This window comes from Anomaloglossus baeobatrachus, chromosome 1, assembly GCF_048569485.1.
Source record: "Anomaloglossus baeobatrachus isolate aAnoBae1 chromosome 1, aAnoBae1.hap1, whole genome shotgun sequence".
Lineage (NCBI taxonomy): Eukaryota > Metazoa > Chordata > Amphibia > Anura > Aromobatidae > Anomaloglossus > Anomaloglossus baeobatrachus.
The window spans coordinates 68,639,736-68,711,824 of NC_134353.1; the positions used below are offsets into that span (position 1 = coordinate 68,639,736).

Consider the following 72,089-nt stretch of genomic DNA (forward strand, 5'->3'; position numbering starts at 1 on the left):
TCTCTCTCTCTTTCCCTCCCTCCCCGTCTCTCTCTCTTTCCCTCCCTCCCCGTCTCTCTCTCTTTCCCTCCCTCCCCGTCTCTCTCTCTTTCCCTCCCTCCCCGTCTCTCTCTCTTTCCCTCCCTCCCCGTCTCTCTCTCTCTTTCCCTCCCTCCTTGTGTCTCTCTCTTTCCCTCCCTCCTTATCTCCTCTCTCTTTCCCTGGCTGCATTGTGACACGCCAACATTCCATTCGAGGGCGTGGCTGCGCATTCTTCTGAAGTTCTGGCTGCATTGTGGCTCCGAGCTCCATTGACTTTAATGGAGGCAGGATTTTTGGCGAATAACTGTAAAGTGTGGGGTTAAAATTTCTCTCAAAACAGTCTATGATGCTCCCTGAGTAAAATGGGGTGTCTGTGAAAAATGTTGGGCTTGTACATGCAACGGGTGCGGATTCCTTTAGCGGACATACACACATGCACTCAGCTTTATATATTAGAGATAATAAATATAACAAAAAAATTAAAGTTCTGATATTTCAATAATTTTATAGAAAATATTTAATTAATCACAATCAATGGATCTCTAAAAGGCAACTTAAACTCATCCGGTTTCATGAAATACAAAACAAAGCGTGAAGAATATATACACAATTCAGTGTTCTACAATTTTGGCAAACTCTACGAATGTCAGAAGATTTGGAATATTGATTGAGGTTGTTTGGACACTGAACGCTTCCCCCTGTGTGGAGGTGAGGAGCACATCTGCCGCGGAGAGTTTCCAGCTTCCCCGGTAAGAGCGGCTCTGAACATTTGATTTGGCCTTTTGTATGAAATGTCTCTGTTTTCACCCTCCCAGTCTTCGATCACAGCTCGTTGTGGGGGAGGCCATTCTTAAACACGCGGCTCGTTAAATCCTGGAGATGCTTCTTTACCTACATAGGAGGAGAACACAAAAATATCCAAAAGTGTTAGTGTCATTAATTGTATGGATCTTTGTGATTTCTATGCCGGAAGGATAAACCAAGCAGGGAAAGAATGTTAAAACAGAGGGAAAAAAAAATACAAAAGCCTCAAAGAGAGGAATGGAGCAAAGAGAAGGCTTTGCTGCCCAAGACATAAGTGCACTATTGACAAATCTTGTTATTTCAGCAGCAACGGGAAGCAATTTCTGCAGAATTTCCAGGGTGATATTTTGTAAAAATGACTCCTTTTCTCTTCTCATCGGGATTGAATTAACCCATTCAAGACCAAAGCTTAAAAGAAACAAATGCCTATAAAATTAAGTTTGCTTTCTTATTTTTTTATTTCTATTAATTAATTTCTTGCTTTGGGGCAGGAGAGCGCTGGAATGGCACAATCTACCCCCTCCTAATATCTTTGTATAAAGATCTAAAGATCACAAAAACACAGATTCTCACCTAATTCTGCAGGGGAACTCCAGACTACCCATCCAGACTGCCATTATTGGGGGGCTCCAGACTACCCATCCAGACTGCTGTTATAGGGGGCTCCAGACTGCATATCCACACTACTGGTATAGGGGGGCTCCATACTACTGGTATAGGGGGGCTCCACACTACCCATCCAGACTACTGGTATAGGGGGGCTCCACACTACCCATCCACACTACTGGTATAGGGGGGCTCCACACTACTGGTATAGGGGGGCTCCAGACTGCACATCCACACTACTGGTATGGGGGGGCTCCAGACTGCACATCCACACTACTGGTATAGGGGGGGGGGGGCTCCAGACTGAAGGTAAAGGGAATGGTCCAGATTTTATACGATTTACAATAGGTTACATACTTAGCAATTACAAGGTTAAAAAGTGAAATCTGATAGGCCACATAGTGATTATTTCCATATAAACACTAGGACCGAAAACATCTGATAATGGCAGCTGCTCTTTATACATTCAAGCTTATGTGCAGGTAAATACAGCATAATAGTAACATGAGTTAAGACATCGGCCCCATCAGGCAAATGTCAGGAGCTGAAGACTCTCAGTGGCGATGAAGACAGATGGAGTCTTCTGTCTGACATTCATGGTAATAAATAGGGATGATCGAATACCAAAATATATGACTTTGCGAATATCCGACGAATAGGTCGCCGCTATTCGCAAATATTCGACGCGCAATGCAAGTCTATGGGAAACCCGAATAATTTCACGTTGGACCCAACGGCGAGCTGTGGTGACTGAGGAAAAGGCTAAAATGGATGGGCAAAGGCAGAAACAGCATGGGCTCTCTCTCTCGGAAGTCAGAAATGAAAATGAAAGTATCGGAGCGGATGGTGTTTTATTCGTCGGATACCGAATGGCACGAATTGACTGCTATCTGTCGGATACCGAATAGTGGCGAATACATTCGCTCATCCCTAGTAATAAACCTTATTCTGGAGCTCATAAAAGGATGTGCGGAGTTACGTACAAAAGAAGACAGATCAATAAATCCTGGAAGATTTTCTGATCACATAAAAGTCCCTGTGCGCAAACAGATGAGGCATTTTTCCCATCTCACAACGTAATGGCCCATAGCTAACATATAACATCACTTTGGGGAGGACGGTTCACTGGGACCCTCACCCACCCTGGGAATGTACATGCCTCAATTTTTGCCTCCTGGCTATGCAGTCACCTCTATTCACTTAGAGAGGACCTTTTATTTAGACTGAGTCAATCCTCCTATTGCCACTGATTCTGGAACAGTTTTTATTTTTCTTCTGTGCCCCTTCATTACAATGTTATGCCCCCGTGTAATAAAGGTGCAACCTACTGGGCGTGTACCACAGATCTTCTGTGGGTGTGGCCAAGTTTTGATTGGCCAGTGCCGGAGGGCAAACGCCCACAAGGGGTCAGGAGACAACTGTAGCCGCTTTGTTTTACAATTAAAACCCAGGGATCACACATTTATGTCCTGGTCTATCGACAAAAAAACTACATAGTTCATGAAGTCAATTCACAAATATACTATCCCTGCCCCCCTCAAAAAAAACAAAAAAAACAAAAAAAAAAAAACCCAAACCCTGTGGATACCGACCTTATATCCCAGCTCCTTTATCTTGTCAGAGAGGGCGCTATACTTCTCTTTACTCTTCTTGATATGCTCCTTGTCCCCGGACTCTGCGATGTGCTTCATCTTTTCTTGTGAGATTTCAAGCTGCTTCTGATAATGTTGGTGTTTCTCGATTTTCGTTTCAAAGTGTTTCAGTTCCTCCTAAAGTTATAAAAAAAAACAAAAAAAAACAAAACAATTTATATAGATATATATTACACATAAGAAAAAAAAAAAAGTCCATTTAGGTTCCAGGCAGCAGGGGCGTAATGATTTGCAGTATAGCGGCGGGTTCTAGTTGTGTTATTTTACCTTGAACGAATCCAATTCACTGGAAGAAAAGTTTGCGCTCCTTGCCATGTCCCACAGATCATTGACTCTTGGCTCATTAAAATCTGAAATACGGAAAAATAATTAAAAAAAAAAAAAACAAAAAAAAACAAAACACCAAACCCCAAAAAACAACTAATTTTGTAAATGTTCTTTTTCCAATCTTTTTGTTTTGGCTTTTACTGTATGAGATCAATATTGCAATATTTCACTAGTTTGGGCAATGACAGCAATACCAAATGTTTAAATTGTATTTGTTATATAAGTTTAGTAAAGGGGGGGAGGGGGCAGGCAATTTTTTTTTTTGTTTAAAAATCTTTATTATTTTTACATTTTTAATTATTCCTACCATCTCTTGATTGCCTACACAAGACTTTGCAATACAGTAGTATTGTGGTCTAAAAGTATAACAGACGATCCCCCTAAGAAGCTCAGACATAGTCGAGGCTTCATAGGTATATAGTGTACAAACATGCCAGACACCGGGGCTTTCGGCCATTTAAAGGGAATCTGTCAGCAGGCTTTTTGCTATCTCATCTGAGAGCAGCATGATGAAGGCAAAGAGATCCTGAATCCAACAGTGTATCACTTAGATTACTGGGTGCAGCCATTCTGATACAATCTGAATTTTTAGATTTAGTCATGTAGCAGAGCTGAGAGCTGCACTAGCACACACCAGGCTCTCCACAGAGTTTGTACATAAACCGTGAGATGTGAATTAGAGGAGGGGGTGTGCTGGACTGCCCTGAGTGTGACATTGTAGTCCGAGCAATGATAAGTTCTGCTGCATAAACAAAGCAAAAACAACAGATGGGACCATGACAAGACAGGCATCCCTGAATTCTCTGTGTTCACCTTTGCAGCATGCAATTTTCAGCTTACATAGCAAAAAACCTGCTGACAGATTCCCTTTAACACCTTCACGACCGGCCGATTTTTCGCTTTGTTTTTTTTTTTCGCCATTCTTTTTCTAAGAGACGTAACTTTTTTATATTTCAGTCAATATGGTCATGTGAGGGCTCATTTTTTGCGGAAAGAGCTGTACTTTTCAATGAAACCATCAGTTTTCCCATATAGTGTACTGGAAAATGGCAAAAAAATTCCAAAAGCAGAAAAATTGCAAAAAAAGTGCATTAGCACTATTGTTTTTGAGATATTTTATTCACTGTGTTCACTGTATGGTAAAACTGATGTGTGGGTGTGATGCCTCAGGTCAGTGCGAGTTCGTAGACACCAAATATGTATAGGTTTACTTTTATATAAGGGGTTAAAAAAAATTCGGAAGTTTGTCTGAAAAAAGTGGCGCACGTTTTACGCCATATTCCGTGACCCGTAGCGTTCTCATTTTTCGGGATCTATGGCTCAGTGACTGCTTATTTTTTGCGACTCGAGCTGACGTTTTTAACGGTACCATTTTTGCGCAGATGCTACGTTTTGATCGCCTGTTATTGCATTTTGCGCAAAAGTTGTGGCGACAAAAAAAACCCGTCATTTTGGCTTTTGGAATTTTTTTGCCGCTACGCCGTTTACTGATCAGATTAATTGATTTTATATTTTGATAGATCGGGCATTTCTGAACGCGGCGATACCAAATGTGTGTATATTTTTTATTTTTTTAACCCTTTAATTTTCAATGGGGCGAATGGGGGGTGATTTGAACTTATGTTTTTTTTTTTTAATTTTTTCAAACTTTTTTTTTTTATTTTTCTAGTCCCCCTAGGGGGCTATTGCGATCAGCAGTCCGATCGCTCTGCACTATCTGCTGATCACAGCTACAAGGCTGTAAACGGCAGATACGTGCACTTTCTGCTTCCCTGGCCTCCGTGGAAAGCGAAAGTGAAAGTAGTTCATGTCTAGCACAGGAGTCATCACATGACCCTGTGCTACCATGACAACCATCGAAAGTCACGTGACTTCCGGTATCGGGCGGTAATACTTTACCGCGATCGCGTTTATAATGGCGCTGTCACATATTGACAGCGCCATTACAGGAGTTAAACGGCACGAGCAGATAACGATTCTGCTCGTGCCTAGCAGGCACACATCTCAGCTGTGAAAATCAGCTGAGATGTGCGCCGATCGCAGCATGCTGCTGCCAGGAGACCGCGGGCAGTAACGTTATGACCGCTAGGACGTAATTTTACGGCCCGCGGTCGTTAAGGGGTTAATACCTTTCAAATATCAGTGTCAGGATCGTCATCTAAGGAAATGGATCAAGCGCTGATCGCATGGGTTACTCTTGAAAGCCTGCAGCATAATACAGCCGGCACCAACCAACTCAGCTCCTGACTAAGCTTGCTAATTTCATGCCTGGTGGGTGTCTCTTTTCAAACATATGGCGATACTTATCTTGCAGGGATTTTGTATAATCTGACAGCACAGCTGCACTTCAATTTTGCAAGATTCAACACTCAACTGGGCAGGCACCCTCACTTAACTGAGCACCTGCTTACAGCTTTCATTTTGGGAAGCATAGTCCTAACATTAGGCCCCCTTAACACACCCGTTTAAAAACTGCATGTGTGGCACATTACATTTTGGCCATCCGTGTGTATTATCTGCATGTTACTGGAATGATTAAAAGGAAGAATGAAATTATGAAGCTTTTCCTATATTTTGCAATGTTAAACATGGAAGTCATCCATGTGCAGTACATGTTTTTTTTTTTCTACAGACCCATGGGCTTGTATAGGTCCATGCTGCCATTTAAAAATGGACATGTATCCATGTGGATCACACGGACACGTGCATAGTCTGTGTGAAAACAGAGGTGTGAAGTCTCCATAGTTTTTCATTAGTATGCGTGTGCCCATGTGTTATGATCCAGAACCATGGAAGACAACCATAAATCATTGGTAAAAGGTGACAAAAGCATTGGCAACTAATCTGGCCGCTATCCCCTTACTAACCATCACAACTAGAAGTAGCCGAGGGGTGAACTAACATCCTGTGCACCGCGAACCCAGCCGGAGAACTAGCTATCCTAAAGGAAGGAAAGATGAATAACTCTCTGCTTCAGAAAATAGACAAGAATAGCAAGCCCCCCACATGCAAAGACTGCGGTGATATAGGAAAAACACAATACACAGATAGATGATAGGATTAGCAAAAGGTAAGGCCCTACTGACTAAATAGGACAGGATAGGAAAGGGACTGATGGTGGCCAGAGAAAAACCCTGCAAAACTCCAAGAACCTGATAGTACAAAAAAGATTGCTAGATCTGAACTCCGTCCTATACCAGGCGCTCTTGTAATACCAATGAACAGAAAGCAGGAACCATTACAAATTCGACAAGCAACAAATACATGGACTTATAGGAGCAATACTCCAAACATAGCTGCAGAGAGCTTTCCAGTTAAGCAACTGAGAGGGAAGATCCCTGCATGCAAATAAACTGAAAACAACCACAGCAAATGACAAACTCAGATAAGAACAAAAAGAACCAAACAAAAATAAAAGAGCCAAGCACTTATCTGGGGTAGATGTGGTCTTGAGCAGGATGAAGCAAGCTGGCGAACAAAGAACAACTGACATCCGGCATAGCCTGCTATCAGACCAGGGTTTAAATAGGCAGAGTTCGCAATGGAAACGCCCATTGCTCAACACACCTGGTCTCTGTCCAAACCATTCCTGGCCACAAGAGGGAGCATCACAGCAGCCAAAGCATAACTGACATTCACAACACCCATGTGTCTGAACATGTGAAAACGGACACCACATGTATTGGAAACAGGGACGTGTGTAGGGGGCCTTAGGCTATGTGCGCACGTTGCGTACAGTCACTGCAGAAATTTCTGCAGCGATCTGAAGAGCACATGTGCGCTTTAAATCGCTGCAGAAATGTCCGTAGTGAAGCCGATTCCATGCGCTCTGCCTGCAGCTCCTCCCATAGACAGAGCAGGAGCTGCAGGCAAAGCGCATGAAAGAAGTGACATGTCACTTCTTTTTACGCAGCGCTTCGGCAGTAGCCGAAGCGCTGCGCTCTAAAACGCCACGTGCGCACGGCCCCTGCACAATCTCCATAGACTGTGCAGGGGACGCAGGACGCATGCAGTTACGCTGCGCTACAAAGCGCATCATAACTGCATGTATTTGCGCAACGTGCGCACATAGCCTTAGGTATAGTACAGTAATCTAATGTGCCAAAACTCTACCATCAGCTTGGGCTTTAAAAAGGGAACCCGTCACCAGTTTTATGCCCTATAAGCTGCGGCCACCACCAACCAGTAGGCTCTTATACAGTGTGTCCACCCATTTCCTATCCACCGCCATTAACTTGAGAACGGCGGCAGCTATAGACATAGAAGTGGTGTCTAGGTATAGTAAAGTAGCCATGCGCTACGCAATGACACCACCTATAGCACCACCTGGTGGAAAACAACAGAGTTAGCATTTTTATCTTGAAAATGTGGAACAAGATAGAGGAAAAAAGTGAATTACAAAGTTGTAGGGCATCATCACTTCTATACGAATCGACACCTTGCATACAGAAATGCTATGATTAGAACATGTAAAACTCACAAGGCTGCAGACGTGAAGCGATACCTCATGGAGACCTTCCTACAAGTCATTGGGTATGGTGGCTGTGTGGAGTGGCCTCCACGCTCACCTGACCTAACTGAGGTGGACTTCTTTCTGTGAGGTCACATCAAACAGCAGGTGTATGCGACCCCTCCACCAACATTGCAGGACCTACGACGACGTATCACAGATGCTTGTGCAAACGTGTCACCTACCATATTGCACAACGTGCAGCAAGATACAGTATGCTGTCCAGAGTCCAGCTGTGCATTGCAGCTGACGGTGGCCACTTAGAGCGCCATATGCGTGACAAGTATTCAATGGTTTTTTTTGGGTGGTGGGGGGGGGGGTTGTCATGGGTTTCACATCATAGCATTTCTCTATGCAAGGCGTCAATTCGTATTGAATTGATGATGCCCGACAACTTTGTAACTTACTTTTTCTCTATCTCGTTCCGTTTGAGTTAAAAATGCTAACTCTGTTTTCCACCAGATGGCGCTATAGGTGGTTTCATTGCGTAGCGCATGGATACTTTACTATACCTAGACACCACTTCTATGCCTATAGCTGCCGCCATTCTCAAGTTAATGGTGGTGGACAGGATATGGGTGAACACACTGTACACAGCACTCTAACATGATAGATATAGATCTTCTAGGTGAATATTATAAAGTGTTTACATTCTACACAGCGGCCTGGGCTCTTATATACAGGATGTTAGAATGCTGTATATAAGAGACCACTGGTGATGGCTGCTGCTTATAAGCCAAAAAAGTGGTGACAGGTTCCCTTTAAGAGCTCAGCTAATTGGCTAGACGAGTGTCTGTTGACAAGGTATAGGCTGAATTATGAATGCAGCTCTGCAGGAGAGAGAGCACTCTTCACAGCCACAATCTTGGATTGTGAGGCCCTAGCAATCAGCATGTCAGGATAACTTGCAAAGCTGGAACAACCACTTAAAAGTATTATAAAAGGATTTAACTTGTCAATAAAAATTAAGAACATAAATAATGGGATGGATTTACAAAGTGACTTAACGTATTCCCCAACCCCTCCCCCCCCCCAAAGTACAAAGTGCAGTGAAAAATGCTCTATTGTCCTTGATGCAAAATAAGCTCTAAAATGGGATTCCACCACGGATCGTGCGTCCCGGAGACTCACCTCTTTCACCGGTGTAACCTTCATGACTTATTTTCCGAAGACGCTCAAACCCTTGGTTTATGCTCCGGAGTTTGTCCTTTAAGTCTGTGTGTTTGCTGTGCAGGTCTTCTGCCTTAATCTCATTTTCATCAGGGCTGATAATATTTTTGTGGATTTCTGTTACCAAGAAGAGAAATAAACAGAACCATGAGCCTTGTGTGCTGCACCTCGCTGTGTCAGTGTCCAAGAAAATACTGTGTGATCTGCACAGCCGCAGTGGATCAGGAACCTTTTTGGGCACATTAAGGGTTTGTTTTTTTTGTTTGTTTTTGAAGACTTCAAGGGGGTACATACAGCAACCATTCTCTGCATCATGACGACATGTGGAGGAACACAGGAGATGCCGACAAGACAAAAAAAAACAAAAAAACCCAATCCCCCCCCCCTCCACAACTAATGGCGTCAGACCGTACAGTATTAAACTGTACAAATTAACAACACAATCTACTGAAGATGGTCCCTCTACTCTGCAACATAAGCCTGCAGCTGCTGTATACTCCCAAATTTTTATTTTTTCTAAATATTTAAATATATATATATATATATATATATATATATATATATATATATATATATATATATATATATATATATATATATATATATATATATATACACACATACATACATACATACACATATACACATCTATATATACATATATACATACATATACATACATATACACAGTTAGGTCCAGAAATATTTGGACAGTGACACAATTTTCGCGAGTTGGGCTCTGCATGCCACCACATTGGATTTGAAATGAAACCTCTACAACAGAATTCAAGTGCAGATTGTAACGTTTAATTTGAAGGTTTGAACAAAAATATCTGATAGAAATTGTAGGAATTGTACACATTTCTTTACAAACACTCCACATTTTAGGAGGTCAAAAGTAATTGGACAAATAAACCAAACCCAAACAAAATATTTTTATTTTCAATATTTTGTTGCGAATCCTTTGGAGGCAATCACTGCCTTAAGTCTGGAACCCATGGACATCACCAAACGCTGGGTTTCCTCCTTCTTAATGCTTTGCCAGGCCTTTACAGCCGCAGCCTTCAGGTCTTGCTTGTTTGTGGGTCTTTCCGTCTTAAGTCTGGATTTGAGCAAGTGAAATGCATGCTCAGTTGGGTTAAGATCTGGTGATTGACTTGGTCATTGCAGAATGTTCCACTTTTTTGCACTCATGAACTCCTGGGTAGCTTTGGCTGTATGCTTGGGGTCATTGTCCATCTGTACTATGAAGCGCCGTCCGATCAACTTTGCGGCATTTGGCTGAATCTGGGCTGAAAGTATATCCCGGTACACTTCAGAATTCATCCGGCTACTCTTGTCTGCTGTTATGTCATCAATAAACACAAGTGACCCAGTGCCATTGAAAGCCATGCATGCCCATGCCATCACGTTGCCTCCACCATGTTTTACAGAGGATGTGGTGTGCCTTGGATCATGTGCCGTTCCCTTTCTTCTCCAAACTTTTTTCTTCCTATCATTCTGGTACAGGTTGATCTTTGTCTCATCTGTCCATAGAATACTTTTCCAGAACTGAGCTGGCTTCATGAGGTGTTTTTCAGCAAATTTAACTCTGGCCTGTCTATTTTTGGAATTGATGAATGGTTTGCATCTAGATGTGAACCCTTTGTATTTACTTTCATGGAGTCTTCTCTTTACTGTTGACTTAGAGACAGATACACCTACTTCACTGAGAGTGTTCTGGACTTCAGTTGATGTTGTGAACGGGTTCTTCTTCACCAAAGAAAGTATGCGGCGATCGTCCACCACTGTTGTCATCCGTGGACGCCCAGGCCTTTTTGAGTTCCCAAGCTCACCAGTCAATTCCTTTTTTCTCAGAATGTACCCGACTGTTGATTTTGCTACTCCAAGCATGTCTGCTATCTCTCTGATGGATTTTTTCTTTTTTTTCAGCCTCAGGATGTTCTGCTTCACCTCAATTGAGAGTTCCTTAGACCGCATGTTGTCTGGTCACAGCAACAGCTTCCAAATGCAAAACCACACACCTGTAATCAACCCCAGACCTTTTAACTACTTCATTGATTACAGGTTAACGAGGGAGACGCCTTCAGAGTTAATTGCAGCCCTTAGAGTCCCTTGTCCAATTACTTTTGGTCCCTTGAAAAAGAGGAGGCTATGCATTACAGAGCTATGATTCCTAAACCCTTTCTCCGATTTGGATGTGAAAACTCTCATATTGCAGCTGGGAGTGTGCACTTTCAGCACATATTATATATATAATTGTATTTCTGAACATGTTTTTGTAAACAGCTAAAATAACAAAACTTGTGTCACTGTCCAAATATTTCTGGCCCTTACTGTATATATATATACACACACACACACTCACACACACACACACACACACACACACACCAGATAAAATGTGAATGTGGTCTTAAAATCTACTACATACCCTTTTAGGGATACTAAGGGAGACTAGATAATACATTTCCAATTTTCCCTTTTAAACAGTCGAAAAATGGCAGCACTTTGATGCCATCCCTATTTTTATGGACCGATTGATTTGACGGGTCTCTGGTATTTATTTGCAGACACTGTGACCGCCCCAGACATATGTACACTAGTGATGAGTGCTCATCACTAGTAACGAGTACCGAGCACAGCAATGCCCACTCATCACTAGTTACGATTACTGAGCACCCGCTCATCACTAATGAACAACCCCATAGGATATAATGGTTGCACGTTCTGAGAACATGGATATAGCACATATATGATTAATATATGCCAGAATTAGGCCATAGTGAGTGCATCCTTGTGAGTCCATCCTCGCTTGTGGATGGTGGGAGAAGTGGACACCAAGGCTTAAAAAAAAAAAAAATTCTGTTCCTTACAAAAAGAATATACAGTCAATACAAGGCTTTTTGCTCGGAATAAATTTACATGGGATCTCAGATTTTTTTTTTTTTGCTAAACCACCTCTTATTTGTCATTGGGAAAAGCATTAAGAATATCAATTATAATGTAGCGCCCCTGAACCCATCACAGCACTACAAGGTACTGCATCCTGCCCTAGATGCAGGGCCTACCCCCAGGGACCTGGAAGACCAGTGCCGGTAACAGCAGAACACATTAAAGAAGGGAATTTTGTTTACTTACCGTAAATTCCTTTTCTTCTAGCTCCTATTGGGAGACCCAGACAATTGGGTGTATAGCTTCTGCCTCTGGAGGCCACACAAAGTATTACACTTTAAAAAGTGTAACCCCTCCCCTCTGCCTATACACCCTCCCGTGCATCACGGGCTCCTCAGTTTTGGTGCAAAAGCAGGAAGGAGGAAACTTATAAATTGGTCTAAGGTAAATTCAATCCGAAGGATATTCGGAGAACTGAAACCATGAACCAAAAGAACAATTCAACATGAACAACATGTGTACACAAAAGAACAACAGCCCGAAGGGAACAGGGGCGGGTGCTGGGTCTCCCAATAGGAGCTCGAAGAAAAGGAATTTACGGTAAGTAAACAAAATTCCCTTCTTCTTTGTCGCTCCATTGGGAGACCCAGACAATTGGGACGTCCAAAAGCAGTCCCTGGGTGGGTAAAAGAATACCTCGATAAAAAGAGCAGAAAAACGGCCCCCTCTTACAGGTGGGCGACCGTCGCCTGAAGGACTCGCCTACCTAGGCTGGCATCTGCCGAAGCATAGGCATGCACCTGATAGTGTTTCGTGAAAGTGTGCAGACTCGACCAGGTAGCCGCCTGACACACCTGCTGAGCCGTAGCCTGGTGCCGCAATGCCCAGGATGCACCCACGGCTCTGGTAGAATGGGCCTTCAGCCCTGAAGGAATCGGAAGCCCAGAAGAACGGTAGGCTTCAAGAATCGGTTCCTTGATCCACCGAGCCAAGGTTGACTTGGAAGCCTGCGACCCCTTACGCTGGCCAGCGACAAGGACAAAGAGCGCATCCGAACGGCGCAGAGAAATGTAGAGCCGGAGTGCTCTCACGAGATCTAACAAGTGCAAATCCTTTTCACATTGGTGAACTGGATGAGGGCAAAAGGAAGGTAAGGAGATATCCTGATTGAGATGAAAAAGAGATACCACCTTAGGGAGAAATTCCGGGACCGGACGCAGAACCACCTTATCCTGGTGAAACACCAGGAAGGGGGCTTTGCATGACAGCGCTGCTAGCTCAGACACTCTCCGAAGTGATGTGACTGCCACTAGGAAGGCCACCTTCTGCGAAAGGCGTGATAGAGAGACATCCCGCATCGGCTCGAAAGGTGGTTTCTGAAGAGCCGTTAGCACCCTGTTAAGATCCCAGGGTTCCAGCAGACGCTTGTAAGGTGGGACTATGTGGCAAACTCCCTGCAGGAACGTGCGGACCTGCGGAAGCCTGGCTAGACGCTTTTGAAAAAAACGGAAAGCGCCGATACTTGTCCCTTGAGAGAGCCGAGAGACAAACCCTTATCCATTCCGGATTGAAGGAAAGAAAGAAAAGTGGGTAAGGCAAACGGCCAGGGGGTAAAACTCCGATCAGAGCACCAGGATAAGAAGATCCTCCAAGCCCTGTGATAGATCTTGGCGGACGTTGGTTTCCTGGCTTGTCTCATAGTGGCAATGACATCTTGAGATAACCCTGAGGACGCTAGGAGCCAGGACTCAATGGCCACACAGTCAGGTTGAGGGCCGCAGAATTCAGATGGAAAAATGGCCCTTGAGACAGCAAGTCTGGTCGGTCTGGGAGTGCCCACGGTTGACCCACCGTGAGGTGCCACAGATCCGGGTACCACGACCTCCTCGGCCAGTCTGGAGCGACGAGGATGGCGTGGCGGCAGTCGGACCTGATCTTGCGCAACACTCTGGGCAGCAGTGCCAGAGGAGGAAATACATAAGGCAGTCGAAACTGCGACCAATCCTGAACTAATGCGTCCGCCGCCAGAGCTCTGTGATCTTGAGACCGTGCCATGAATGCCGGGACTTTGTTGTTGTGCCGAGACGCCATGAGGTCGACGTCCGGCGTTCCCCAGCGGCAACAGATCTCTTGAAACACGTCCGGGTGAAGAGACCATTCCCCTGCGTCCATGCCCTGGCGACTGAGAAAGTCTGCTTCCCAGTTTTCTACGCCCGGGATGTGAACTGCGGAGATGGTGGAGGCTGTGGCTTCCGCCCACAGCAGAATCCGCCGAACTTCTTGGAAGGCCTGACGACTGCGTGTGCGTGTCCCTGGTGGTTGATGTACGCGACCGCCGTGGCGTTGTCCGACTGTATGCGGATCTGTCTGCCCTCCAACCACCGATGGAACGCCTTTAGGGCTAGATACACTGCCCTTATCACCAGAACATTGATCTGAAGGGAGAACTCTGTCGGAGTCCAGTTTCCCTGAGCCCTGTGGTGGAGGAAGACCGCTCCCCACCCTGACAGACTCGCGTCCGTCGTGACCACAGCCCAGGATGGGGGCAGGAATGATTTTCCCTTCGACAAGGAAGTGGGAAGAAGCCACCACTGAAGAGAGGTTTTGGCTGCCAGTGAAAGAGAGACGTTCCTGTCTAGGGACGTCGACCTCCTGTCCCATTTGCGGAGAATGTCCCATTGAAGTGGACGCAGATGAAACTGCGCAAAGGGAACTGCCTCCATTGCTGCCACCATCTTCCCTAGGAAGTGCATGAGGCGCCTCAAGGGGTGTGACTGGGTCCGAAGGAGAGAGTGCACCCCTGTCTGCAGCGAACGCTGTTTGTCCAGCGGAAGCTTCACTATCGCTGAGAGTGTATGAAAACTCCATCCCGAGGTAAGTCAGTGATTGGGTCGGTGTCAATTTTGACTTTGGGAAATTGATGATCCACCCGAACCTCTGGAGAGTCTCCAGAGCAATGGTCAGGCTGTGTTGACATGCCACCCGGGAGGGTGCCTTGACTAGGAGATCGTCTAAGTAAGGGATCACCGAGTGGCCCTGAGAGTGTAGGACCGCCACCACGGATGCCATGATCTTGGTGAAGACCCGTGGGGCTGTCGCCAGGCCGAAAGGCAGTGCCACAAACTGAAGGTGTTCGTCCCCGATGGCGAAACGCAGGATGCGTTGATGCTCTGGTGCAATCGGCACATGGAGATAAGCATCCCTGATGTCGATTGAGGCTAGGAAGTCTCCTTGGGACATCGAGGCGATGACAGAACGGAGAGATTCCATCCGGAACCGTCTGGTTCTCACGTGTCTGTTGAGCAGTTTGAGGTCCAGAACGGGGCGGAATGATCCGTCCTTTTTTGGCACCACGAACAAGTTGGAGTAAAGACCGCGACCACGTTCTTGAATGGGAACGGGAATCACAACTCCTTCTGCCTTCAGAGTGTTCACCGCCTGAAAAAGTGCATCGGCTCGCTCGGGGGGCGGAGATGTTCTGAAGAAACGAGTCGGAGGACGAGAGCTGAGCTCTATCCTGTAACCGTGCGACAGAATGTCTCTCACCCATCGGTCTTGGACATGTGGCCACCAGGCGTCGCAAAAGCGGGAGAGCCTGCCACCGACCGAGGATGCGGTTTGGGGAGGCCGAAAGTCATGAGGAGGCCGCCTTGGAGGCGGTTCCTCCGGCGGTCTTTGGAGGACGTGACTTAGACCGCCATGCAGAAGAGTTCCTCTGGCCCTTCTCTGACCTGTTGGACGTGGAGGATTGGGACCTGGCTGAGGGCCGAAAGGACCGAAACCTCGATTGAATTTTTCGTTGCTGAGGTTTGTTTGGTTTGGACTGGGGTAAGGACGAGTCCTTACCCTTGGATTGTTTAATAATTTCATCCAATTGCTCGCCAAACAAACGGTCGCCAGAAAATGGGAAACCGGTTAAGAACTTCTTGGAAGCAGAGTCTGCCTTCCATTCGCGTAGCCACATGGCCCTGCGGACTGCCACCGAATTGGCGGACGCTACCGCTGTACGGCTCGCTGAGTCCAGGACGGCGTTCATGGCGTAGGACGAAAAGGCCGATGCCTGAGAAGTCAAAGACACAACTTGCGGAGCAGAGGTACGTGTGACTGCATTAATCTGAGACAGACAAGCTGAGATAGCTTGGAGTGCCCACACGGCTGCAAAGGCCGGAGCAAAAGACGCGCCTATGGCTTCATAGATGGATTTCATCAGGAGCTCTATTTGCCTGTCAGTGGCATCCTTGAGCGATGAACCATCTGCCACTGATACTACGGATCTAGCCGCCAGTCTAGAGACTGGAGGATCCACCTTGGGACACTGAGCCCAACCCTTAACTACGTCAGGGGGGAAGGGGTAACGTGTGTCATTAAGGCGCTTAGTAAAGCGCTTGTCCGGAAATGCTCTGTGCTTCTGGACAGCATCTCTGAAGTTAGAGTGATCGAAAAACGCACTCCGTGTAAGTTTGGGAAACCTAAACTGGTGTTTCTCCTGCTGTGAAGCCGACTCCTCTATAGGTGGAGTTGGGGGAGAAAGATCTAGCACCTGGTTGATGGACGCTATAAGGTCATTTACTATGGCGTCCCCTTCAGGCGTATCAAGATTGAGAGCAACGTCAGGATCAGAGCCCTGAGCTGCGACCTCCGCCTCATCCTCCAGAGAGTCCTCATGCTGCGACCCCGAACAGCGTGGTGAAGCCGGGGAAGGTTCCCAGCGAGCCCGCTTAGCCGGTCTGGGACTGCGGTCCGTGTCGGAGTCCTCCCCGTGGGACCTAGGTGTCACCCCAGGAGCACTCTGCTGCACCGACCGAGAGGGGCCTGGGGGCGATGAACTCACAGTGCCCGGGGCCTGTGTGACCGATCTGGACTGCAAGGCTTCTAGTATCTTAGCAGACCATCTGTCCATAGACTGAGCCATGGATTGTGAAAGCGACTCAGAGAGTTTCTCAGCCAAAACTGCAAACTCTGTCCCTGCCACCTGGACAGTGGAAGCCGGCGGTTCTACCTGAGCCGAGGGTCCCACCAGTGCCCGAGGCCAGTGAGGGTAGGTGGAACCTGCAGGTAACATAGCCGCACAAGAGGTACAGGTTGCAAAATAAGCCTGTGCCTTGGCACCCTTGCTCTTTGCGGACGACATGCTGTAGTCTCCTCTGAGAGTGATCACTGAGGGTATATAGCCAAAAGCAAAACAATGCGGCCGAACAGAGAAAATGTGTGTATATATATATATAATATATATATATATTATATCATATATATATATTATATAATATATATATATATATATATATATATATATATTATATAATATATATATATATATATATATATATATATATATATATATATATATATATAAAAAATATTAATATATAATATAATATAATATAATAAATATATATATATATATATAATATATATATATATATATATATATATATATAATATATATATATATATATATTTATATATTATACTTCGGCACCCAAGGGGGGCCAGCACCGGGTAACCGGTGTGGCTTACCGACCGCCCAAAGCGGTTGTGTGTCCACCAGATTCCCTGCTCCCAGAGCTGTAGAGCTCGTTCTGAAATCCTCCACCGGCAGAAGTGATTGTAAATATGGCTGCCAGAGTTCTCAGGGGAGGAGGGAGCCGTGGGCGTGACTAATAAAGTGCGGGAATCTGGTGCCCCACAGTGCTCAGTGAGGGGGGAGGAGAACACCTAAGTATGCTCCAGCCCTCACTGCCGACGTCCAGTCGACCGTCCCGCCCTTACCCCTGACTGGCAGGCCCGGGGGCGGGAGTTATGGTACTAGGCCGCAGAAGCCGGGGACTAAATTTAATAACGCGGCCGGCAAACAGGCGCGGTAGTCCCGGTTGTCACAAAAAAACAGCAGCCGCTGCAGCGTCTAACACAGGCGCTCCATGCACCGTCCCCAAGGGGACACAGAGTACCTTATAGATGCAGGGCCTGTCCCTGATGATACTCAGTCTCCTGTCCGTCAGATTCCCCCAGGGACTGCGGAGGGAGCCCAGTCCCAGTGAATGGTGACCGGTTAGGATCCCACTTCTCCCAGAGCCTCTAAGGGATGGGGAAGGACAAACGGCATGTGGCTCCAGCCTTTGTACCCGCAATGGGTACCTCAACCTTAACAGCACCGCCGACTTAGTGGGGTGAGAAGGGAGCATGCCGGGGGCCCTGTGAGGGCCCTCTTTTCTTCCATCCGATACAATCAGCAGCTGCTGCTGACTAAAATGGGAGCTTGAGTGAATGTGGGTGTATAGCTTCTGCCTCCTTCAACACAAAGCATAAAACTGAGGAGCCCGTGATGCACGGGAGGGTGTATAGGCAGAGGTGAGGGGTTACACTTTTTAAAGTGTAATACTTTGTGTGGCCTCCGGAGGCAGAAGCTATACACCCAATTGTCTGGGTCTCCCAATGGAGCGACAAAGAAATCCCAGTTTTCCCCATTCACAGACTGGTGACGGACTCAAGTGGACCCAATGGATGGCCACCCAGGGGTGGAGCCGATCCAGTCCACTAGACCAGGGTTCCCCAACTCCAGTCCTCAAGGCCCACCAACAGTGCATGTTTTCAGGATTTCCTTAGCATTGCACTGCTGTTGGAACCAGCACCTGGGCAGGTAATTACATTAACACCTGTGCAATACTAAGGAAATCCCAAAAACCTGCACTGTTGGTGGGCCTTGAGGACTGGAGTTGGGGACCTCTGCACTAGACGACAACCAGGTGGGAGGGGACGGACAGTTAGTTAGTAAGTGGAAGTGAGAGAGAACGGACGTAACTGCATTGACACGGGAGTGTGACGGTGACCTGAGGGCCCAGGTGTGTGGTTGCTGGTGGAGTACGGCAAAGTACTCCCGGAACCATAGGACCGACGGGGTACAGAGCCCTAGGTCAGGAAAACGCTCCAGGCAGACCTGATAAAATCTGCACAGTGAGGGAACCATCCAGGACCTCACTGACCTTAGAAGTCTGGGGGCACCAGCAGTAACGGGAGAACCAGGGACCGGAACGGAATACCGACCCTACAGGATTCACACTGCCGCCGTACGGACCAGAGACTGACAAACAGGAGGGGACCCCCCAGACGCTCCACACCATGGGGACCCACCAACTTGAGAAAGGTGCAGGGGAAATAATCCACCAGGTCATCAACTCAGCACTGGGACTAAGGCAACCAGAGGTGAACACCAGCCTTCCTTCGGGTACCAGTTACAATCCACTGAGTAAAGAGAACCAGTTACACAGCAACCCTTTGTGTGGCCTACCTTATTCCCGCGCCTAACTCCATCACCTACCCCCTGGGACCCCGGCCTTACTTGCCGAGGGCCCAACATCCAGGCTCCCATCACATCAGCCCCAGTGGAGAGACAATTTCACAATTGCCTTTTTGCAACATGGAAGCGGCTATATACAGGTTACAGGTATGTGTGCTCCATTATGGTTCTGCTTTTAACTTTATCTAGGAGGCCGCATGGCACATGAAATACAGAATATAGAGTAGGACCCCCCTATTGAGATGTGCCGTGACGTTGGCAGGGGTGGCTCAAAAAATTGATCAATTATTTGCTAAAAATCTCTTTTTTTTTTTTTTTTTTTATTACAGTTGGAATAAATCTGTGAATTTTCACTTTTTATATGATGCATGCCAATTTCAGATCGTGCTGGCTCCCTTTTTTTCCCAGTGGAGAGACTGTGCAGCGGTGGTTCTATCTCCATAACCGCAACCCACAAGTGGCGTCACAACAAGCTTTCTTGAACAATCCCCTGCAAATAATTCCCCTTTTAAAGCGACCCCCAGGGTCACGGAAACGGGCAATGGCCACCCAGTGAACTGTTCCCCGTATATATATATGGCCCGGGATAGAGTACCCCATAGCCATGGGGTGACACAATTATACCAAAAAAGATGCTGTGGAGCCTGAAACTAACATCTGGTGATAAAAAGAAAAAAAATAATAAATAATCACTAATACAAGATCGGGACCGCGGAGATTGACTTGACGTCTCGTGTTGCTACTAAATGTCCGCTTGGCTACAAAACAAATGTCAGTTAAGGTTGTGGATTAGTTTTCGGAGAGTCATTTGCCAGCGGCTTAGACAAAACCCTTTAAGACCTTTACTTAGTCATCGTCACCTGCACCTCACCCGGAAAAGGGCAAGTATTATTTACCGGAATCCTCCCGCAAAGATCAAGGAAAACACTACACTTATTCTTAGTCTGCACCGACCGCCTCTGGCACAATATTTCTGATCTTTCTACGAAAAGCTTCGTATCCGGCCTTTAATGGTGTCCGCTGACAAATCTCCAATGCTGTCCAATGCTTTACCTCTACAAACAAAAGCCACTCTGACACGTACACGCTCAACCTGATGATTGTAATTGTATTTTAATGCAATCTTTCAATCTGAGAACATGGACAGAGAAAGAAGATTAATTAGATGGTATATTCTGCAGGAATCACAGAGGTTGTCTGCATCAATAGAGGTTATGGATGAAACTGCAAATAGATTAGAGCGGGCTCAAGGGGCTTCAGCGTTTGCTGCTCACAACTTTTCAGCGATCATTCAGGCGGGCTTTGCACACTACGACATCGCAGGCCAATGCTGCGATGCCGAGTGCGATAGTCGCCGCCCCCGTCGCAGCAGCGATATGTGGTGATAGCTGGCGTAGCGAAAGTTATCGCTACGCCAGCTTCACACACACACTCACCTGCCGTGCGACGTCCCTGTGGCCGGCGACCCGCCTCCTTGTTAAGGGGGCGGGTCGTGCGGCGTCACTGCGACGTCACACGGCAGGCGGCCAATCGGAGCGGAGGGGCGGAGATGAGCAGGATGTAAACATCCTGCCCACCTCCTTCCTTCCGCATATCCTACGGAAGCTGCGGTGACGCCGGTAGGAGATGTTCCTCGCTCCTGCGGCTTCACACACAGCGATGTGTGCTGCCGCAGGAGCGAGGAACAACATCGGACCATCGCGTCAGCGTAATTATGGATTACGCCGACGCTGTACCGATGATACGATTACGACGCTTTTGCGCTCGTTAATCGTATCATCCAGGCTTTACACACTGCGATGTCGCATGCGATGCCGGATGTGCGTCACTTTCAATTTGACCCCACCGACATCGCACCTGCGATGTCGCAGTGTGCAAAGTGCCCCTTAGAGATGGTAAAAAGAGCCCTAGGTTTTTCCTGGCAGTGTAATACCTCAATGAGTTGACATAATGCAGTAGGGTTTCCTGAAACACTGTAACAAACCAATAGAGGACTTATCCAGTGATCACAGTCATCACAAGGTATAAATGATAAAGCTCAGGAGTAGTATCTTCATAATTATGTGTCACAATATGACTGCAGGATAGTAAGGGACAGGGGCTCATATACTGTCCCACACGCCAGGGGACCTTAGGCTATCCCTAACTTCTAGATTACCACTGATGGTGGAGACGCCAAAGTCCCATGCCTTACTATGCTCATGAAAAGAACTAAACTGTTACCCCCTCCTCAGGGAAGGAAGGGACAGGAGTGCGATGGCAATACAAATAGAGACAAACAGGGAAAACCAAAATGCAAACTCACAGGAACAAAACAGTAAGAAACTAAAAAGAGAAAAGTAAGATGAGAAAGGCAGTAACAAAAAGACACCCCAAACGCTCACAGCACAGTGCTAAAACTACCAGTAAGTCTGGATCACAACACTATACCAGACCAGTATAGGGAAGCTATAGCTGGCATTAACAGAAGGGTACAACCAACATATATAGGAGGAATGTGACTGGCTCCCCCACAGCATATGATCAAAAGGAGACTAATAAGCAGCCCAGCAGAGATTAACTCTTGCTAGCCTTCCTATACACTACAAGTCTGTGGGTCGTCACACTGCGCTGATCACAGGCCTCGAAAGTTAGCAGGCAGTGTGCCAGAATCTGTAGTCTCCACAGATCCTGACACCGCCATGTGTTGCGAACGTCGTCTGTGTGGGTGCTGTTCTGAAGCTCCCTCTGGTGGCCAGGAATGGTAGTGGAGCTAAATCTGAGCCATTGACTCAGACAGGTGTCTGTTGATTGGGAATTGGGGAAGTCCTATTGCAGACAAGTCTGGTCTATATAGGAGAACACTGTCTGGCTGATGCCGGTTATAATTATATATTCCCGGTCTCTGTTCCTGGCCTGGAGCTTTGTCCTTCCCTCCATCTCTGAGCAAGACTTCTTGCAGATAAATTTCAGTTTTTGCCTTGCTTTCTGGTTTACACCTTAGGGTGTTTTTCCATGTTTTACTGTGTATCTGTTTTCTTGCAGGTTAAATTTTGTTTCTATTGTGTTGTGAGCACAGGGGTTTCCCCTGTGCTAGCTCTCCTGCAGGAAAAGGGATTTTAATCCCTGTCTGATTTGATTACTTGCTTTTCTGTATTTTGTGTTCTTTTGGTATTTTGTTCTCCCATTATTAACAGGAGTACCTGATATAGTGGGTGTGAGGTTGTGTGATCTCAAGGGCCTTTTTTACTATAAGGAATTTGGTATTTTTCTATAGGGATTTTATACTGACCACAATAAGTTACTTTCCTGTGCTTTGTATGAAGTTAGTTGGGCCTCGCCTTTGCTCATTTATTTTTCCTATCTGAGTATTGTGTTTTTCTATATCACCGTAATCTTTATATGTGGGGGGGCTACCTACTCTTTTGAGGACTGCTCTGAGGCAAGGTAGATTTCCTCATTTCTTTTTGTGAGGCGTAGCTAGTTTCTCAGGCAGGCTGTGACATGGTATCTAGGTTTTTAGGAACGCTCCACAGCTACTTCTAGTGTTGTCTGATAGTCAGGGGATTGAGTTCAGCTCAGATTCCAACTACTCCTGTTTCTTGGTGTTTTTTCACTTATGGGAGTTTTTTGTAATCTTCCGCAGTTACCGGATCATAACAGCAATGACTGTCAGCGATATTTGTAAAAAACAAAAAAAAAAAAAAAAACCAACATCCCTGTGGCATTATAGGGTTGAATGTGGAATCCTAAGACGGAATCTAGTTTCTTCCAATTTGGTGGAGGATGCGGGCACAACTGTTACATCTAAGAAGGAAAAATGATCCAGTTTTGGAAAGATAAGTTATAGAATAAAGTATTTATTGGATATCGTTAAAAGATTCCATGAAGTATGATCATATCCACACTAAAGAAACTGTAGTCTTGTGTAGTTTTGGCACATAGCCTTAATCATGGTACCTTGATGAAGTCTTGATATTATAACCAGTAAAACGTAGAAGTTTTATTACATGTCTAAGGCTTTCATCGCTGGATTGTTTTTTCTTTTTTGGATGCCTAGATTCATGCATAGACTGTATAGTCTGTGCGACAATTCCTGAAGATTAAATTCAGAGATGTATGTATGTATGTATGTATGTATGTATGTATGTATGTATGTATGTATGTATGTATGTATGTATGTATGTATAGTTCTAGTATACATCTCCACTGTTTTTGAAGACAAAGGGAGGGTATCTTGGAGCCTAAAAAGTTGGGTAAAACAGTAGATAGATAGATAGATAGATAGATATATCTATCTCTCTCTCTATCTACTGTTCTTCCGAAGGCATCTGGAGAAAAAGTAGTTCATGCAGTTTTCCACATACATATGCACCTTGTGTCGTGTTTAGTGGGTTTGACTAATAGCTCATCCCACCTGTTTCCTTATCTATGGCCCAGCTGTAGGGTCAGGTATCCTGCTTGGCTCATAGATGTAGAAACTATCTAAAGTGGTGAGGGACCTCAGGGGCCAGTGGAAGGTTTGGTCAGGGGGTCACCATCCCCCCCTTCCCTAGATGCAAGGTTTCCCTTCCATTTCGCCTGGTACTCCCCCATACCTAGAGCGACATTTCTATCTTCAGGAGCACACTGCTCCCCTGACTCTTGACTACCTGCTTGCTGGGGGGCAATGCGCTCCTGATGATTGGCAGCTCAGTTCAGAGGGTATGGAGGCGCCGCTGGCCCAAAATTTGCGGTCTACCATGCCGCAAACAGTCAGCTTTTCTATGTTTCCGTGAGTGAAGATACAATATATGTGATGTAGCAAGTAGGTGACAACGTGGCATATTAACCACGTAGAAAAAAAAAAATCAGAAGAATATGATGATCTAAGACGTCTTATTATTAAGAGTGATTCATCTTACGAGCTGCACAGAACTTTTATCATCTATAATATGTGGTGAAATACGCATACACCAGTCAGGGACTGATGAATACAAGCTAGTGAAGACAATGGAGGGTGAGTCAACAGGACCATTACTGGCCTCTTACGACCACCTACTATTTTCAAAGCTGCCTTTTTATTTTAGAATTACTGAAACAATACAAATTGGAAAACCATATACCAAGAAGTTTTATTTGTCAAATGGGTGTAGTCTCATATGCCTTCCATTAGAAAAGTGGAAAATTTGCCATATATGCAATGGCTGGACAGTAAAAGAAATAGGTAAAAACGATGGCATGCCATTTTTGACCAATCAAAAATCTCCTTTCTAAGTCTGAAGAAGCGCTATTATAATTGAAGTGTACAAACCCTCATAAAAATATCACGGGACAGGCAATGGCTGTTATACATTCAAGTGCAAGACACGCCATATTGGGGCTCTCAAGACTTTTTTTCTTAAAATCCTAAACAAGTTGAGAGCCCAAGGACCCTACCTTCAGTCCTGCTTACAGTGTCAAGCAATATATTGTACTCATTGGTCTTCTCCTTATGATGGAGGAACTCCCGCCACAGGTTATCCAGTTCCTCATCTGAAAATTTCCCGGAAGTCTTAGCCTAGGAATAAAAACCAAAATAGACAAAACATTGAGACACTATGCACACATTCAGAGGAAGCTGTCAGCCATTGAGTCCCTCCACCCGCTAGACGCCCAAGGTCATCGCATCCGTCCAACCGCTGGAAGCCCAAGGTCATCGAGTCCGTCTGCCCGCTAGACGACAAAGGTCAAAAAAAAAAAAAAAATGTGCATAGCGCCATCTTATTCCACAGCGCTTTACATACATCAGCAACACCAACCGCCACTTAGTCACTCCACCGACTGGACTACCTAAAGTTCCGTTATCAAGTAATTAGAAATAAAAATTGCAAATTATACTGAACCTATTCCATAACACCAGATAATATGTTCATTTTGTGCTGTAAAAGATACTGCCTCAAGGCAAGAAACCATGTGCCAGGTTTATCATGTCGTTATTTTTAAACTAAAAAGGTATACATTGACAGGGTTTTGGGTTTTTTTGCACCAAATCCCTCAAGATTGTGCATGTGGTTCATGAATTTTAATATTTTAAAAAAAAAAAAAAGTTCCTTAAGCTTTGTATTCAACCTTAAACTAATATATAAATAATATTTTGCAAAACATTTGCATGTTCTGCCAAAATGTTGCAGAATTTGCATAAAAACAAAAAAAATTATGCAAAAATCACCACAAACCCTGTAAAAAAAAAAACCAAACAAACAAAAAAAAAACACACCAGGTGATTATATAAAATAGATTTTTTTAAAAAAAGGAATAAGGCAGAAATTACAAAAAAGCTGAACTATAAAAAAAAAAAAAAAAAATTAAAATAAAAGGGCGCCTATAACATAATGTAGAAGGCCCCATGTCCGCATGACCGGTCACTTATGGAGGTTCCCTTCTACCTTCCGGCCTCACCTTGTTCCACAGCTTTTCTAAGCGAGGATCATTTAACACATCGTTCTCTGTGCCGTCCTTAATATAATTATTCTCTTCTGTCTGCGTTTGCTTTTTCCCATCCAGTCCGAACTTGGCCAATATTACTGAAAGACAAATATAAATCGGTGACGCAATGTTGGGGCTTTTTTTTTTTGGATCCCAGAACAGAATAGCAGGGGAAACAAAAAAACAAAAAAATATGCAAGACAAAAATAGGTCAGATTCTGCATTATTTATACATATAAAAGGTCCTTCTCTAAAAAAGGGATAGCAAGAGATTTCCTATCCATATAGGGTTCAGCCGCTTAAAACCCAAGTGATCCCCAAAACAGTTTCCTGGAACGAGAAAACAAATTGCAGTAGACTTACAGGTGCATCTCAATAAATTAGAATAATCAAAAAGTTAATTTATTTCAGTAATTCAATACAAAGAAGGGAATTTTGTTTACTTACCGTAAATTCCTTTTCTTCTAGCTCCAATTGGGAGACCCAGACAATTGGGTGTATGGCTCATGCCTCCGGAGGCCACACAAAGTATTACACTAAAAGTGTAAAGCCCCTCCCCTTCTGCCTATACACCCCCCGTGCATCACGGGTTCCTCAGTTTTAGTGCAAAAGCAAGAAGGAGGAAAGCAAATAAATTGGTTTAAAGTAACTTCAATCCGAAGAATCTCGGAGAACTGAAACCATTCAACATGAACAACATGTGTACACGAAAAAACAACAGGGCGGGTGCTGGGTCTCCCAATTGGAGCTAGAAGAAAAGGAATTTACGGTAAGTAAACAAAATTCCCTTCTTCTTTGTCGCTCCATTGGGAGACCCAGACAATTGGGACGTCCCTGGGTGGGTAAAATAATACCTCATAATAGAGCCGTAAAACGGCCCGTTCCTACAGGTGGGCAACCGCCGCCTGAAGGACTCGTCTACCTAGGCTGGCATCCGCCGAAGCATAGGCATGCACCTGATAGTGTTTGGTGAAAGTGTGCAGGCTCGACCAGGTAGCCGCCTGGCACACCTGCTGAGCCGTCGCCTGGTGTCGTAAAGCCCAGGACGCACCGACGGCTCTGGTAGAATGGGCCTTTAGCCCTGAGGGAACCGGAAGCCCAGAAGAACGGTAGGCTTCAAGAATTGGTTCCTTGATCCACCGAGCCAGGGTGGATTTGGAAGCCTGTAACCCCTTACGCTGACCAGCGACAAGGACAAAGAGTGCATCCGAGCGGCGCAGAGGCGCCGTACGGGAAATGTAGATTCTGAGTGCTCTCACCAGATCTAACAAATGCAAATCCCTTTCACATTGATGAACTGGATGAGGACAAAAAGAAGGCAAGGAGATATCCTGATTGAGATGAAAGGTGGATACCACCTTAGGAAGGAATTCCGGAACCGGGCGCAGCACCACCTTGTCCTGGTGAAACACCAGGAAAGGGGCTTTGCATGACAGCGCTGCTAGCTCAGACACTCTCCGCAGTGAGGTGACTGCTACTAGGAAGACCACTTTCTGCGAAAGGCGAGAAAGAGAAATATCTTTCAAAGGTTCAAAGGGTGCCTTCTGAAGGGCCAGCAGAACCCTGTTCAGATCCCAGGGTTCTAACGGCCGCCTGTAAGGAGGAACAATGTGACAAACCCCTTGCAGGAACGTGCGTACCTGAGAAAGCCTGGCAAGACGCTTCTGAAAGAACACAGAGAGCGCTGAGACTTGTCCCTTAAGGGAGCCGAGCGACAAACCTTTTTCCAATCCTGATTGAAGAAAGGAAAGAAACGTGGGCAATGCAAATGGCCAGGGAGAAAATCCCTGATCAGAGCACCAAGAAAGGAATATCTTCCACGTCCTGTGGTAGATCTTGGCAGACGTTGGTTTCCTGGCCTGTCTCATAGTGGCAATGACCTCTTGAGACAACCCTGAAGACGCTAGGATCCAGGACTCAATGGCCACACAGTCAGGTTGAGGGCCGCAGAATTCAGATGGAAAAACGGCCCTTGAGACAGCAAGTCTGGACGGTCTGGCAGTGCCCACGGTTGGCCCACCGTGAGATGCCACAGATCCGGGTACCACGACCTCCTTGGCCAGTCTGGAGCGACGAGAATGGCGTGGCGGCAGTCTGACCTGATCTTGCGTATCACTCTGGGCAAGAGTGCCAGAGGTGGGAACACATAAGGGAGTTGAAACTGCGACCAATCTTGAACTAAGGCGTCTGCCGCCAGAGCTCTGTGATCGTGAGATCGTGCCATGAATGCCGTGACCTTGTTGTTGTGCCGGGACGCCATTAGGTCGACGTCCGGCATCCCCCAGCGGCAACAGATCTCCTGAAACACGTCCGGGTGAAGAGACCATTCCCCTGCGTCCATGCCCTGGCGACTGAGAAAATCTGCTTCCCAGTTTTCTACGCCCGGGATGTGAACTGCAGATATGGTGGAGGCCGTGGCTTCCACCCACATCAGAATCCGCTGAACTTCCTGGAAAGCCTGACGACTGCGTGTGCCGCCTTGGTGGTTGATGTAAGCCACCGCTGTGGAGTTGTCCGACTGAATTCAGATCTGCTTGCCTTCCAGCCACTGCTGGAACGCTTTTAGGGCAAGATACACTGCCCTGATCTCCAGAACATTGATCTGAAGGGAGGACTCCTGCTGAGTCCACGTACCCTGAGCCCTGTGGTGGAGAAAGACTGCTCCCCACCCTGACAGACTCGCGTCCGTCGTGACCACCGCCCAGGATGGGGGTAGGAAGGATTTCCCCTTCGACAATGAAGTGGGAAGAAGCCACCACCGAAGGGAAGCTTTGGCTGCTTGGGAGAGGGAGACGTTCCTGTCGAGGGACGTCGACTTCCTGTCCCATTTGCGGAGAATGTCCCATTGAAGTGGGCGCAGATGAAACTGCGCAAAAGGAACTGCCTCCATTGCTGCTACCATCTTCCCTAGGAAGTGCATGAGGCGTCTCAGGGGGTGTGACTGACCTAGAAGGAGAGATTGCACCCCTGTCTGCAGTGAACGCTGTTTGTTCAGCGGAAGCTTCACTAATCGCTGAGAGAGTATAAAACTCCATGCCAAGATATGTCAGTGATTGGGCCGGAGTCAGATTTGACTTTGGAAAATTGATGATCCAACCGAAACTCTGGAGAGTCTCTAGAGTAGCATTGAGGCTGTGTTGGCATGCCTCTTGAGAGGGTGCCTTGACTAGGAGATCGTCTAAGTAAGGAATCACCGAGTGTCCCTGAGAGTGAAGGACCGCCACTACTGTAGCCATGACCTTGGTGAAAACCCGTGGGGCTGTCGCCAGGCCGAACGGCAGTGCCACGAACTGAAGGTGTTCGTCTGCTATGGCGAAACGCAGGAAGCGCTGATGCTCTGGAGCAATCGGTACGTGAAGATACGCATCTTTGATATCGACCGATGCAAGGAAGTCTCCCTGGGACATTGAGGCGATGACCGAGCGAAGGGATTCCATCCGGAACCGCCTGGTCTTTACGTGTTTGTTGAGCAGTTTTAGGTCCAGGACAGGACGGAAGGACCCGTCTTTCTTTGGAACCACAAACAGGTTTGAGTAAAAACCGTGACCCTGTTGCTGAAGAGGAACCGGGATCACCACTCCTTCCGCCTTTAGAGTGTCCACCGCCTGCAGAAGAGCATCGGCTCGCTCGGGAGGCGGAGATGTTCTGAAGAATCGAGTCGGAGGACGAGAGCTGAACTCTATCCTGTAACCGTGAGACAGAATGTCTCTCACCCAACGGTCTTTTACCTGTGGCAGCCAGGTGTCGCAAAAGCGGGAGAGCCTGCCACCGACCGAGGATGCGGTGTGAGGAGACTGAAAGTCATGAGGAGGCCGCTTTGGTAGCGGCACCTCCAGCGGTCTTTTTAGGACGTGACTTAGACCGCCATGAATCGGATTTTGTCTGATCCTTCTGAGGCCTTTTGGACGAGGAGAATTGGGACCTGCCCGCGCCCCGAAAGGACCGAAACCTCGACTGTCCCCTCCTCTGTTGGGGTATGTTTGGTTTGGCCTGGGGTAAGGATGTATCCTTTCCCTTGGATTGCTTGATTATTTCATCCAATTGCTCACCAAACAAACGGTCACCAGAAAATGGCAAACTGGTTAAGCACTTTTTGGAAGCCGAATCTGCCTTCCATTCCCGTAGCCACAATGCCCTGCGTATTGCCACCGAATTGTCGGCTGCAACCGCCGTACGGCTCGCAGAGTCCAGGATGGCATTAATAGCGTAGGACGCAAATGCCGTCGTCTGAGTGGTTATGGACGCCACTTGCGGCGCAGACGTACGTGTGATTGCGTCAATCTGCGCTTGACCCGCTGAGATAGCTTGGAGTGCCCATACTGCTGCAAATGCTGGGGCAAAAGATGCGCCGATGGCTTCAAAGATGGATTTCAACCAGAGCTCCATCTGCCTGTCAGTAGCATCCTTGAGGGAAGCCCCATCTTCCACTGCGACTATGGATCTAGCCGCCAGTCTGGAGATTGGGGGATCCACCTTGGGACACTGAGTCCAGCCCTTGACCACGTCAGGGGGAAATGGATAACGTGTATCCTTAAGGCGCTTGGAAAAACGCTTATCAGGACAAGCTCGGTGTTTCTGGACTGCGTCTCTGAAGTCAGAGTGGTCCAGAAACATACTCGTGGTACGCTTGGGAAACCTAAAACGGAATTTCTCCTGCTGAGAAACTGACTCCTCCACTGGAGGACCTGAGGGAGAAATATCCAACATTTGATTGATGGACGCGATAAGATCATTCACTATGACGTCCCCATCAGGTGTATCTAGGTTGAGGGCGGCCTCAGGATCAGAATCCTGATCAGCTACCTCCGCTTCATCATACAGAGAGTCCTGCTGAGACCGTGAACAATGTGATGATGTCGAGGGAGTTTCGCAGCGAGCTCGCTTAGGTGGTCTGGGACTGCGGTCCGTGTCAGAGACCTCACCCTGGGACCTATGAGACACCCCGGGAGGACATTGTTGCTCCAACTGAGGTGGACCATGGAGCAGTGATTCCACAGTGCCCATGGTCTGAGATACCGGTCTGGACTGCAAAGCTTCTAATATCTTAGCCATAGTCTCAGAAAGTCTATCAGTAAAAACTGCAAACTCTGTCCCCGTCACATGGACAGTGTTAGCTGGTGGTTCCCCCTGGGCCCCCCTTCGCAGAGGCTCCGGCTGAGCAAGTGCCACAGGGGCCGAGCATTGCACACAATGAGGGTCAGTGGAACCTGCCGGTAGTATAGCCGTACATGCAGCGCAGGCAGCATAGTAAATCTGTGCTTTGGCACCATTGCTTCTTGTGGACGACATGCTGTTGTGTCCTCTGAGCAATCCCGGAGGGTATATAGCCAAAAATCAATCGTGCACCATACAGTGTAAAGTATAGCATATAAGGATATAATCTATATGTACACTACTGCACTAGTGGGGCCAGCACCATAAGTGCTGCTTACCGACCGCTCAAGCGGTTGTGTGGTCACCAGAAACGCTGCCTGGGTCTCCCAGAGCTTGTCTCCCCTCTCCAGCGTCGGAAGAGCTGACAGGAATGGCTGCCGGCGTCCTGAGGAGAGGAGGAGGCCGTGGGCGTGCCCGAAAAAGTGCGGGAGTCTGGTGCCCCACTGTGCACAGTGAGGGGGGTGGAGTATGCAAAGCACGCTCCAGCCCTCAGTGCTGACGTTCTGCACAACATCTCTCCCTTCCCCTGACTGACAGGCCTGGGGGCGGGAAAAGACCGAGACTAGGCCTGAAAAGCCGGGGACTCAAGTTATAAGCGCGGCCGGCGTATAAGCTCGGTCTGCGCGGAAGTCCTCGGCGTACAAACAATCCCAGGCGCGCTGCCGTGTTGCAATGGCAGCGCGCGGTCAGGCGATAGTCTCTAGTAAACCAAGCACACCAGCACGCTGTAGTGTGTGATGACACAAACGCGGTCAGCGCCGCGGTCCCCGGTGCACTAACACACCCAGCAATGCTGGAGTGATTCTGTGCGCGGTCCCCACGGGGACACAGAGTACCTCAAAGCAGCAGTGTCCCTGACGATACTCGGCTCCTTGTCCAGCAGATACCCCAGGTGCTGTGGATGGAGCACGGTCTCAGTGTCTGGAGACCGAATTAGGATCCCACTTCCCCAGAGCCCATCAAGGGATGGGGAAGGAAAACAGCATGTGGGCTCCAGCCTCCGTACCCGCAATGGGTACCTCAACCTTAACAACACCGCCGACAAGAGTGGGGTGAGAAGGGAGCATGCTGGGGGCCCTGTTATGGGCCCTCTTTTCTTCCATCCGACATAGTCAGCAGCTGCTGCTGACCAAGCTGTGGAGCTAATGCGTGGATGTCTGACCTCCTTCGCACAAAGCATGTAAACTGAGGAACCCGTGATGCACGGGGGGTGTATAGGTAGAAGGGGAGGGGCTTTACACTTTTAGTGTAATACTTTGTGTGGCCTCCGGAGGCATGAGCTATACACCCAATTGTCTGGGTCTCCCAATGGAGCGACAAAGAAAAAGGAAACATTATATAGAGTCATTACACACAGAGGGATCTATTCCTATATATTATATAGTCATTACACACAGAGGGATCTATTCCTATATATTATATAGTCATTACACACAGAGGGATCTATTCCTATATATTATATAGAGTCATTACACACAGAGGGATCTATTTCTAGTGTTTATTTATGTTAATGTTGATGATTAGGTCTTACAGCCAATTAACCCCTTCACGACCGCGGGCAGTAAAATTACGTTCTATTTTAACGTGCCTTAACGGCCAGGGACGTAATTTTACTGCCTAAAGTTAATTTGATTGCCGTGGCCATAGCAACGGCTTTCAAATGATGTCCCCTGCTGTTTCTTACAGCAGGGGACCTTTGCTTCACCCCAGGGGGGGTGGCACCGCCACCCCCCATCGACGATCGATGTGATTGGCTGTTCAAATCTGAACCGCCAACCACATCTTTCGCACTGATTTCGGTAAAAATAATGCCGGAAATAGTGCGATACTGTGAGATCCGGCTATGAGATGCCGTAGCAGGTACAGCAGATCATAGGTGGATCTCAAACATGCCGCCCCCAGCCCCTGCAGCACTGATTGGAGCGATCGTGCTATGACGCGCAATCGCTCAAATCAGTGTGCAGTGGGGCGGTTTGATTTGCTGGTGGCCGCCCTCCCCAGGCATGTGCTGGTCTGGGGACCCTCCCCCAACATGTCTGCAGCGTGCAGCACTGGCTGGTACTAGTGGTACCACGCCACCGCTGCTGTCACGGAGCAGGAGCGGTGAGTATTGTGCTCACCTTGCAGCCCCTGCGCGCAGATTGGGATGTCGGGGGGGGGGGGGGGGGGGGGGAAGCCCTGTGCGCTCCCGTAATGACCCCTGCCCGTGCCCCCCTGCGATCTGCCCCCCCCCCCCCCGACATCCCAATCTGCCCCCCCCCCCCCGACATCCCAATCTGCCCCCCCCCCCGACATCCCAATCTGCCCCCCCCCCCGACATCCCAATCTGCCCCCCCCCCGACATCCCAATCTGCCCCCCCCCCCCGACATCCCAATCTGCCCCCCCCCCGACATCCCAATCTGCCCCCCCCCCGACATCCCAATCTGCCCCCCCCCCCGACATCCCAATCTGCCCCCCCCCCCCCGACATCCCAATCTGCCCCCCCCCCCCCCGACATCCCAATCTGCCCCCCCCACATCCCAATCTGCCCCCCCCCCGACATCCCAATCTGCCCCCCCCACATCCCAATCTGCCCCCCCCCCCGACATCCCAATCTGCCCCCCCCCCGACATCCCAATCTGCCCCCCCCGACATCCCAATTTGCCGGCCTCCCCCGTGATCTCTATTCTGCAGCTCCTCCGGTATCTCCCTCCTCCTCTGCTCTCCCCCTCCCCCTCTGCTCTCCACCTCCCCCTCCCCCTCTGCTCACCCCCCCGACGTCCTCTTACCTGTCTTCACCGGCCGATCACATCTGCCTCCATCGCTGGTTCCTTCTTCCTGGGTCTTCTGCTGAGCTGTCCAACTTCCTGCCTGCTGCTCCTGTAAGGCTATGTGCGCACGTTGCGCAAATACATGCAGTTACGCTGCGCTTTGTAGCGCAGCGTAACTGCATGCGTCCTGCGTCCCCTGCACAGTCTATGGAGATTGTGCAGGGGCCGTGCACACGTGGCGTTTTAGAGCGCAGCGCTTCGGCTATTGCCGAAGCGCTGCGTTCTAAGAAGTGACATGTCACTTCTTCCGTGCGCTTTGCCGGCAGCTCCTGCTCTGTCTATGGCAGGAGCTGCAGGCAGAGCGCATGGAATCGGCTTCACTACGGACATTTCTGCAGCGATTTAAAGCGCACATGTGCTCTTCAGATCGCTGCAGAAATTTCTGCAGTGAACTGTACGCAACGTGCGCACATAGCCTAAAGCTGTTCCTCCTGCTAATCCTCTGGGTACTGTGAGTATAACTTTTTTTTTTCTTCTTTTTTTTTTCCTCTATCCCCTGTCCATTTTTACACCTCATGCGTCCGTGCGTCCCGCCGAGCGCTGATTAGGGATGCACATAACGGATCGGCATCCCTGCTCAATTTTTGGCATGACAAAAAGCATCGGGGATACGGAAAAAAAAGTCACGCCAAAAATTGAGCAGGGATGCCGATCCGTTATGTGCATCCCTGATCAGCGCTCGGCAGGACGCACGGACTGATGCGATACAAAAAGCGTTGGGGATACGGAAAAAAAAAAGTATCGCATCTGTGCGTCCAGATGAGCGCGGATCAGCATCCCTGCTCAATTTTTGGCGTGTCTTTTTTTTTTTTTCCGTATCCCCAGCGCTTTTTGTATCTCATCCGACCGTGCCTCCTGCAGCGGCCGATCAGTGCACTGCGCCTGTGCGTTTGAAAAGTCAAATGGCCTTCCTTGTCTTCTGAGCCCCGCCATGCGCCCAAACAATTGATTTCCACCACATATGATGCATCTGCGTACTCGGGAAAAATTGCACAATACGTTTTATGGTGCATTTTTTCCTGATACCGTTGTAAAAAGAAAAAAAAAAAAAAAAAAAAAAAAGCTACCTTGTTGCTGCAAAAAATTTAAAAAAAAAATAATTTTCACGGTTCAACGTTATCAACTTTCAGTGGAGCCCCTGGGGGTACAAGGGGCTCACTAAACATCTAGATAAATTCCTTGAGGGGTCTAGTTCCAAAATGGGGTAATTTGTGGGGGAGCTCCACTGTTTAGGCACCATAGGGAGGGGGGGGGGGGGGGTCTAAAAACGTGACATGGCGTCCGCTAATGATTCCAACCAATTTTGCTGTCAAATGGTGCCCTTCTCTTCTGAGCCTCGCCATGCGCCCAAACAATTACTTTCCACCACATGTGAGGCATCTGCGTACTCAGGAGAAATTGCACAATACGTTTTATGGTGCATTTTTTCCTGATACCCTTGTGAAAAAAAAAGCTACCTGGTTCAAGTAACAGTTCTGTGGTAAAACAAAAGAAAATTGTATTCATGGCTCAACATTATCAACTTCTGTGGAGCCCCTTGGGGCTCACTAAACATATAGATAAACTCCTTGAGGGGTCTAGTTTCCAAAATGGGGTCACTTGTGGGGGAGCTCCACTGTTTAGGCACCTCAGGGGGTCTCCAAACGTGACATGGTATCCACTAATGATTCAAACAAATTTTGCTGTCAAATGGTGCTCCTTCTCTTCTGAGCCCCGCCATGCGCCCAAACAATTACTTTCCACCACATATGAGGTATCGTCGTACTCAGGAAAAAAATGCACTATAAATTTCATGATGTATTTTTTCCTGATACCCTTGTGGAAAAAAAAGCTACCTAGTTGAAGCAACAGTTTTGTGGTAAAAAAAAAAAAAATTCTTTTCACAGCTCAACGTTATAAACTTCTGTGAAGCCCCCAGGTGTTCAAAGTGCTCACCAAACATCTAGAAAAATTATTTGAGGGCTCTAGTTTCCAAAATGGGGTCAGTTGTGGGGGAGCTCCATTGTTTAGGCACCTCAGGGGGTCTTCAAACCTGACATGGCGTCCGCTAATGAGTGCAGCTAATTTTGCGTTCAAAAATTCAAATGGCGCTCCTTGCCTTTCGACCTCTGCCGTGCACCCAAACAATTGATTTTTACCCCATATGGGGTATCAGCGTACTCAGGAGAAAATGCACAATAAATTGTAGGGTGCACTTTCTCTTTTCTCCCTTGTAAAAATGAAAATTTTATGGCTAAAGTAACATTTTTGTGTTAAAAAGTAAAATTTTCATTTTTTCCTTCCACATTGCTTTGGTTCCTGTGAAGCACCTAAAGGGTTAATAAACTTCTTGGATGTGGTTTTGAGCAGTGTGAGGGGTGCAGTTTTTAGAATGGGGTCACGTTTGGGTATTTTCTGTCACCCAGGTCTCACAAAGTCACTTCAAATGTGATGTGGTCCCTAAAAAAAATATTTTGTAAATTTTGTTGGAAAAATTAGAAATTGCTGATGAACTTTGACCCCTTCTAACTTCCTAACGAAAAAAAAAATTCTTTCGAAAATTGCGCTGATGTAAAGTAGACAAGTGGGAAATGTTATTTAGTAACTATTTTGTGTGACGTATCTCTCAGATTTATGGGCATAAATTTTGAAAGTTTGAAAATTGCGAAATTTTCCAACTTTTCGCACAATTTCCTAAATTTTCACAAATAAACGCAAAAAGTATCGTCCTAAATTTACAACTGACATGAAGTACAATATGTCACGAAAAAACAATGTCAGAATCGCCAGGATCCGTTGAAGCGTTCCAGAGTTATAACCTGTCAAAGTGACACTGGTCAGAATTGCAAAAAATGGCCCGGTCATTAGGGTGTTTTAGTGGCCGGGGGTGAAGGGGTTAAAACCCAAAAGTCATTATCTCAGAAAATTAGAAAATTATATAAGACCAACTGAAAAAATTATGTTACACTGAGAAAGGTTAGCGCCTACTGAAAACAGTACAGTAAAGGCCTCAATACTCGGTCGGGGCTGCTGACTTTGGTCTTGATAAAACACAGTGGAGCTGCACCAGCAGATGACATGGCTCCTCAAACCATCACTGATTGTGGAAACTTCACACTAGACCTCAGCAGCTTGGATTGTGGCCTCTCCACTCTTCCTCCAGACTCTGGGACCGCGATTTCCAAATGAAATGCAAAATTTACTTTCATCTGAAAACAACACCTTGGACCACCGAGAACAGTCCAGTTCTTTTTCTCCTTGGCCCAGGTAAGACTCCTTTTCTTAAAAATCCTATCAAGGCTGTGGTTATCCTGATTGCTTGTCCACCTTTTTCTACCACACTTTTTCCTTCCACTCAACTTTCCATTAATATGCTTGGATACAGCACTCTGAACCGTTTCTTTAGCAATGAACTTTTGTGGCTTACCCTCCTTGTGGAATGTGTCAATGACTGCCTTCTAAACATCTGTCAAGTCAGCAGTCGTCCCCATGATTGTGTAGCCTACTGAACCAGACTAAGGGACCACTTCAAATACTTTTGCAGGTGTTTTGTGGTAATTATTCTAATTTTCTGAGATGACTTTCGGGTATTCATTGGCTGTAAGTCTTAAAGAACATTAACAGAAATAAACACGTGAAATAGATCCCTCTGTGTGTAATGGCTCTATATAATATATAGGAATAGATCCCTCTGTGTGTAATGACTCTATATAATATATGAGTTTCCCTTTTTGTATTGAATTACTGAAATAAAACTTTGTTGATATTCTAATTTATTGAGATGCACCTGTAACTTGAATATAAAATGGAGGTGGACCTCTGCTCCCTTCATTGTAATTGGAGCTGCAAAATATAGCAGAGCACTGCTCTGGACTTTTTCCAGTAGTCCCATAGACAATGAAAGGAGCAAAAGATTGAGCATGTGCAACTCTGCAGAACCCCGATCCTAGAATCTCTGGTGATCCCAGCCATCTGACTCCAGTGATCAGAAAATTATCCCCTCTAGTATGAATAGGAATAACTTGTTATTTTGGGAATAATCCCTTTAATGAAGCTGTTTGGCCTCACCATATTCCCTGTAGTGTAAAGCATGGAGGAGGGGCAAAGCAGCAGCAGACCAAACTGTAATCATAAATTGTGCACTAATGCAATAAGCTAAAAAAAAAAAAAAAAAAAATCAGTTGACTTGTTCTTTAATTATCCAAATATTGGTCACAGAATTTATTTTCTTTGTAAAAAGAAAATACAAATTACAGCACCTCTCGGCACGCCGGTTTAATTATCTATTTAATTAAAGACGCATGCGGTCCCTCATATTTTGATACACAGCCAAGGTAAGTGCACGGCTGTGGGCTGCAGCCTGTAGCCGTCTGCCTTACCTGCGCTGGGTATCAATATATGGGGGACTGCAACATTTTTTTCAATTATTTATTTTTACTTCTCAACCAATCACAGACAGCTGCAGTAAACACTAGGCTGCTAGGCAGGGAGGAGGGAGATGCAGCTGCAGGTTCTTTATTAGGAGGTGAAGGGGGGCAGATGTCTGAGTGGCCTACAGTACTGAAAAGTGATTGTAATCCACTCAAAGACACAGGTTTAGATACACAGGTTTAGAAAAAAAGGAAATCCGTACCATTCAGAGATCGTCGGAGTTTGGCCTCTTTCTCTCCATCGTCGTCTAATCCTTCTGCCTTCAGCTTTTTCCAGTTCAGCTCGTCCTTCTCTTGTATTTTCAGATCACTGTGAAGTTCTGCTAGTTTTACAGCAGAAAACTGGAGCTATAAGGAGTTAAGGGAAAAGAAAAGGGAGCTCAAGGTTACATGTTCCCAGAAATGATCTATTTAAAAAAGGGATCTATCACCAGATTTGGTGACTATAAGCTGCGGCCACCACCAATGGGCTCTTATATACAGCATTCTAACATACTGTGTATAAGAGCCCAGGCCACTGTGTAAAACGTAAAAGTGACTTTGTAATACTCACCTAAAGGTCGGTTCGGTGCAGACTGGTGAAATGGGGGTCTCAGTTCTCCGGGTGCGGCGCCTCCTTATTTGGCCATCTTTGTCCTCCTTCTGAAGCCGGGGTGCATGATACGTCCTACGTTATCCACACTAGCCGGCATTGAGATCCTGCGCAGGCGCACTTTGATCTGCTCTGAGCAGGACAGATTAAAGAATTGTAGTGCACCTTCCCAGGACCTCAATGCCGGCGCGTGTGCATGACGTAGGACGCGTCATGCACCCCGGCTTCAGCAAAAGGAGGACAAAGATGGCCGAAAGAGGAGGCGCCGGTACTGGAGAACGGAATAACCCATCCAACCAGTCTGCACAGTACAGACTGTTTTAAGTGCTTTTTTTTACGTTCTACACAGTGGCCTGGGCTCTTATATACAGCATGTTAGAATGCTGTATATAAGAGCCCACTGGTGGTGGCCACAGCTTATATTCGCCAAATCTGGTGACAGGTTCCCTTTAACACAAAGGCTAAAAGTAAAATATGGGCGACGGTCTCCTGGTGGACATCTACCGATGGCCTGACATTTTTTTCCGCTTTGCAAAACAAAGCAGAGTAACCTGCTAAATATGTGGTAATAGAAGGGTCTATAGGTCTATGTCTGCATAATTAAAGGGGTTGTCCAGTCTCAAATCCATAAATGAGCCAACTGTAAGTAAAATTACTAAAATAGTTTAAAGTACGGCAAGTGCCCCGATTCTCAATTAGCCCCTGCAGACCTAAAAGCTTTCCCTAAACTATATACAAGACGAGAGCTGTGTGTAAAGGGGGCCAAAGCATCAAAGCACCTGCCTAGGACACCATATACTGAATCAGAAAAATATGCATAGAACGCTCTTCTGGGTTTTTGAGGGGTGTGGGAATTTTTGCACCTTTGTCCAGAAGAGAATTTTGTAAGATCAGATCCTACTGTTGCAGCAGACGTCCGAGCTTGCTGTCTCCGTTCTTCTTCGTATCATAGCTTCTCTATGGGGGTTGAGATCAGGGCTACGTATGAGTGGGCATTTTCTTCCCCCAATAATGTCTTTACAGATCTTGTGCACAATCAAATCCTTACCAAACTGTTCCCACAAAAGCTGGACACTACAACTGTCCAAAATGTTTAGTGCTGAAGTATTAAGATTTCCCGTCATTAGAACTAAGGGGAGTGGGGCGACCCCTGACAACACTCGCATAGTATTATCTCCTCCACCAAATTGTACAGTGGGCACAATGTGGTCAGGCAGGTAATGTTCTCCTCACATTCAAACCCAAACTTGTCCATCAGACGCCAGATCGAGCAGTCTGATCCGTCATGACATAAAACAAGTCTCCACCAGAAGACCAGTGGTGGTGGCTTTACACAACTCCAGACGCTTGGCATTGCGCTTTGTAATGTAAGGCTGCTACAGCTGCTCCTTGGCCATGAAGCTCCCGGTGGGGGTGCAGTGTTTGTGCTGATGTTACAGAGGAGGTTTGGACTCTGCAGTTATGGAGTCAGCAGAGCTTTGGTGACTTTTCTGTCCTCTGCTCTTCAGCACTCTGCTCCCGCTCTGTAACGTTACGTGGTCTCCAATTCATGGCTGAGTTGCTGCAGTTCCTTCCACTTCTCAATAATATCACTCATCGGGGGAAGTTTAGGAAAAGAAGTGTAATGGACGTACTTGATACCCCGGTGTGCACAGACAGTGCGTTCTCCCACCCATGGCGCTAGTGTCTCCGGAAGAGAAGACACAGAATAATGGCACTCCGGAACGTTGGCACGAACCCTTACATGACCACGCTGGTATCAGTGAGATCGTTACCACAGGCCATTCTGTCATATGCTAGTAAAGGCAGACGGCATGGTGGGGAGCCACAAATTATACACTGGGGCGAGTCGAGGAGCTGGAGGTTATACACTGGGAGCGATGGGGTAGGATGTGTCCCAATATTTTTGTTAATCTCTGATATTTTAGTAAGGTCTAGAACTTGGGCTCAGTTTTTCTTTTGGTCAGTTTATTACTTTTTATCTGTTCCCCACACTCATTCATGTGTCGTGTCGCACCGGACCTGCGCTATTACATATGAAGCTATGGATTATAGACCAAGTCGCATTTTACGTAGTTTTTATTTTGGACAATCTAGAGAGAACTACAGAATATTTTTAGAGTCATTATTTTCCAGACAGATCTTAGATTCTCCTGAACAAAACACCCGCCTTCAATAATTGGAAATCACTCCACTTTAAAAGTCACTTCCAGATTTCTGTCCTCGTGCCGCATGTGAGAAATATTAGGTGACATTTTAGGGGCAGAAGATTAATTTCAATCAAATCTTAAAATACCAAAACCTCGCTGCTATTTCCAATAACAGCAGACTGACATTTTCAGAGGAGGTGAAGGTTCTCGACTTATTCTGATGTCACTGACACAAAAATTAATAAAAAAAAATAAAATAAAAAAAATACAAAAGGACAACGAAAACACAACATTAACTCTCAAAACTCTGTATTGTGGGGTTCCTCCAATGCCTTAGGGCAATGTAGGACTATGCAAATGCATATCTAATTTAAGGGGAATCTGTCACCTACAGGAAGTCCAGTCTGATGGGAGTCACTGGTCTTGGTCCGGCGCCCCTTCGTTTCTGCAATCACTGTCTTCCCTGGCATTGAGTGGATGACACGTGCTAAGGCTACTTTCACACATCCGGTTTGAGCAGTGCGGCTCAATCCGGCTGTGAAACTTATGCAACGGATGCGGCGAAAACACCGCATCCTTTGCATAAGTTTTTACATGCGGCCCGTCCAGTTTTTTCCGGTTCCGGCAGGCAACTGAACATGCGCAGTGGAAGAAACCGCATGCGGCGGCCGGATGCGTTTTTTCCGCATCGCGCCGCATCCAGCGTCCATAGGCATGCATTGAAAAATGCGCCGCAGCGGCCGGATGCGGCGCGATACTTTTTTTTTGCCGGAGCAGAAAACGTTGCAGGCAACGTTCCATCCGGCCGCGGCATCGAATAAAAATCTGCCGCATGCGGCAAAAACCGGACCAAACGCAAGCCCATGCGGCACAATACGGCACTAATGTAAGTCTTTGCAAAAAAAAAAAAAACGCAACCGGCGGCAGAAAAAACGGTTGCGTTTTTTCTGCAGAGCGCCGTATTGTGCCGCAGAGCAAAAACCGGATGTGTGAAAGTTGCCTAAGTCATCCACACAGTGTCCGCCGTTGCGCTCCTGGGCATCCGCACTTCACTCTATCCTTAATATATTGTAGTGCACATGCGAGGGTGTTCTTTGACCTTTCCCCATGCATGCGCAGGAGGATAATGGTGACTCCATGTGGATGATGTACGACGTGTTATCCACATGGAGCAGGGAAGATGGCGATTGCAAGAAAAGAGGAGGCGCCGGGTCAACTCCAGGGACGCCCATCGGACCAGACCACCCCAAAAAGGTGAGTAGGCAACAATTTCCCTTTAAAGGGAACCTGTCAGCAGAAATTTCCCCTAAAACCTAACAGATTCCCCCTCTGCAGCTCCTGGGCTGCATTCTATAAAGGTCCCCGTTATTACTGTGCCCCCTTTCTGACCAAAAAACAGAGTTTATAAAGTGGTACCTTTTTGGCTTCGGATTCTATAAATGTGACACGGGGGCGGGCTGCCTGATGGCCGTTATTCTGCCCCCTGGTCCTGTATGCCGCCCCCATCGCTGATTTCCATACTTGTGGACGCCGCCCACTGCTCCAGCCATCCCCGCGCATGCCCAGTGCCCATCTCTCGTGGATGAGCACTGTGCCCAGTGTCACCGCTGGTGACGTGCGCACAGGGTTTAGATTATGGGCGGTGCTGTGATGTTTATTACCAAGCAACCGCCCATAATCGCGGGACCGCGATTTCCCCCTCGGCCTGCTTCGTTCTGCGCAAGCGCGCTGCTGCTGACCTCACGTCACCTCCTTCCCATCTTGCCCTGAGGCAGGAAATAGATGGGAAGGAGGTGACGTGGGGTCAGCAGTAGCACGCTTGCGCAGAATGAAGGACGCCGAGGGGGAAAGCGCGGTCCCGCGATTATGGGCGGTTGCTTGGTAATAAACATCACAGCACCGCCCATAATCTAAACCCTGCGCGCACGTCACCAGCGGTGACACTGGGCACAGTGCTCATCCACGAGAGATGGGCACTGGGCATGCGCGGGGTTGGCTGGAGCAGTGGGCGGCGTCCACAAGTATGGAAATCAGCGATGGGGGCGGCATACAGGACCAGGGGGCAGAATAACGGCCATCAGGCAGCCCGCCCCCGTGTCACATTTATAGAATCCGAAGCTAAAAAGATACCACTTTATAAACTCTTTTTTTTGGTCAGAATAATAACAGGGACCTTTCTAGAATGCAGCCCAGGAGCTGCAGAGGGGGAATCTGTTAGGTTTTAGGGGAAATTTCTGCTGACAGGTTCCCTTTAAAAGGGATTGTTCACTACTATGATCTTGATCCCTAATGCTTATAGGTCATCAAGATCGGATCAGTGGAGGTCCACCGGTCAGCTGTTACCAGCTTCAACAACGGATGGATATAAAACAATATATGGAGCAAAAGAGCACTGCACATCCTTTCTTCAGTTTGCAGGTGACCCTAAGGTATCCCTAACCTCCGGATCTGGGTTACCCAACTCCAGTCCTCAAGGGCCACCAACAGTTTTCAGGATTTCCTTAGCATTGCATGAGTGTTGGAATCATCATCTGTGCAAATGATTAAATTATCACCTAAGACGCTGAAAACATGCACTGTTGGTGGCCCTTGAGGACTGGAGTTGGGGACCCCTGCAGGTGGAGACGCTGGAGTCATGTGCCTTACTGTTCTCCTAACCAGATATAATCTGTTACCACCCCAGGGAAGGAAGGGGCAGGAGTGTGATGGAAACACAGATTAAAGACAGGATAAAAACCAAAACTCAGACACTGCAAAATAAACCGGAACAAACAGTAAAAGACTAAGGAGAAAAGCAAGAGCAGGAAAGCAACAAAGACAACATGAGTGAACACCACAATGCACAACAAGCACCAGTAAGTCTGGATGGATCACAACACCTCTACAGACCAGTATAGGTAAGCTATAGCTGGCATTAACAGAATAGTCCAGACAGTTCTTTTTTGCTAGCTTTTTTGTTGTTGCGGAAACATGACAAAAAAAAAAAATCATCATATTGTTGTTATACCCTATATTATATCTATCTTCATAAACTACATTAACATCAGATTAAAAGCAGCAGCAAAGTCCACATTTTTATTTAATTTTTAAATAGTTTACCAGCCTGAAAAATACACATCATGGTTGTGTGAACACATCCGAAGACAACGGGATGATGCATTTCTAAGCTGGATGTGAAGTTAATAAGTGATCAGTTATAATGAGAAGTACAGAAATCAGTAACTCTAGTAAGGAATTATTTCCTCTGGATTTTTGTTGACATGCAAGACTTTTTTTGGTACTGTGTGTGGGAAAAGCATGGCGGCCAATATAAGGCGGGTGGATTTGTATAACTGTGTTAGGCTAGTTTCACACTTGCGTTTTTTTCCCTTCAGTCGCAATCCACCGTTTTGGAAACTAGCGGAATCCGATAACGGATTCCGCTGCTTCCCATAGACTTGTATGGACGACGCAATGCGACTGATGGTCCTGCGTTGCACTTGCCGGCCGGAAAGAACGCAGCATGTAACGTTTTTCTGCGGTTCCCTGAGCGTCAAAAAAACCCGCAATGTGCTGGATTCCATCGGCGTCCGTCATTTTTATAATGGAAGCCTATGGTGGCGGAATCTGTCATTTGACGGATTCCTGTGACCCATCCGTTTTTACACAACTGCGCATGCTCCGTTTAGTAATTGTTGAAAAAACAGCTACAACGGATTCCGTTGTTTTGCAGCATCCGTTGCATCAGTTGTGCCACTATATGCAACGCATCCGTTACATCCGTCACACAACGCAATGCGATGGATGCCACACAACGCAAGTGTGAAACTAGCCTAAAGGCCCCGTTACACGCAGCGACGTATCTAACGATATATCGCCGGGGTCACGGATTCCGTGACGCAAATCCGTCATCATTAGCGACGTTGTTGCGTGTGACACCAACGAGCGGCCGTTAAAGGGAACCTGTCAGCAGAAATTTCCCCTAAAACCTAACAGATTCCCCCTCTGCAGCTCCTGGGCTGCATTCTAGAAAGGTCCCTGTTATTATTGTGCCCCCTTTCTGACCAAAAAAAAGAGTTTATAAAGTGGTACCTTTTTGGCTTCGGATTCTGTAAATGTGACACGGGGGCGGGCTGCCTGATGGCCGTTAGTCTGCCTCCTGCCGCTTTAGGCCGTCCCCCATCGCTCCTTTCCATACTTGTGGATGCCGCCCAGTGTTCCAGAGGTCCCTGCGCATGCCCAGTGCTCATCTCTCGTGGATGAGCACTGTGCCCAGTGTCACCGCTGGTGACGTGCGCGCAGGCTTTAGATTATGGGTGGTGCTGTGATGTTTATTACCAAGCAACCGCCCATAATCGCGGGACCGCGCTTTCACCCTCGGCGTCCTTCGTTCTGCGCAAGCGTGGTGCTGCTGACCCCACGTCACCTCCTTCCCATCTTGCCCTGAGGCAGGAAATAGATAGGAGGTGACGTGGGGTCAGCAGCACCGCGCTTGCGCAGAACGAAGGACGCCGAGGGTGAAAGCGCGGTCCCGCGATTATGGGCGGTTGCTTGGTAATAAACATCACAGCACCGCCCATAATCTAAAGCCTGCGCGCACGTCACCAGCGGTAACACTGGGCACAGTGCTCATCCACGAGAGATGAGCACTGGGCATGCGCAGGGACCTCTGGAGCACTGGGCGGCATCCACAAGTATGGAAAGGAGCGATGGGGGACGGCCTAAAGCGGCAGGAGGCAGACTAACGGCCATCAGGCAGCCCGCCCCCGTGTCACATTTACAGAATCCAAAGCCAAAAAGGTACCACTTTATAAACTCTTTTTTTTGGTCAGAAAGGGGGCACAATAATAACAGGGACCTTTCTAGAATGCAGCCCAGGAGCTGCAGAGGGGGAATCTTTTAGGTTTTAGGGGAAATTTCTGCTGACAGGTTCCCTTTAACGATGGAAAATACTCACCAAATCGTCCATCGTTCATTTTAAAAAAAAAAAAAAAAAAAAAAAAAAAAAAAAAAAATCGCCGATGATTGTTGAGGACGCAGGATGTTTGTCGTTCCCGAGGTAGCACACATCGCTACGTGTGACACCTCGGGAACGACGAACAACAGCTCACCTGCGGCCACAATGAGGAAGGAAGGAGGTGGGTGGGATGTTCCGGCCGCTCATCTTCGCCCCTCTGCTTCCATTGGGCGGCCGCTTAGTGACGCCGCATGAACTGCCCCCTTAGAAAGGAGGCGGTTCGCCAGCCACAGCGACGTCGCTAGACAGGTAAGTCCGTGTGACGGCTCCTAACGATGTTGTGCGCCATGGACAGCGATTTGCCCGTGACGCACAAACGACAGGTGCTTTCACCAGCGATGTCGCTGCAGTGTAAAGCCCCCTTTAGGCTACATGCCCACGCTGCATCTTTTTGTGTTCACGAACTGCAGCCAAAAGCGCACCTTGTCAGAGAGCCTGGAAATGTCACAAAAAATGCTTGTAATTGTAGGTGCGTTTTTCACAATACGCGCTTTTGCGACAAATGTTGACAAAAACGCAGGAAGAATGAACATGCTGCATTTTTTTTGTCACAAACTTTTGACAAATAAAACGCTGACAAACTGCAATGTGCGCGCAGCAAATCTGACTTCTCATAGACTTTGCTGGGAAGTCAAATGTCAGAAAGTTCTGACAAAACTGCAGCCAAAAAACGCAGCAGAAAAACGCAGCGTGCGCATGTAGCCTAAGGACTGCACCTTTCCTGGAATGAGTTGTGTGTGCACAACCTCTAATTGTTAATACTAAATACCACACACAGTCTGACCACTGTGTAAGGCCACGTGCACACTGAGTACTTGGTGAGTTTTTTACCTCAGGATTTGTAGCCAAAACCAGGAGTGGAACAATCAGATGAAAAGTATAATAGAAACACGGGCACCACTGCTGTATTTATCACCCACTCCTGGTTTTGGGTGACAAATACGCAGGTAAAAAACCCTCCAAATACTCACTGTGTGCACGTGGCCTATAAAAGAAGCAGTGGGCAGATTTCTGTAAAGGCCTTGTGCACAGGTTGAGTATTTGGTGAGTTTTTTACCTCAGGATTTGCAGCCAAAGCCAGGAGTGGGTGATAAATACAGCAGTGGTGCCCGTGTTTCTATTATACTTTCCCTCTTAATGCCCCACTCCTGTAATGCCCCACTCCTGTAATGCCCCACTCCTGTAATGCCCCACTCCTGTAATGCCCCACTCCTGTAATGCCCCACTCCTGTAATGCCCCACTCCTGTAATGCCCCACTCCTGTAATGCCCCACTCCTGTAATGCCCCACTCCTGTAATGCCCCACTCCTGTAATGCCCCCTGAGCGCAGAGCAGGGATAACATGGCAACACAAACACAGGCTCTTTGGTTGGAAGTCAGTGAGTTTTCTTTTATGAGCATCTGCGTTTCTAGGCAGATAAAGCAGTTTACCTGGTTTGCGTGTGATTGGCTGGCGGACAGCCAATCAAAAGGTCATTCTGGTTGTTGTTAAAGGCTATTGGTCAGTTGTGTTTCTGGCGGAGAATGTGGGTTATATATAAGGCTACTTTCACACATCCGGTTTGAGCCGTGCGGCTCAATCCGACTGTGAAAACTATGCAACGGATGCGGCGAAAACACCGCATCCTTTGCATAAGTTTTTACATGCGGCCGGTCCGGTTTTTTCCGGTTGCGGCATGCTACTGAGCATGCGCAGTGGAAAAAACCGCATGCGACGACCGGATGCGGTTTTTTCCGCATCGCGCCGCATCCGGCCTCCATAGGGATGCATTGAAAAATGCACCGCAGCGGCCGGATGCGGCGCGATGCGGTGTTTTTTGCCGGAGCAAAAAACGTTGCAGGGAACGTTCGATCCGGCCGCCGCATCGGCTAAATCTGCCGCATGCGGCAAAAACCGGACCGAACGCAAGCCCCTGCGGCACAATACGGCACTAATGTAAGTCTATGCAAAAAAAAAACGCAATCGGCATTACAAAAGCCGGTTGCGGTTTTTCTGCAGAACGCCGTATTGTGCCGCAGAGCAAAAATCCGGATGTGTGAAAGCAGCCTAAGACTGCATTCCTGTCAGAGGCTCAGTTTGACCTCTGACATTTCTAAAGCATGGATGGTGTGATTTCTGAAGTTTTGGTGAAGGCTAGTCAGGAGGGCAGTGAGGAACAGCTGCGCTCCTGTGGTACCTGCGCTCCTGTTAACTGTGCTGGGACTTCTGCTGGACCAGTCACTGGCGTGGATGCGACCCCGCATGTACCGGTAGGCCATTCTTTACGGTTCCGCCCCCGGCCTAACCCCAAGTACTCTTCGTCGCCTGCGCCCAGGATGAGGAGAGGTAGCGCTACTCACCAAGCTGGGTCAAGAAAGAAACAGAAGCCTTTGTGTGGAGTCTCGGTCTTGTCAGAGAGCAGCGCGGGCCTGCAGGACGTCGCTGAATCCCGCCCCTCCAGGAAGCGATCCGCAGACACGACACGGGACCTTCAGCTGCGAGGACCGGAGGAGCTGCTCGGGTGAGCTATTTTTCGGGGAAGCAGGCCGGAGCCAATATGGTTCTTTGGCTCCAATGGACTTATTGGCGGGGGTGAGGGGCAGCTTTCTTACCGGTGCCCCGGTGGGACCTTGTTTGCTTCCTGGACCTTTGCGCTGAGGGGGTGCCCTCAGTGCCCCTGTCATCTTACCCATCACATGAGGATGCCTGTCAGGTCTGGACCTCATCTGACAACTCTTCTGAGGAGGAGCTCCCATGCGGTCCCAGGATACAGGGATCACAGGCTCAGCCAGCGAGGGATCCTATTCCTCCTTCCATCAGAGTGTCATCTTCCCAGCTGCACCAGTCGGACTGGCAGGGTGAGACCCCTCCCAATTATTTACAGGGTGGTCAGGACTTGTCTTTTGAATCAGTTAAATCGGTGGTGGCAAAAATCTGTTTCTGAAGCTTTTGGCCTCACCGATAAATCAGTGGTTAACCGTGGAGGGGCGGGTGGTTGCGGATCATGCTGATAGCCGGGCGGCTGCTGTGTCAGACATTTCTTTTAAGGAGGCGCTTGTCTGCGAGGTTTCTCCCCTTGGGTTCCATCTACCCATTTCTGTGAAAGAAGATTTGGAACAGGGAATATTTGGACATTTTTTCTCTCCTTCCTTCAACACAGGATTTCCCGATTAGAGGGGAGAGAAAGCATGACAAGGTAGACCATGATTTAGACAAGCGTAAGCCTTATAAATCTTTCCATAATTGGGTTCAGGCATTTGCTATTTTTGCTTGTATGGGAGTTGAGGGTTTTTTTTTACCTCAGTATTTGCTGAGTTTTGGTTTTTTTTACCTCAGTATTTGCTGAGTTTTGTTTTTTTTTACCTCAGTATTTGGTGAGGGTTTTTTTTACCTCAGTATTTGGTGAGGGTTTTTTTTACCTCAGTATTTGGTGAGGGTTTTTTTTTACCTCAGTATTTGGTGAGGGCGTTTTTTTTTTTACCTCAGTATTTGGTGAGGGTTTTTTTTACCTAAGTATTTGGTGAGGGTTTTTTTTACCTCAGTATTTGGTGAGGGTTTTTTTTACCTCAGTATTTGGTGAGGGTTTTTTTTTGTTATTTTGTTTTTTTTACCTCAGTATTTGCAGCCAAAACCAGGAGCGGTAAAATCAGAGGAAAAGTATCATAGAAACACGGCACCACTGCTGTATTTATCACCCACTCCTGGTTTTGGCTACAAATACTGGGGTAAAAAAACCCTCATATTTTGACAGCTTCTCCAAACCAGAAGAAATTCTGAAACTTCTGAAAACTGCATTTCACCTTTCTTAACGGGATAAATGAGGCTTGAGGCTCGGCTTATACATTAGATTAGAAAAAAAACAAACAAAAAACCCCTATCCAAATATTTCAAGAAGATACTAAAGACCAATCATGTAGTAAAGTGTGCAGCTAAATCTGACCCTATGGATACAACTGCGGAGTCCATGTTTACATCAGTCTGTACATTTCGTTGTTGCTCTTTTGTTTTACTCCTTTTTCTCCAAGAGCTGTAAGGCCATGTTCACACAGGACATTTTTGCTGTTTTTTTTGCATGGTTTTTGCCTTGGTTTTATGCAAATCTATGCTAATAAAACACTGCCTTCACAGTCCCAGCAAAGCCTTTGGAATTCCTCAAATCTCATACACACAAAACACTGGTTTTTTTGCTTTTTTTTTTTTTTTTTACAGAATGAGCATGGCAATTCTTTCAGTGTTTTTTACCACAATTTGTTCGCCATACAAAACAAGGAAGTGCAAAACAAAGGCAAAAAAAAAAAAAAAAGTGACAAGACCGCAGTTTGTTTCCTTGCAAAATCTGAGGTTTTGCTGCAAAAAAAAAAACCTGAGCAAAAACGCTCTGTGTGAACATAGCCTAAGGCTATGTGCGCACATGTGCGTAATTCATGCAGTTACGCTTTGTAGCGCAGCGTAACTGCATGCGTCCTGCGTCCCCTGCACAGTCTATGGAGATTGTGCAGGGGCCGTGCGCACGTGGCGTTTTAGAGCACAGCGCTTCGGCTACTGCCGAAGCGCTGCGTTCTAAGAAGTGACATGTCATTTCTTCCGTGCGCTTTGCCGGCAGCTCCTGCTCTGTCTATGGCAGGAGCTGCAGGCAGAGCGCATGGAATCGTTTTGTTTTTTTTTTCACTACGGACATTTCTGCAGCGATTTAAAGCGCACATGTGCTCTTCAGATCGCTGCAGAAATTTCTGCAGTGACTGTACGCAACGTGCGCACATAGCCTAAGGCTGCGTGCCCACGGTCAGCGTTTGCAGCATTTTGTATGTAGCGTGTTTTTGTTGCGTCCAAAACGTTTTGATGTACAGTAAAAGCACAGTGGATGGATTTCTAGAATTCCCGTGCCCACTGTGCTTGTTTTTTCCACGGCAAACACTGACCTGCAGTGTGGCTTTCCAGACCCCAGCATGTCAATTGTTTGCTGCGGATTTGCCTGCGTCCTCCGTAGGGAGATCACAAGCGACAGACCGCAGCGCACCGAACCCTGATCGTGGGTACAAGCAGCTGTGGTCTCCAGCGGAGGAGACTTGCGGCCCCGCAGGTCAGGACTCGCTGTATCCAGGATGCAGCGAGTCCTGAGCGTGGGCATATATCCTAAAGCTATGTTCACACAGGGTGTTTTTGGTGCGGTTTTTGTTTTAGTTTTAAGCAAATCCATGTTAATAAAACTGAGAAAACAGTCCCAAAGCCTATGAGTATTCCAAAAATCTCATACATATATATTATATATATTTATTTTTTTTGTAACTCCTCTTTTCAGTCCCACATTAAAAGGGAACCTATCACCACTTTTTTGGCCTATAAGCTGCGGCCACCACATGCTGTATATAAGAGTCCAGGCCGGGGGTATAACATAAGAAACGGTCGCTGCGATGGGCCATATGGGCATCTTCGTCCTCTTTCTGAAGCCTGGGTGCATAACGCGGCTACATCATACATACTCGCCGGTCCTGCGCATGCGCACTACTTTGATCTACCCTGCTCAGGACCTGAATGCCGGCGAGTGTGGGTGACGTCGGACCCGTCATGCACCGCGGCTAGAGAAGGAGGAGTACAATGATGGACAAAAGAGGCGGCGCCGGACATAAGGCCCACCGCGCGACCGTTAGGCAAGTATGGGGTGAAATATCTCCAGAATACCTCCGCAAATTATCAGCTAGAATGCCAAAGGTCTGCAAAACTGGAATCGCTGCAAAGGGAGTGTGACACCAGAATATGTAGGTCACTGATATGTATATGACACCAGATAACACTTGTGGACATATAGAGGCTGAGTCCTGGTGAAGCTCCTCAGAGGTGGGGCAATGCACTGACCCGCCCACAGTGGACTCCCAGGTTCATTTGCATACAACTTCAGAGCCGGATTTATCACTGTGGATTTCTACAGGGGAGAGGGGGGGGGATCCCCGTGATTGCTGTGTTCGGGGTTCTGGAGTGGCTGATACATTCTCATCCCAGCTCCACTCACAGGAGGTTCTGGCTTCAGAATTCCCCTTTAAGCCAGGAAAAGCCCTCGCTGTTGGAGTAGCGAATCGCACCCAGCCTATTACACCTCTCACTGCACAGTGTACACAAAGCTGTAAATGCATGGTGGCCCGCAGGGCTCATACCCGTGCACTGTGTGACAGTGCAGCATCCCTGGCCGGTGCGGGCTGTGGAGGTCACATGACCGCTGCACAGTACTCACCCTCTGCGCCTTCTCCCACACTTGATTCAGCCTCTGTATCCGGAACTCCGCCGCCTCCTCGTCCGCCCGGTTCTCATTCACCTGCCGGGAATATTTGCCACCGGCCCGGACACCGAGCAGCTGCAGGGAGCACAGGAGCAGCAGCAAGCGGCGCAGCGCTGCGGACATGATTACAGGGGCAGCCGGAGAGCACAGGGACGCCGCAGCCGCCGCCGCTCTAGATTAGGCCCCAGGATCTAGTTGCTGATTGCTCAATTCCGAACACGAAAAACGAACTCGCTGCTCATTGGTTGTCCTCAAGCACGTGTCACCGCCCAGTGTAGAACGTTAACTCTATCAGTGCTGGCGAAGCTGGCCTGCATTCTTTAATCTTTAGCATCATCACCTGCAGTGCAGAAGGGAAGCGATAGATGAGACCGAGCAAGAAAGAAAGAGAGGGGAAATACCAGTGTGCAGGAGAGAGGGGGAAACACCTGAGTGCAGAAGAGGGGGGGAAACACCTGAGTGCAGAAGAGAGGGGGGAGACACCTGAGTGCAGAAGAGAGGGGGGAGACACCTGAGTGCAGAAGAGAGGGGGAAACACCTGAGTGCAGAAGAGGGGGGGAAACACCTGAGTGCAGAAGAAAGGGGGAAACACCTGAGTGCAGGAGAGAGGGGGAAACACCTGAGTGCAGAAGAGGGGGGAAAACACCTGAGTGCAGAAGAGAGGGGGGAGACACCTGAGTGCAGAAGAGAGGGGGGAGACACCTGAGTGCAGAAGAGAGGGGGAAACACCTGAGTGCAGAAGAGGGGGGGAAACACCTGAGTGCAGAAGAAAGGGGGAAACACCTGAGTGCAGGAGAGAGGGGGAAACACCTGAGTGCAGAAGAGGGGGGAAAACACCTGAGTGCAGAAGAGAGGGGGGAGACACCTGAGTGCAGAAGAGAGGGGGGAGACACCTGAGTGCAGAAGAGAGGGGGAAACACCTGAGTGCAGAAGAGGGGGGGAAACACCTGAGTGCAGAAGAAAGGGGGAAACACCTGAGTGCAGGAGAGAGGGGGAAACACCTGAGTGCAGAAGAGGGGGGAGACACCTGAGTGCAGAAGAGAGGGGGGAGACACCTGAGTGCAGAAGAGAGGGGGGAGACACCTGAGTGCAGAAGAGAGGGGGGAGACACCTGAGTGCAGGAGAGAAGGGGAAACACCTGAGTGTAGAAGAGAGGGGGGAGACACCTGAGTGCAGAAGAGAGGGGGAAACACCTGAGTGCAGGAGAGAGGGGGGAGACACCTGAGTGCAGAAGAGAGGGGGGAGACACCTGAGTGCAGAAGAGAGGGGGGAGACACCTGAGTGCAGAAGAGAGGGGGGAGACACCTGAGTGCAGAAGAGAGGGGGGAGACACCTGAGTGCAGGAGAGAGGGGGAAACACCTGAGTGCAGGAGAGAGGGGAAAACACCTGAGTGCAGAAGAGAGGGGGGAGACACCTGAGTGCAGAAGAGAGGGGGGAGACACCTGAGTGCAGAATAGGAGGGAAACACCTCAGTGCAGAAGAGGGAGGGAAACACCTCAGTGCAGAAGAGGGAGGGAAACACCTGAGTGCAGGAGAGAGGGGGGAGACACCTGAGTGCAGAAGAGAGGGGGAAACACCTGAGTGCAGGAGAGAGGGGGGAGACACCTGAGTGCAGAAGAGAGGGGGGAGACACCTGAGTGCAGAAGAGAGGGGGGAGACACCTGAGTGCAGAAGAGAGGGGGGAGACACCTGAGTGCAGAAGAGAGGGGGGAGACACCTGAGTGCAGAAGAGAGGGGGGAGACACCTGAGTGCAGAAGAGAGGGGGGAGACACCTGAGTGCAGAAGAGAGGGGGGAGACACCTGAGTGCAGAAGAGAGGGGGGAGACACCTGAGTGCAGGAGAGAGGGGGAAACACCTGAGTGCAGGAGAGAGGGGGGAGACACCTGAGTGCAGAAGAGAGGGGGGAGACACCTGAGTGCAGGAGAGAGGGGGAAACACCTGAGTGCAGAAGAGAGGGGGGAGACACCTGAGTGCAGAAGAGAGGGGGAGACACCTGAGTGCAGAATAGGAGGGAAACACCTCAGTGCAGAAGAGGGAGGGAAACACCTCAGTGCAGAAGAGGGAGGGAAACACCTGAGTGCAGAAGAGGGGGGAAACACCTGAGTGCAGGAGAGAGGGGAAAACACCTGAGTGCAGAAGAGAGGGGGGAGACACCTGAGTGCAGAATAGGAGGGAAACACCTCAGTGCAGAAGAGGGAGGGTAACACCTCAGTGCAGAAGAGAGGGGGGAACAGCTGAGTGCAGAAGAGAGGGGGGAACAGCTGAGTGCAGAAGAGAGGGGGGAACAGCTGAGTGCAGAAGAGAGGGGGGAGACACCTGAGTGCAGAATAGGAGGGAAACACCTCAGTGCAGAAGAGGGAGGGTAACACCTCAGTGCAGAAGAGAGGGGGGAACAGCTGAGTGCAGAAGAGAGGGGGGAACAGCTGAGTGCAGAAGAGAGGGGGGAGACACCTGAGTGCAGAAGAGAGGAGGGAAACACCTGAGTGCAGGAGAGAGGGGAAAACACCTGAGTGCAGGAGAGAGGGGGGAGACACCTGAGTGCAGAATAGGAGGGAAATACCTCAGTGCAGAAGAGGGAGGGAAACACCTGAGTGCAGAAGAGAGGGGGGAACAGCTGAGTGCAGAAGAGAGGGGGGAACAGCTGAGTGCAGAAGAGAGGGGGGAACAGCTGAGTGCAGAAGAGAGGGGGGAACAGCTGAGTGCAGAAGAAGAGTGTGTTTGTGTTTATGTATATGTACTGTATGTGTAGGTGTGTTGTGTGTGTATATACTGTGTATGAATACTGTGTGTGAATATGTGTGTGTATGTATATATCTACAGTGCAGGCCAAAAGTATTGGCACCCCTGCAATTCTGTCAGATAATACTCAGTTTCTTCTTGAAAATGATTGCAGTCACAAATTCTTTGGTATTATTATCTTAATTTAATTTGTCTTCAATGGAAAAAAAAAATTGTCATAAAGCCAAATTGGATATAATTCCACACCAAACATAAAAAGGGGGTGGACAAAAGTATTGGCACTGTTTGAAAAATCATGTGATGCTTCTCTAATTTGTGTAATTAACAGCACCTGTAACTTACCTGTGGCACCTAACAGGTGTTGGCAATAACTAAATCACATTTGCAGCCAGTTGACATGGATTAAAGTTGACTCAACCTCTGTCCTGTGACCTTGTGTGTACCACATTGAGCATGGAGAAAAGAAAGAAGACCAAAGAACTGTCTGAGGACGTGAGAATCCAAATTGTGAGGAAGCATGAGCAATCTCAAGGCTACAAGTCCATCTCCAAAGACCTGAAAGTTCCTGTGTCTACGGTGCGCAGTGTCATCAAGAAGTGTAAAGCCCATGGCACTGTGGCTAACCTCCCTAGATGTGGAAGGAAAAGAAAAAATGACGAGAGATTTCAACGCAAGATTGTGCGGATGGTGGATAAAGAACCTCGACTAACATCCAAACAAGTTCAAGCTGCCCTGCAGTCCGAGGATACAACAGTGTCAACCCATACCATCTGTCGGCGTCTGAATGAAAAGGGACTCTATGGTAGGATACTCAGGAATACCCCACTTCTTACCCAAAGACATAAAAAAGCCAGGCTTGAGTTTGCCAAAACTTACCTGAGAAAGCCTAAAATGTTTTGGAAGAATGTTCTCTGATCAGATGAGACAAAAGTAGAGCTTTTTGGGAAAAGCCATCAACATAGAGTTTACAGGAAAAAAATGTGGCATTCAAAGAAAAGAACACGGTCCCTTCAGTCAAACATAGCGGAGGTTCACTGATGTTTTGGGGTTGCTTTGCTGCCTCTGGCACTGGACTGCTTGACCGTGTGCATGGCATTATGAAGTCTGAAGACTACCAACACATTTTGCAGCATAATGTAGGGCCCAGTGTGAGAAAGCTGGGTCTCCCTCAGAGGTCATGGGTCTTCCAGCAGGACGATGACCCAAAACACACTTCAAAAAGCACTAGAAAATGGTTTGATAGAAAGCACTGGAGACTACTAAAGTGGCCAGCAATGAGTCCAGACCTGAATCCCATAGAACACCTGTGGAGAGATCTCAAAATGGCAGTTTGGAGAAGGCACCCTTCAAATCTCAGGGACCTGGATCAGTTTGCCAAAGAAGAATGGTCTAAAATTCCAGGAGAGCATTGTAAGAAACTCATTCATGGTTACCGGAAGCGGTTGTTCGCAGTTATTTTGGCTAAAGGTTGTGCAACCAAGTATTAGGCTAAGGGTGCCAATACTTTTGTCTGGCCCATTTTTGGAGTTTTGTGTGAAATGATCAATGATTTGATTTTTGTTTCATTCTCTTTTGTGTTTTTTCTTTGTAAGCAAAATAAATGAAGATAATAATACCAAAGAATTTGTAATTGCAATCATTTTGAAGAAGAAACGGAGTATTCTCTGACAGAATTGCAGGGGTGCCAATACTTTTGGCCAGCACTGTACATGTATGTGTTTATGTATATATGGGTATGTGTGTTTGTGTGTGTATATATGAGACTAGCATATGACCTCAAATCCCTAATAAAAATACTTTATTGATTATAGTTAAAATATACACCAAAAGACACACAAATGCTCACAGCCATGGATCATCATCCTACAGGACCAATTGCCTTCTCCCTAAGCCTCCTGATGAACCTTTAATGGGAAAGGCCAGTTGAGGCCGCATTGAGGCCAGGCATGGCTGGAGAACTGCATTTACATGGAAGTGAAAAATATATATTTTTTTTCCCTACTATTCTCTCATGTTTTTGCCTATTGCCATTAATACTGTGACTCTGAAACTTTATGATTCTGTTGTGCATTGGTACTTGGGATAATGGTATGTAAAAGTGGTAGCACCTTTTGTATTCCTGCAGGCTGTAAGTGTTAATGTGGCGCCCTGGACAAGCCAGGTCGTCACAGAACTACACCAACACACCACACACCCCGGCTAGGCACACCGAAGTCAAACACAAAAACCTTGTTGCCTTCCTCCAGGGGCTGATGTCCACACCAGGGGGTGGAGCCAGGCGGTTGGTCTCCGCCCGCCAAGGAGTTCACAGTCCTGGAGGCGGGAAAAGGAGTCAGTTAGAGATTACTTTTAGGAGTTGAAGGAGTGAGGAGTAAAGTGGCAAGTGAGCAACTGTCTGACGGCGTCCGGGTGTGTGGCCCGGACGGTACAGCAAGGTTGGCAGACGGTGGTGACCGTCTGCAGGAGAGGCTAATTGGAGCGAACTGTAAGGACCGTGGACGGGCGGTGGCCCAGCGGTACCGGATCGGAGAGCAAAGAGAAGCCAGCACCATCCGGCAGGGCTTACGGACCCCGACAAGGCTAGGAGTCGCTGTCCAATTTGTCAAATCCGTTAGCGAAGGGAACCTCCGGGGTTTCCCAGCAGTCAAGTCCCGATTGAAGGCGACAGCTCAAACCGTGAAGGGAAACACAGTCACCGCCAAGGCTACAGTTCCCAGGGCCAGAGCCTGCGGGCAAAAGGGGCTCCCTCAGCATCCATCCAAGCTGGGGAGCGGGTTACCGGTGGGAAGCCATTGGAACCGCAACACAACACAGGTGCAGGGAAAGGCAGTCACCATCAACCTACCGGGAGCAGAAACCACCACAGCCGTCAGTGGGCCCCGTCCATCCAGCCGTGTATTTTACCAAGGACTTTGTCTTCGTGATTGGCTGAGTGAGTACTACCGTGCCGTGCGGCACAGCGCTGCCTCCGCGACCCTGCACCTCACCAGGCCCCGTAACCCGCCTGTCATCCCTAACCCTCACCGGGCCCCGGGACAACCAACCCCCTACCCACGGAGGGGAAAACAACAACTGCGCTGCTCCCTGTCATCGCTCCCGGGATCCCCATCCAGAGCAGCGGTGGTGTTAGAATCTCACCACAACCGTGGGTGGCGTCACGGACAATAAATCCCCAAAATCAATTCCCCCTTTTCACTCACGGGCGAGGAGCGCCGCTCGAGGCCCCGGATCCGGCCCGCCGCTTGAGCCACCGAGCAGCGAGCAAGCAGGCCGCAGCAGAGCCGGACCCGAGCAGTGGGTGAGCGCAGCGCCCTCCCCGCCTGCGACATTAATGATCACAATACATCTTCCTGGTGTATCAGGGTCGTGAATCAGTTTACACACTACTACTCCTTATACTATGAGAGCATATTAAGGGGTACTTTGCACGCTGCGACATCGCTACCGCGATATCGTCGGGGTCAAATCGAAAGTGACGCACTTCCGGCGCCAGAAACGACGTCCCAACATGTAAAGCCTAGATGCGCCGATAAACGATCGCAAAAGCGTCGAAAATTGGTGATCTGTGTAGCGTCGGTCATTTTCATAATGTCGCACCAATAGAAGATACAATGTTGTTCCTCGTTCCTGCACCAGCACACATCGCTGTGTGTGAAGCCGAAGGAGCGAGGAACATCTCCTTACCTGCCACCACCGGCTATGCGGAAGGAAGAAGGTGGGCGGGATGTTTACATCCCGCTCATCTCCGCCCCTCCGCTTCTATTGGCCGCCTGCCGTGTGACGTCGCTGTGACGCCGCACGACCCGCCACCTTAGGAAGGAGGCGGGTCGCCGGCCAGAGCGACGTCGCAGGACAGGTAAGTGCATGTGAAGCTGCCGTAGCGATAATGTTCGCTACGGCAGCTATCACAAGATATCACATGTGCGACGGGAGCGGGGACTATCGCGCTCGGCATCGCTAGCCGATGCTAGCGATGTCGCAGAGTGCAAAGTACCCCTAACTGTTTGCGCAGGATTATTTCATACTATTTTTGCTCCATTTTTACATATAAATTTGTTCTTTTCTGTTGGGTCAGGATTAGAAGATGTATATGTGACGCCCTGGGCAAGCCAGGGGTCACAGGTCATAACACCACCACACCCTACACCCCAGATAGGAACACCAAGGCTAACCAAAAATCCTTGTTGCCTTCCTCCAGGGGCTGATGTCCACACCAGGGGGTGGGCCAGGCGGTTGGCTCCGCCCACCGAGGAGTTCACAGCCCTGGAGGCGGGAGAACCAGGCAGATAAGAAAAGTTAGTGAAAGTAGAAGGAAGTGAAGTGGTAGAGGAGCAAGTGAGAGGAGTTGAAGTGAAGGAGAAAGTGACAGTTTGGAAAGCCTGAAGTTGGTCCGGGTGTGTGCCCCGGACTGAGACAGCAAGGTTAGCAGACGGCGGTGACCGTCTGCAGGAGAGGCTGATCGGAGGTTGCCGAAAGGACCGTGGACGGGTGGTGGCCCGGCGGTACCGGACCGGTATACAAGGAGAAGCCAGCACCATTGCCAGGGGCCTTTCGGATCCCGGCAAGGCTAGGAGTCGCCGTGAATTTGCCAAATCCGTCAGTGAAGGGGACCTCCGGGTCTCCCAACAACTAAGTCCCGATTGAAGGCAACAGTACAACCGTAGGAGAGAGACACCGCCACCCCCAAGGCACCAGTTTCTCAGGGCCAGCGTCTGCGGGCAAAGTAGGGCTCCTCCGGCCCATATCCAAGCCGGGGAGCGGGTTACCGGTGGGAACCCATCGCTACCAACATCAACTTAGGTGCAGGAAAAGGGACCGTCACCGTCAACTACTGGGGAATAGCAATTGCAGCCGTCCGTGGGAACCGTCTTTCCAGCCGTGTGTTTTACCGAGAACTGTGTCATCGTCTCAGGCTGAGTGAGTACCACAGTGCCGTGCGGCAGAGCGCTGCCCCCCGCGTCACTGCACCCCACCAAGCCCTGCATCACCCACCTCATCACTGGGCCCCGGGACAACTACCCCCTACCCACGGAGGGAAGGACTAACATCTAGCTGCTCCATACCATCAGTCCCCGGGATCCCCATACAGAGCAGCGGTGGTGTTAACAAATCACCACAACCGTGGGTGGCGTCACGGACAATAAACTATCCCAAAAACCAATCCCCTTTCACTCACGGGCGAGGAGCGCCGCTCGAGTCCCCGGGATCCGGCCCATCGCTCGAGCCACCGAGCAGCGGCAGGCCGCAGCAGCTGCAGTGCCAGCCGGACCCGAGCAGAGGGAGAGCGCGGCGTCCCCTCCTCCGCCCGCGACAACTTGGCGTCACGAACAGGATCTTACCGCTCTGCTGTTGGGTAGAGGTGCGCCTTGTGACCGCCGGAGGTATCCGGCCGGAAAATTTCAGAAGTCGCCATCTTTGGCGCGAAAAGTTCCCGCTCGAGCGTCTTCTCGAGTAGTAGAGGCGCGAAGGCCAAAACCCCGCCCCGATAGGGGAGGGGCCAGAAAGAGGCTAAGGGGGACGGAAACAAGATGTCTGCGCCCGACGGAGCCGCTGGAGGAGCGGTGGTCGCAGCCGCAGTGGCACCCGTGGATGGGAATGGGCCTGCCCAGGTCCCGGCCGCACTGGCGGGAGGTGCCGCGGCCCCCGCTCTCGCTCAGGTGATGCCGTTCTCCTTGCCCTATGCGCCCGGAGCTACCTGGCTACCGCAGTATGACGGGAAACCTGATGCTTTACAGGTCTTCCGGAAAAAGCTTAACCCGTTGCTAGAACTGTACCCCCTGTCCGATAAGCAACGTGCAGCGGTAGTGCTGGGCCAGTTAACCGGCGCGGCTGAGCAGGAGGCGGAGACCTGGGCCGAGGGGGACCGGTTCTCTGTAGCCACCATCTTTGAGAAGCTACAGACTGCCTTTGAGACCCGTACCGAAGCTGAGCTGAGGATGCAGTTTTACCAGTGCCGGCAACGGTCTGTGGATAGCGTTCGGGACTATGCTTTACGTTTGCAAACCGCCCTCCGCACGCTAAAGCGGGTGAATCCTATCAATGAGGCGGACAGCAACAAGATGTTAGTAGAGCAATTTGTGCAGGGGATGAGGTCCCCTGAGGACCGCAAACAACTCCGGCTGTGGGCCCTAGAACACCCTGATGTGGACTTTGCCGTGTTAAAGGAACGGGCCATTAAAGCACTGCAGCCCCCAGCTTCAGAAATCTTGGCGCCAGCCCCATGGCCCATTGAGACGGCCCCCGTCGTGGTGGCCCCTGTCCTACCAACCTCTCCAATACCTACAGCCCCAAGCAGCACGATGGAGGAACTGGCAGCCCAGGTCCATCGCATGGACGGAGACCTCGCCAAGATCCTCGCTGCACTCCAACCTTTGACCAGATCCCAGCCTCCAGCACAGATCCAGCTTGCCGACAGCCCTGAGGATGTTCCCTGGATGCAGTGGAGAAGTGCTAACAACCCGCGGAGCAGACCCCCAACCTGCTACAAGTGCCGTAAGCCTGGGCATTACTTCCGACAGTGCCCGTTAAACGAGCAACCCCTGGGGCCCCGGGCCAATCCTCAGGAGTAGAACCCCGTGGCCCCCCAGACTGGCGGGACCGGTATATCGGGGCCCGGCCCATCATCCCCGTGGCTGTGGACGACATACCGGTGATGGCTCTCTTGGACACTGGATCACAGGTAACCACCATACCATACACATTGTACCAGCGGTATTGGGGGATAGACAAGCTGGCACCCCCAGATACTAGTATAACACTGATTGCTGCTAATGGACTCCCATTGACCCAAGTGGGGTATAAACAGGTGGCTATGACAGTGGGGCAAGCTGAACTGCAACACCAGGGTATGATTGTGATCATGAATGAACCCAGTGATCATAACCCGAAGATAGTGCTAGGAACCAATGTGATGGAGCACTGTATGGGTGATGTGTTGGCCCTACTGCAACAGCTGGCCGCCACGGTGGCGGGGAGCCGACAGAGAGCTGTGCAGCGTGAGATCCGAGCCTTGATGTACCGCCAGCATGTAAACTCAACGGGAGGAGAGATTGGTGGAGTGAGAGTGATGGATGTTGCTCCGTTGATTGTACCCCCTAGGAGTAAGATGATGATTTGGTGTAGGGCAGCAGTAGGGCCTCAGGGGCGTGACTACCCTGCCATGATGGAGCCCATACCCTCCGAGCACTGGCCCACTGTAATGGCCGCCCGAGGGGTGGTAGACGTAAAGAAGGGGAGAGTGCCCGTGAGGGTACTGAACTGTGGGGAGGAAGAAGTCAGGCTTCCCCGGTATGCCACCCTTGCCAAGCTGCTCACCCTGGATCCCCACACCATCCACGAGGCCACTCCCTCAGTTTCCCCACCTACTACCAGCACTCCCCCGCCCCAAGGGGAGGTAAATGAGTGGCACCAACAGCTACACGTGGGAACTGACGATACTCCTACACATTGCAAAGCAGGGGTATACAGGGTGGTGCGGGAGTATGAGCAAGTTTTCAGCAAACATCCACTAGACTTTGGGCAGATCAAAGGGGTCCAACACCACATCCCCACCGGTGAGCACCCCCCTATCAAAGAGAGGTACAGGCCTATTCCCCCTGCGCATTACCAATGTGCCAAAGATATGTTGAGGAACATGAAAGAGGCAGGGGTTATTCGGGACAGCTGTAGTCCCTGGGCCGCTCCGTTGGTACTGGTCAAGAAGAAGGATGGCACCATGCGGATGTGTGTGGACTACCGGAAGATTAATCAGATAACGCATAAGGATGCCTACCCACTGCCCCGTATTGAAGAGTCTTTGGCCGCACTGAGAACCTCAAATTACTTCTCTACCCTTGACCTCACCAGCGGGTACTGGCAAGTGGCAGTGGCACCGGAGGACCGGGAGAAAACCGCCTTCACCACCCCAATGGGGCGCTGTGAATTCAATAGTATGCCGTTTGGGCTGTGTAATGCCCCTGGAACCTTCCAACGGCTGATCGAGTGCTGTTTGGGACATCTAAACTTTGAGACCGTCCTGTTATACCTGGATGATGTGATCGTGTACTCTCAGACGTATGAAGCCCATCTGGAGCACCTAGCTGAGGTGTTCGCGTCCCTTGCCAAATACGGGATGAAGTTGAAGTCTTCTAAGTGTCACCTGCTGAAACCCAGAGTGCAGTACCTGGGGCATGTGGTGAGTGCGGAAGGTGTCGCCCCCGACCCTGAGAAGATCACTGCCATCCAGGACTGGCCGAGACCAACCACTGTGAGGGAAGTAAGGCAGTTTTTGGGTCTGGTGGGGTACTACCGACGCTTCATCAAGGGGTACACGAAGATGGCTGCCCCCATGCAAGACCTCCTCGTGGGACAGACCAAAGGTGGTAGACCCATCGGAGCCCCACTGGTGTGGGAGGACAGGCATGAGGAATCCTTCCGCCAGCTGAAAGCGGCCTTGACTGGAGAAGAGGTCCTAGCGTACCCTGACTACAGCTGCCCATTCATCCTCTACACAGACGCCAGCAATGTGGGTTTGGGGGCAGTCCTGTCCCAGGTCCAGGATGGAAAGGAGAAAGTGATTGCCTATGCTAGCCGAAAACTCCGGCCGACTGAAAGGAGCCCTGAGAACTACAGCTCCTTCAAGCTCGAGCTCCTGGCACTGGTATGGGCTATCACCGAGTGGTTCCACCACTACCTGGCCGCAGCAAAATTCACCGCTTTCACGGATAATAATCCATTGACTCACCTGGACACGGCCAAGTTGGGCGCGTTGGAGCAGCGGTGGGTGGCCAGGCTAGCCAACTATAACTTCACTATCAAATACAGGGCCGGTCGTGTCAACATTAATGCTGATGCACTCTCTCGGATGCCCCACTTGTCAGAAGGAGGGTGCGAGGATGACGACCTCAAAGAGATTGAGTTGCCTGCATTTCACCAGCCACCAACTGAGAAGGTACATGTCCACCAACAACGGGTGAACCTGGATCCACTGCCCAGTCAGGAGTGGCAGGAAGCTCAAAACCGGGCGCCCGCCGTCCGCCTAGTCAAGACCCTGGTGGAGCAAGGCGCTGCTGGGATAGACCCTGCCGCCCCAGCTGAAGCTCAACGCTTGTGGAAGGAACGGACCCGGCTGTGTCTACATCAAGGGAAGTTGTACCGTGAGCTGATCAACCCGAAGACTCATGAGAGAATCCGCCAGTTGGTTATCCCCCAAGCTGATGTACCCACTGTTCTGCAGACATACCATGATGGTGCCGGACACTTTGGGTGGAAGAAGCTGGAGATGCTGTTGAGGGAGCGGTTCTATTGGAGTGGGATGCGGGAGTCTGTGGAGGCCTGGTGTCGAGAGTGCGGTCCTTGTACGCTGAGAAGGAAGGACGAAGCTAGCCAGAAGGCACCCCTCCATCCGATCATTACACATCAGCCGCTGGAGCTGGTCGCCTTGGACCATGTAAAGCTCACCCCCAGCCGAAGTGGGTACACTTACGCTCTGACCATAGTAGATCATTACTCCCGGTTCATGGTGGTTGTCCCGGTCAAAGACCTAACCGGCCGGACCGCCGCTAGAGCGTTCCAAGCTTACTTCTGTCGACCCCATGGATACCCTGAGAAGGTGCTTACTGACCAAGGCCCAGCCTTTGAAGCGGAGGTGTTCCATGAGTTCTGTCAGCTGTACGGCTGCAAGAAGATCCGGACCACGCCTTACCATGCCCAGACCAACGGTATGTGTGAGAAGATGAACCATTTGGTCCTTGGCCTCCTCAAGACGCTGCCGCTGGAAGAGCGGAACCTGTGGCCGGAGAAGCTGCCTGACTTGGTCGACATGTACAACAATATCCCGTCGAGCTCAACGAAGTGTACCCCAGCATATCTGATGAGGGCTCGTCCCGGCCGACTGCCGGTGGACCTGGAAATGGGACTGGAAGCCCCGGAGACACTCCCCTCGACGGCTGAATGGGACACCCGGCGGAGGGTGCAGTACCGACAGATTCAGGAGTATGTGGAGAAGAATTTAAGTCGGAGTCGAGAACAACAGGAGCGGCGCTTCAACCAGAAGGCGTCCGCAGGCCCTTTCCAGCCTGGAGATGTGGTGTTAAAGCGGAAGAGGAAGACCCACAAGCTGGATGATCAATGGGAACAAATCCCATACGTCATACAGCCCACAGGATGGGAAGATGGGAAGGCCTACCAGATCAGTCGTGACCAAGGGGGCACTTTGGCCACAGTTTCCCGGGACCATCTGAAAAGGTGCCCACCAGCATTGAGGGCAACCACTGAAGTACCAGTTCCTCCACCAGCAGAGAAGGCAAAAGAGGTGATTCACACTGTGATGGGTGACTTCCCAGCAGACTGGCCTACACAGAACGGCGCGGTGATTCTTCCAGTGATACTGTTCCCACAACCTGTGGATGAAGAAGTGATGGAGGCGGTCAACCGTGAGCCAGAACCAGTGTCAGTGCCCAGGGATGAACCTGTGCCCAGCTCCCCTATGCCTCCGCCTGCCCCACACGATAGCAGGGAGGAGGAACTGATTGCTCCCTCTGCCCCACTGCCTAGCCCCACTGACACCGGACCCCGGAGGTCCACCCGTCCCAACCTAGGTAGGCCCCCACTTAGGTATAGGGAAACCGTTCTTTAAAAAGGGGGGGGGGGAAGAAAGCATGTGTGTTTTGAAAGTTTTGTGTCTGACAAAGTTTTGCAAAAATGAGAATAATAACCGAAGATTTACCTGATTGTCTACCGTGATTGGAAACCGGTCGTTACCGGCACCGATGTCCCCGTGGGGACCGCTTGAAAAAGTTGTTTTGCATAGAAACTTCTATGGACAAGCCCAAGAACTTGCAGGGCAACCACAAACGTTAAGTGGCTTGTAAATAAAATCTGTTGTTGCAGCTAACCGTTACCGCCTCCGGAGAGGCAGGTTGGAGGGAGGGCCCGCAGTGGAGCAGGCTGGGGCCCAGCCACCACAGGAACCGGTGGCTACCCTCTGGAGGGGAAGGACAGATCCCGCTCGGGTAACTTGTGCTGGACTGGGGTCAAGGGGTGCTGCCTGGGTTTTAGGGGCAGCATCAGGGCCAGTTACTTGGGTGGGAAAGAGCGGCAGCCGCAACCGTTTGAAACCGTTGAAATGTTTAGTAACGTTTAAGTACCGAACCTCCCGATGTGGGATGATGTCATAAATTGTATTATGTTTACCTTTTATATATATTCAGAAAATAAAACCGGTGTTGGACGGGCAGCCCGCGGACGGTCTGCATTTTGCTAAGGGGGAATGTGACGCCCTGGGCAAGCCAGGGGTCACAGGTCATAACACCACCACACCCTACACCCCAGATAGGAACACCAAGGCTAACCAAAAATCCTTGTTGCCTTCCTCCAGGGGCTGATGTCCACACCAGGGGGTGGGCCAGGCGGTTGGCTCCGCCCACCGAGGAGTTCACAGCCCTGGAGGCGGGAGAACCAGGCAGATAAGAAAAGTTAGTGAAAGTAGAAGGAAGTGAAGTGGTAGAGGAGCAAGTGAGAGGAGTTGAAGTGAAGGAGAAAGTGACAGTTTGGAAAGCCTGAAGTTGGTCCGGGTGTGTGTCCCGGACTGAGACAGCAAGGTTAGCAGACGGCGGTGACCGTCTGCAGGAGAGGCTGATCGGAGGTTGCCGAAAGGACCGTGGACGGGTGGTGGCCCGGCGGTACCGGACCGGTATACAAGGAGAAGCCAGCACCATTGCCAGGGGCCTTTCGGATCCCGGCAAGGCTAGGAGTCGCCGTGAATTTGCCAAATCCGTCAGTGAAGGGGACCTCCGGGTCTCCCAACAACTAAGTCCCGATTGAAGGCAACAGTCCAACCGTAGGAGAGAGACACCGCCACCGCCAAGGCACCAGTTTCTCAGGGCCAGCACCTGCGGGCAAAGTAGGGCTCCTCCGGCCCATATCCAAGCCAGGAAGCGGGTTACCGGTGGGAACCCATCGCTACCAACATCAACTTAGGTGCAGGAAAAGGGACCGTCACCGTCAACTACTGGGGAATAGCAATTGCAGCCGTCCGTGGGAACAGTCTTTCCAGCCGTGTGTATTACCGAGAACTGTGTCATCGTCTCAGGCTGAGTGAGTACCACAGTGCCGTGCGGCACAGCGCTGCCCCCGCGTCCCTGCACCCCACCAAGCCCTGCATCACCCACCTCATCACTGGGCGCCGGGACAACTACCCCCTACCCACGGAGGGGAGGACTAACATCTAGCTGCTCCATACCATCAGTCCCCGGGATCCCCATACAGAGCAGCGGTGGTGTCAACAAATCACCACAACCGTGGGTGGCGTCACGGACAATAAACTATCCCAAAAACCAATCCCCTTTCACTCACGGGCGAGGAGCGCCGCTCGAGTCCCCGGGATCCGGCCCATCGCTCGAGCCACCGAGCAGCGGCAGGCCGCAGCAGCCGCAGTGCCAGCCGGACCCGAGCAGAGGGAGAGCGCGGCGTCCCCTCCTCCGCCCGCGACATATAGTGTAGACGATCTCTTAATTTTGTAATCTAAAGGCCGCTTTACACTCGGCAATTTATCGTGCGATCACATGAGCGATCGCACTCGCCCCCATCGTTTTTGCGTTACGGGCAATTTGTTACCCATGGCGCACAAAGTCGGTAACCCCCGTCACACATACTTACCTCCCGAACGACCTTGCTGTGGGCGGCGAACATCCTCTTCCTGAACGGGGAGGGACGTTCGGCGTCACAGCGACATCACACAGCGGCTGGCCAATAGAAGCGGAGGGGCGGAGATGACAAGACATAACATCCCGCCCACCTTCTTCCTTCCGCATTGCCGGCGGTACGCAGGTAAGCTGTGTTCATCATTCCCGGGGTGTCACACGGAGCGATGTGTGCTACCTCGGGAACGATGAACAACCAGCGCGCAGAAGGAGGAACGATTTTTTGATAATGAGTGACACTCGCTCGTAGCTGTCACAAGCTACGATATATCAAACGATGTCGGATGTGCGTCACTAACGACGTGACCCCAACGACATATCGTTAGATAGATCGTAGCGTGTAACGGGCCCTTAACCCCCTCCATAAATCAATTTGTACATTACTATATATCTTTTGGAAATCCATTTGACTTTTTTGGTAGTGTCCATCTTTTCCTCATTAGGATTGCCCCCTATATCTAGGGACAGGGAATGAGATAGCCGACATGGAACGGGGGCGCCTGAAAACTTAAGGCATCATACCCTCCGTTGTCAGGTAGGGGCGTATCCTTCCTCAAGGGCTTGCTAGGGCCCCCCTTTCACACGTGTATATATATTTCCATTCTTTCTGGTCATCCTGACCCATTATGTTTTGTTTTTTTTATGTAAAATGACATCTTTCATTTTACCCCACAATGTACTGAAACATGTCCCCAAAAAATCAAAGTGGAGGTGAAAGTGTAACTCCAGTGTTGTTTTTTTTTTGCTATTTTGTTTTTACAGGGTTCACTACACGGTATTTATGACCTGACAATATGATTCCGCAGGTCAGGACGATTATGGAGATACCAAGCTAGTACTTCTATTTTTTAGCAGTTAAAAAAATGATAGATCAGATTTTTAGTGACTATACCAAATATGTTATTTTTTTATTTTATTTTTTATATATGTGAAAATGGAGGGGGCTGAGAGGAGTGATTAAAAATGTTAGATTTTTTTTTTTTTTTTTTGACTCTTTGATCCCTTATGCCATATACTTCTGTATTGCAGTTTTTAGTCAAATTGAAGTCCTACTATAAAGTGCAGCCACAGGCTGGACTTCACAGGACTGACATGGCAGCGAGGGGGCCTTCAGTAGGACCCTGGCTAACAGGTCAACCCATCGGTACCCCAGTATTTTTTCGGGAGAATTGGTGAGAGGATGGGTGCTGTGAATACCGGGAATGAGTCCCTTTAAATTACAATATCAGTGACTGACAGCGGCACCTAACTTGTTTAACAGCGATCGGAGGAAGCTCTGGTTGCTGCTGTCTCAGGCACATACCAGCTGTATAACACATTTCCGGAGGCCGCTCCTTTCTCCTGCATCTCATTTACAGCGGGAACATGTTAGTGGCTTATCTTTAGGACAGTCCATCAATAGAATGCCCCTGCACTGAAGAGCAAAAGAAAACGTAAGCAAAGCTACAGGGTGGGGAGCCCTGAACCCAACGAAGAGGAGGATTTGCTGCAGAATAAAAAGCAACAAAAAAAGCATCATGTGAACATACCCACTGTCTGTGGTCCTGCAGCTCAGTCCATTCAGATGAGTGGTACTGTGTGGCTGAGTTGCAGTACCATCCACAGCCACACTCCTATGGATGTCGCTGTCCCTGGTGCTGCAGAATATGTCTGTGATCTCCCAACGATCATTCAAGGGCCTAAAAAATGGCCCCAAAAAAATCACTGTACATGAAAACCCCATTGAAATCAATCAGTTTTGTCCGATGGGTTCTGTAGGCAATGAATGCAGAGAAGGTCGGGAACGTTTCCGGCCAACCTCATCTGTATTTGCATCTATGCACCCCCAAAATACACACCGTGACTCCTCTGTGTCTAATGATTTTTTCAGGGGTGGGGGATCGGACGTTTTCTTTCTGTACCCCTTGATTTGTGTATACTCCCCGACCATAGAGACCGTATACACTGCACAGAGCACTGTTTTGTCGTATTTTGTTAGGAGTCGCTCGGTTTACTGCTTTGTTGTGAGACAGATAATATTGATACATGTGCACATTATAGGAAGTGCAGGTTTTCTGGAAAAGTCAGTAAGGTAAATTTGCGAACCAACATGGAGAATCAATTGCAGATCTTTAGCCATTACTGGACTTGGGAGAATCGATTGGGCAACTTTAAATTCAGCTTTAATGATCCGCGTATGTGCCGTCCGTCTCATTGCAGAGTGTGATGGTAAGTCATGTGCCGCCATTATTCTCAGCGCATCCTAGGAGCAGCACATATTACCAGCAACAAAAAAACCCTGCTGACATTATCCACTTCTTGGTGTCCAGAGTAACTGTGTTTTGTTATGCATTTTTCCATCATGTTTTACGAATGGAAGAAATGCAGCACTTCACAGTAACACCAAAATTAATGAGATTTCTAACATTTCATTCATATGCCAGGGGCAAATCTCGAGAGGACAAGCAAGGGCAGCATGTATCATTGGGCCACCTGATGCAGCGGTCCCAGGCAGCTGCAATTTTCCACCCTACAGAGTGTGAGTCGGCTATATTCTGAGCCGACTGTCAAGCTGCCAAACGGCTCAAAAAAGGTGTAACACATCGGCTACCAGAAATCAATTGTTCTCACGTCTTTCTAACTTCTAGCACTTACAGGTCAGGGTGACATCAGCAGCATGATTAGGTCAGCTGCTAACGTCACTCTCCTGTGCCACATAGGCGCGATGACTTCTGTATGGGAAGTGCTCCAATGGAACCGAAGAAACCAAAGATTACAATCTTTATGGGGAATTTTGTCAGGGGCTGTATGTGGTGTGGGGGAGTAGAAGAAGTTTGAGAAGACAGTATGATGGTGGTGGGGGGGAATTGATGAAGAAAGAGTATGGGGTGGCATGCAGGCAATGGGAGAGGAAACAGTGTCTAACAGTATGGGGAGTGGGGGAGGAAATGTGCGAGGAAACAATATAGGTAGTGGGATGGGGGAATGTGTGAGGGGACAATATGGGGGCGAAAAGTGAATGAGTGCACAATATAGAGACAGGATAGTGGGAATAGTATAGAGACTTGGGGTCAGTGTGAGCTGACAATGTCGAGAAGGGGGAGTGTGAGGAGGGGCATAGTATCAAGGTATGGCATATAAAGGGGAGGACAAAGTGTCATGGTGACTGAACAGGGGCTTAGTGTGGAAAGGAGAGGGCAATGTGGAGGGCATGTACCATGAGGGACATTGTGGGGGTCATATTTTGTTCAGGATCATAGTGAGGGGAAATTATTTTTTCAGGAGCGCAGTGTAAGGCAGAGATTTTTATTCTGGGGCATTATAATCACACTAGTATTTTTGAGGGCATCGTGTGGGGTGTGCTGCAGAAGAGCAAAGAAGATGGAAGTTTGCAGAGACGAGCTGTGGATATGAAAAGTCATCATGTTAGGTTACTTTCACACTTGCGTTGTGCGGCATCCGTCACAATGCGTTGTGTGACGCATGTGATTGATGCGTTGTAAATAGTGTGATAATAAAGGCAACGGATTCCTGTGAAAGAAAGCATTGCGTTCTTTTAGTTTTCTTTAGCCGAGAGAGAGAGAGAGCCCCCATCATCACGCACACATGCAGGCACTACTGCCCCCATCATCACCGCACACACGCAGGCACTACAGCCCCCATCACCGCACACACGCAGGCACTACCGCCCCCATCATCACCGCACACGCAGGCACTACCGCCCCCATCATCACCGAACACACACCGGCACTACCTCAGTGATGTCTGACAGCGCGATTCACTTCAGTTTCTGCGTGGAGCTGACAGAGCGGCGGTGTTCGACGGCCTCTCCTGTCAACTTCCGATGTTGCAGAGCTGAAAGCGTCGTGGGGCCTCGTGTGGATTACGTCGGACATGGAGGGGTATTTAGGGATTAATAAAGTGGTGAAAGAGGGTGTTTTTTTGTCTTTTATTCCAAATAAAGGATTTTTTCGTCCGTATGTGTTTATTTACTTTTACTTACAGGTTAATCATTGGGGGTGTCTCATAGACGCCTGCCATGATTAACCTAGGACTTAGTGGCAGCTATGGGCTGCCAGTTACTCCTTATTACCCCGATTGCCACCGCACCAGGGAAATTTCGGATGAGCCGGGTAGAGTCCCAGGATTGTTGCACTAATGGATGCGGCAATTCCGGGTGGCTGCTGGCTGATATTTTTAGGCTGGGGGGATCCCGATAATGTGGGGCTCCCCATCCTTAGAATACCAGCCTTCAGCTATATGGCTTTATCTTGGCTGGTATCAAAATTGGGGGGGGGACCGCACACCGTTTTTTTAAATTTATAAATAAATAATATTTATTTATTGTACTGCACGATATAGACCCGCCCACCGGCGGCTCTGATTGGTTACAGTGAGACAGCTGACACTCAGCGTGGGGGCGCGTCTGACTGTAACCAATCATAGGCGCTGGTGGGCGGGGGAAGCAGCGAATACGAGATAGAATGAGAAGCCAGCATTTTCAAAAGCAGGAGAAGCCGACAGAGCAGTGTGACAGCTGTGCAGCGCCGTGTCGGTGATCGGTGAGTATGAGAAAGGGGGTGAGAGGGAAATGTCACGCCCTGGACCAGCTAGGTAGTCA

General features: G+C 48.9%; 1 protein-coding gene across 1 annotated transcript; it reads right to left on the reverse strand.

The window, feature by feature from the left end:
- Nucleotides 1-520: 520 nt before the first annotated feature.
- On the reverse strand, nt 521-52,275 carry LRPAP1 (LDL receptor related protein associated protein 1). Its single transcript, XM_075333172.1, has 8 exons — nt 52,024-52,275; nt 38,283-38,427; nt 25,679-25,803; nt 24,677-24,797; nt 9,052-9,207; nt 3,351-3,433; nt 3,024-3,200; nt 521-912 (listed from the first exon to the last, which is right to left on the reverse strand). Exons 1-8 carry the CDS (start codon nt 52,189-52,191, stop codon nt 844-846), a joined length of 1,044 nt encoding a protein of 347 aa, XP_075189287.1. The 5' UTR covers nt 52,192-52,275; the 3' UTR covers nt 521-843.
- Between the last annotated feature and the right edge of the window lie 19,814 nt (nt 52,276-72,089).

Bases quoted from the DNA above. Each gene is read 5' to 3' on its own strand.
- LRPAP1 (XM_075333172.1), bottom strand. From the start codon at position 52,191: ATGTCCGCAGCGCTGCGCCGCTTGCTGCTGCTCCTGTGCTCCCTGCAG. The intron at 38,428-52,023 runs GTGAGTACTGTG...AACTCCTTATAG, and splicing joins TGTGGGAGAAGGCGCAGAGG to CTCCAGTTTTCTGCTGTAAA. The intron at 24,798-25,678 runs GTGAGGCCGGAA...TTTTATTCCTAG, and splicing joins TAGAAAAGCTGTGGAACAAG to GCTAAGACTTCCGGGAAATT.